We start from the raw sequence: 72,089 nt of genomic DNA on the forward strand, positions 1-72,089 counted from the left end.
TTCCAAAAATCATGCTCCCAAAGGTTTTTATTCCGTTTGGACTCCGTTTGATATTCCTTTTCTTCGAAATACTGAAATAGACAAAAAACAGCAATACGGGCTGGGCCTTCGGTTAGTAGGTTAGTCCCAAAAATGATAATAATGTATAAAATAAAGCCCATAAACATCCAAAACAGGTAATATAATAGCATGGAACAATCAAAAATTATAGATACGTTGGAGACGTATCACAATGCGAGTGGCTGCTACGATGAAGGTTTCCATGAAGTATTGGAAGTCAAGCTTCTTGGTGTTAGCGACCTTGAGCGCTGCTAGTTTCTCTTCTTTGGCTTCTTTGTAGTGGACATGAACCAGAGACAGAGCCACGTCAGCACCACACCAAGCAGATGACTTCCTCCATTCCTGCACTCGACCGGGGATCTCATTGAGTCGCGTCATCAGAGACTTGAGGTCGTTTTGGAGTGTCACCCTTGGCTAGAGCATCGTGTCGATCCATGACACTGCAACCTTCAGTCGAGCGAGGTAGTCCATGACGCTGGCAAGACGAGATTCTAGTCAGAGCATGTTCATGGCAGCTTCATCTTGAACAGGGGAGTTGATGGGGTCCAAGCTTGTCTCGATTCGCCCAGTCTCTTCCTCAAAGTGTTGGCAGAATTATGACGAATCGACGATAGCAAATCAATCGGACAAGAAAAAGTACCTTCAAGCTTAAGGAACAACTTCCTCGCAAGCCCTCCCAGATAAACCTCCAGCTCGTTTCTCTTGCGGCCAGCTTCTGGTCGGCGAGTGCTATTTTCTCTTCTGCCGTTTTCTGCGCAGCCGCAAGGTAAAGATCCTTCTTCTCCAAGGCCTGCCTCATTTTTTCTAAAAAGAATAACACTCATGTCAGAAAAAGGAGGGAGAGGATGGCAAGAGAATCAATCGACAAGTTTAAACCTCCCATACCAGCAGTTTCATCCTTAGCCTTCTGCAAGTTTTCCTTGGCCAACTCCAGATCAAGATTGAGATGGATCTGCTTCTGCTCCAAGTCAGCAAACCGAGCTCCAAGCTCACAAGATTTCTGCGGTCAGCGAATAGTCAGTCGACAGAAACAAAGTTTGGTTGCTTCCGAGCAATAAAGTTCAAATTCAAAGAGTTCTAAGACTACTGCCGAATCAAACATTCAACAGTAGTCTCGGGGACTACACCCAGTGGGTGCACTTAGTGTGCCCCCACTGGTTCGGTTTTCCAATCGAGTTGGTCCGTCCAGTAAAAAAAAGAAGCAACAGTTATTCTCAGACCACAACCGACTGCTCGCAGTAGACTGCAGTCTCGTGAACTACACCCAGTGTGTGCACTCAGCATGCCCCCACTGGTCCGGATTTCTCTCGACCAGACCTATCTAGAACGAGTGGAAGAACTGAAAAAGTGACATTTTTATCAAGACCCCCGCTGAATTACACATTCGATGGCGGCCTCGGGGACTACACCCAGTGGGTGCACTCAACGTGCCCCCACTGGTTCAAAGATACAATCAACGCAACCTAGTCGACTCAAAGTGGAAAAACTACTCAGCAAAAATTGAAGCACCCAGTGGGTGTACAGATGCAAGGTGCAAACTGACAAATAAATGCACATTAAAGGTTTTCAGGTAGCATGTCCTAACAGAACAAGCGTCAAGCTAGAAGATCAGTTGGAAATCAGCTAACCTGGACATTGGTCTGGAGTGCTGAGCTAGCGTCATAGGCAGCCTGACTGGCCTCGCACACCATTTTCATCTGCTCCATCATAAGGCCTGCCTGGCATATGGCTCCCTTGGCAGCGCTCACTTGGTCCTCTGGGACATGATGGGTGGCGAAGAGTGGAGAAGGTGGAGCAACCACAGTAGCTTGAGGATCTGAGGCATGGAGTTGCACGGACGAAGCAGGGACTTGGACAGTCAACAACGAAGGACGCTCAGTCGACACAGGATCAGCAAAGGTAACAGAAGCTCGATTGAGGTCCCCGGACTGCTGGATCACTGGTTCTAACACTGGTGTCAACCGAGGTGCCTTGCTGGCTGGCACCCCTCCTGCCTGAGGTCCTGCCCCTCCTTCCCATAGGCCTCTGGGGCATATCTTCATCGTCGTCTGGAAGTTTAGTAACATTCGGTGGTGCTGCAAAAGACTCGACCACAAGGGTTCAGTCGACCTATAAATCAATCGAAAAAATGAAGACAAAGAGGGCAGGAGTCATGCCCGCTTTGGAAGTGACCGCGTCTTTAATCCCCTCATCACCTTCATCCTTGTAAATGGAAGTCCCAGAAGTAGCAGCACTACAAGTTTCAAGACTCACTTGGTCAAGTTGGAGAATGAGTCGACCGTAGTACAGAAGTTCCAAACAACACAAGAGCAAAGAAACAAAGTAAAATACTTACGCAGAGGCAATGGGAACATCCACCTTGATTTTAGGCAGGGCCTTCCAAGGTTTTGCAGGCTCCACCTTGGGATGCTTTGGAGCCTTCTCAGCCGGAACAGGAGTGGTTGCCCGAGTGCGCTTCGAGGCGTGCATACTTGACACAATTTCTTTGCCCCGTCCACCTATTGGATCATGTGTTTGCTTGGAACGCCTTTCGAAGCGGGGTGGTGACTCAACCTCTTCACTACTACTTGAGTCATCGCTCTCATCATCGTCCGAGTCCCCTGATTGCCACTGAGTGCTTTCATCCGCGCTTGCCTCGCCTTCCTGGGTCAGATCCCGGTTCGGCATTGAGTACATTTCTGTATACATCTACAAGAAAAAGAGTCAATCAAGTTGGAGGATGGTTGCAAGTCAAAATTAGAAGACACTCGGTAAAAAATGTCAAACCTTGTCCGGTTCATGTTCAGAGTCGAATGGCGCAACTCTTCTAGACCCCCTGGGGTTGTCCTTGTTTATAGTGATGCTCTGCAACCACTGCGCCACTATCTTCTCGTCAACCTCCTCAGGATGGATCCGAGCGGTGTCATTCGCGCCCGAGTACATCCACATTGGATGATCGCGTGCTTGGAGAGGTTGGATGCATCGACTGAGGAACACTTCCAACAAGTCCATACCAGTCACGCCGTCACGGACCAACTGAACTACCCGGTCGACTAACGTCAACACTTCAACCTTCTCCTCCGGGGTCTTGAGCAATGAGGGAGGTTGGCGGACTCGGTCCATGGTGAAGGGAGGAAGACCGGTCGACTAACCAGGAGTCGGAACATCCTTGCAGTAAAACCAACTCGACTGCCATCCCCTAACCGAGTCCGGAAGGGTCATTGCAGGAAAAGCACTCCCTAGGCCCCCTAAACCCCCACACATCTGGATCACTCGAGTCTTATCATCAGTTGGACTGGCCTTCTTCACAAACTGAGAGCGGCAGGTGAAAATGTGCTTGAAAAGACCCCAGTGCGGGCGACAACCCAAGAAATTTTTGCACAAAGAGACATACGTGGCAAGATATGTGATTGTGTTGGGGGAAAATGATGAAGTTGAGCTTCGAAAAAGTTTAGGAAACCTCGGAAAAAAGGATGAGGAGGCAAAGAGAAGCCGCGGTTGACATGAGTGGCTAGGAGGACGCACTCACCCTCTTGCGGCTGCGGCTCGAGTTCGTTCCCCGGCAGCCTCCCAGATCCAGGGGCAATCAAGCACCCCGCTTCCAGATCATCCACATCTTCTTGCCGGATTGCAGACCGGATCCAGTCCCCCTGAATCAAGCCGGGCGGCAATCCGAACCTTCATGACGACCCCTGACTCGTCTTTTTGCCCTTCGACTTCGCCGTCGCCGTCGCCTTCTTGGCGCACTCCAGGGCCGCCATCTTTTCCTTCCCCATCGCCGCGAATTGCTCACGGGCGGGCGGCGGTGTCGAGAGCGGAGGGGAGAACGATGGAGAAGCAGAGGAGGAAGAAGGGGAATAAGGGACATTGTGCAATCGCATCAGCCTCAGCGCCTTTTATGGGCTCACTTCCGAGTGGCTGATGCGTGGGCCCAAGTGATCCTATCAAATCCCGCAACAGTCGTGCGCTCGGTACGTGGCGAAAAAGGCGGCACGAGAATTGAGGCACCCCTGCCTAATCCGTTCCATTTACTGTGGTGCCCTCCGTCCCGCACGCTTCTCCAAATTTCGAATCCCGTGAGATCCGGGAACTGCAGCACAACCAATCGTGCCAAAGATTTTATACTGCTCCAACACTCGAAGCACATCAGTATAAGTTCACTCGACAAACTCTGAATGGATCAAGGCTACTGAAGATGAAGTCAAAGGTTTAGCATGGTTCACCGACCCAAGTAAAATGCCTCCGAAGCATAAAAATTGGGTCGGAACCATCTTCAGCCTCTCCTAACTTGGACCTCGATCCATTCGGGGGCTAATGACGATGACATGTACCTAAGGTAGGGTAATAGGCCTGACCTAGACACCCTTCCCAAGGACACTGCCCTAGAGTCAAGGACATACAAAGTACATCAGCATCTATCGACTGAAATCACCTCAGAATGCAACCCACTCGACCAACAGTTCCACTCGGAAAACCCAATTCCATTCGACCAGGACATAGTCATTCGACCGTACCAGAAACCACTCGAAGTACAGAAGATCTAAAGTCGCTCAGGATGGCAACGGGCATGCGTTCACTCCGTAGCCTTAATGATCATTTATATGTCTTTAATGTCGGCGTTACCAGTAACGCCTCACCTTTATGTACATTGAACTCCTTGTAACCTGGGCTGGCTGGGGTCCTGGTGCACTCTATATAAGCCACCCCCTCCACTGGCACAAGGGTTCGCACCCCCTGTAACTTCACGCATAATCCAGTCGACCGCCTCAGGGCACCGAGACATAGGGCTTTTACTTCCTCTGAGAAGGGCCTGAACTCGTAAATCTTGCGTGCACAACCTCATCATAGCTAGGATCTTGCCTCCTCCTATGTACCCCCTATTCTACTGTCAGACTTAGAACCACGACACACACCCATCCCTACGAACGCGTGCATGCACACCTATCCCTATGGCACATCCGAGACTTAGAGACTGAGCTGGTATATCTTGAGATTAACAAAGTTGCCACGCACAGACCGCATAGTCGCACACGTCATGCCACCAAAAAATAGCATTGGAAAGTCTTAAATAAATATGGGGAAGTTTGATCTTGAGCTAGATCTACCTTCTACCAAGCCTGTTGACATCTCTATATGTATATAAGGTATATGTGGTTTGTTCAAACACCCCTCACTAGATCTGATACGATCAGGAGGTGCCGCGGTTAAGTGTGTCGTGTCCTCTCATAACTGCCCTATCCCTAAAATGTTGCGGCCGTCCGTGCCCCTACCGAGTGTTTACTTGATCTTAGCGACGCGCGATACTCGAGAGCCCCTATACACTTATACATGTGCATCTTGGACTCGTCCTTCGGAGTCCTCCCAGATGTGTATCCTTACTCACTGACATATGTGTGTCTAGTGACTATGGGTCAGTTTGAATTGAGACCTAGGGTTCATGCCTAAAGAAAGGTATTGCCTGGGAGTAGCCTAAGAAAGATGAGATTCTTGCCTGGTTAGGCATGATTGGGTACGTGGTGCTTTTTGTGCCTGAGAGGCTGTTGTTGTGTTACAGTACTACAATATAATTAGTTGCTTTTGCGGGCCAGGTTAGAGTCAGATTCTCTACGACACCAACCAAACAAAGCTTAGGAAGATCCGAGGGAAACTTGTGGCAATGCAATTTTGCTCCAAGCCTCCGACCAAACATGCCCTATATATGTTTTGCATAGTATATCCAACCACGTGGGAGGACTTCTTTTGTCCTCCTGCATATAAACCCAACATATCCATAAAAAACCATACATACTTAGTTATAGCATTTTCATAGTCATTCAGAATAATTTGTCATGCACTACCAACATTTATGTTACATGGCTAGATATGAGTTGTCATTGGCATATGCTTTGCATGATCATTGTTAGCTAACATTGTTCTTTTTTCATGTCTATGCCATTGGTTCATCATAATACATGCTACGATAGATCATTGCACTTCCTGGCACACTATCAGTCACATCATATATTGTTTTCTTTTCATGGTTATACTAGAGCTATGTTTGCATTTAGATGAAGCTGAGCAAAGTGTACCAATCATCATTGTAAGGTGTAGCTTCTACCTTGAGAGGAAAAAACAAATGCACCACGAAAGTGTCAAATAAATGAAAGTGATGTGTCATAGAGGCACCAAAAAAAGTAAGAGAAAGAAGGAGCAATAACATTTCCCTTTTAAATTAGACATATGAAGTGATTCAAAGTAGCACTACGTGTTCAAGTGTCTGGCCAGCAGGGCTGGATTTCTTTTTCTATTTCTCTCTCTTTTATTTTAATTTTTCTACAAATTTTGGATTGGCTCAAATTCATTTCAATTCAAATCCTTTAAACTGTAGAAAATTTAAACAAATACTAGGGATCATGTAGACCATAGAAAAAAATCAGCCATGATGCAAATTTTGAAAATATATTTTATGCAAATGGATTCAATATGGCTATTAAATAAATCCCAAAAATAATTTAGGGTTTGTAAAATAGCCAAATTAATCCCAAAAATTCCAAAATGCACTAAAATCACTTTATGCATGTGAAAGTGATATTCACGTCCTAATTTGAAATTTTTTGATGTGACACGGAGCTCGCCGGAGGCGTCGCAACCCTCGCAACACAATTGAGGCCCGCTCGCGGCAAAGATGACGCCGCCTGCCTCCCTTAGCACAAACTACCCCTGAAAAGCACCCGAGTGGTTGTCTTCCTCCCTTACCCTTGGTAGTAGTGTGCCCCTACACCCGAAGGTGGCAGTTGCCCGGCTGGAGCTTGCGCAGGGGGCCGCGGGGGGGGGGGGGGGGGAGAGGGAGGGGAGGCGATTTATGAGGGAGCGAGAGGATGTGATACTGGGTGCATCGCATCGCATGGACCGGTGCTGCGTGAAACAAGAAGATGCAGTGCGACACATGAGGGGAAAACATGTGGACGTGAGAAGGATAAGGCTCTACTTGCGTGAGTTCCCCAGGACGCGTGGCCTGAGACCGATACGACCGATGAGGGAGAGTAATCGGTCACCCGATCTGCATCACTTACCTAACCTAAGGTGGTGCAGAATATTTGTGGATTGATTTTATAGGTACAGCATAAGAAATGTCCATAACTTTTCCTTTTTCATATTTGTTTGATGTTAACAAGTGCCGTATGCAACATGCTTGGTCTTTGTGGGTTGTGTGGTGCTTGCTTTCCCACGCCACCCACCGGAGAAGTGCCCCCACATCCTGCTCGTCAGGATTGAGACGATTCCTCGCGGCCAGGCATGCTTTCTCGTGCTTCTCGATATTCTCATCCATGTTCTCAGAAAAAGAGAAACTTCCCATCCATGGCCACAATTAGTTAGGCAGATGCACACTTCAGGTGGGGATGCAAAGCCAACTAACTGCTGGCTTCCGGTGAAGACGGAGGACGACCCTGATACCTGATTCCGCTCCGCTTGAGGCGAAAATGGAGGATCCCGTCACGGCTTCGCTCGGCCCCATGGGTCGCCTCCTTCGGCGACTCCATTCGCTGGAGGCTTCCGACCACCCTCTGCCGAAGGGGTTCACTGCGAACGGGATCCGGCTTCTGAGAGAGGGCCTAGAAGGATTGTGCGACCACCTCAAGGGTTTGCCGGAGGCAGATCTGGACAACCCTGGCTTCACGCCCAAATGGTGGACCAAGGAGGTCCGGGAACTTGCTTACGACGCGGAGGACTTCTTCGACGAGGTTATGCAGTCCGTTGCCGGCGGCGGCGGCGCCGGCATCAGCAGAAGCGCTCCTCTTAGTACTACTACTATATTTGGGGTTACCAGTAAGCGGAAGCAGCGCCTGCCCCAGATTGCACAAGATTTCTCACATTTAATGGCTCGTGTGGATGATGCGAGAGGAAGATGCAAAAATTTCCATCTTGCTCCGGAGACAGCCATCAAATCTGACCATGGACAAGCCAGTACCAGCGGCCACACACCTGAACTGCCTCTCAACCTGCCGGTGTCGACCGTGTCAACCGCCGGCCATAGCCTGGTTGGTGTCGAGGAACCCATGAAGAAGCTTGTCAACTTGCTTGCTTTCAGTGACGACCAGCAGAAGCAGCTCAAGGTGATACCCATCTTTGGATCTGCAGGAGTTGGAAAAACGACAGTTGCCAGAGCGATATATCATCAGTTTGGAGGAGAATTCCAGTGCCGGGCTTTTGTACGGGTGTCCCGGAATCCTGATATGAGGAGGCTTCTCACCAGCATCCTCTCACAAATTAAGGCGCCAGGGGCAGGGGCTCACACCTTTTCTGATGTGCAGGACCTTATTGACTGTATCATCAAACATCTTCATCAGAAAAGGTATTCCCCTATTGTTTCGAAAACAAACTGGTATGTTTAGCCCAGGGCTCTTCGGATTGCTGGAAATGCATAGGAAAAATATGTGAATAAAGCATGATGCTAACAGTTTTATGAACACACATGAATTTAGGATAAATGTTAGCACCATGCTGGCCACAATAATATGTAGGGATTAGGAAATGTTCACTTGTTAGGAACATTCACCGGGTTGATTCAATGCATTCTAGTTTTATGAACACGTGAATTTAGGATAAATCGATGATTTCAGATGTCAATAGGAGGAAGAATCGAGATAGTTCAACGAATGTAGATTTTCCATGAGATCAAAACAGAGACAGTCGTAGGGGAATAGTACACATTTGCCCTTTTTCATTAATACTTCAATTTCCTTTCGGATTCGTAAACTTAACATCTGAAATAAAAAAATTAACATATGCCGCGCGTGGGTAGGAGGTGGAAGTGCGGGGAAGTAAAACTCATTCTTGTTTTTGTTTGATTTTCAACTGTTCAAGCACATTTTTATCGCAGGGAAGTTGACAAATTGGGAATAGTAAATTATCCAAATGTGTTTTTTTTCTAATTAAGAAAGGATAGATATAGAAGAAATCTTAGGTGATTATTTGGATTGTGAGATTTGTTACTGTATCTTGCTAGAATTTAGTTTCAGATGTTTTTATTAAAAAATACTCTAAATCGTTAGCCAATTAGGGTCTGGTATCTTCAAAACTTTGTTTGGCTAAACATGGATTTTTGTAACTATACTATTGTGGGTTTTATGAGAAACAGGCAAAAATAATTTTCTTATAAAAAGAACTCATTATTTGTCCCCTTTTTCTTGTAAAGGTGTACGTGTATACCTATAAATTGTATGACATTTTTTTTCAGATACACACATACATTATCTTATCTAAACTCATGGACCCACCCTTTTCATATACTCCCTCCGTCCGAAAATACTTGTCAGAAAAATGCATAAAAATGAATGTATCTAGAACTAAAATACATCTAGATACATCCATTCCTCCGACGAGTATTTCCGGACGGAGGGAGTACATTATCTTATCCTCTCTATTTGGAAAACTGCAAAAGTTAGGAGATAAGTCGAATGTTTTTCGCAGAAACACCACTATTTACTCTTTTCTTAGTTTTATGTATTCTTCTTCTCATATCAATATTGATTGTGCTTCCTTACCCTTTTTTTTTGTGTGTGTTAAGCTTGACTGAATTTATTCAATATGAACAAAAATATCTTTCAGGTACTTCATTGTTGTTGATGATTTATGGACAGCATCAGTCTGGGATATTATTAGCCGTGCTTTACCTTATGGTGATTGTTGCAGCAGAATACTGACAACCACACAGATTGAGGATGTAGCACTGGCATGTTCTGGTTATGAGTCAGAGTATATATTTAACTTGGACCCTCTTAATAGTGGCGAATCTCGAAAATTATTCTTCGATTCTGTTTTTGGCTCTGAATGTGAAACTGGTTGTCCTGAGGAGTTCAAAGTAGTTGTGGATAGGATTATCAGGAAATGCGGTGGTTTACCGTTATCAACTCTAAATATAGCAAGCCTGTTGCTACCAAGCAAACCAAACCCTGCATTTCAGCAGTGGGAGAAGGTAGAAAGTTCTCTACCCTCCACTTTGAGGACAAATCCTACTTCCAATGGGATGAAAGATGTTATAATCCTTGTCTATGATAAGCTTCCACTTCATTTGAAGACATGCTTGCTCTATGTTGGCATGTATCCAGAGGGCTACACAATCAGTAAGGATGATTTGGAGAAGCAATGGGTTGCTGAAAGTTTTGTCAGTGACGCTGAGCATGGTTACTTTAACGAGCTTCTCAGAAGAGGTATGATCCAACCGGTGGACACTAACTATCACGGCGAGGTGTTGTCATGTACAGTTAACCACATGGTACTGGATCTTATCAGGCACAAATCCATGGAGGATAATTTCATCATCACTGTGAACTATCTTGAATCAACTATAGGGTTTCCTGACAAGGCTCGTCGATTGTCCATCCAATTCGGAGGTGCAAAAAGTGCGAAGATACCGGAAAGCATCATAATGTCCCAAGTCCGATCACTTTTCTTCTGTGGATTCTCTGGATGTGTACCTTCCATTCCGGATTATGGCCTTCTTCGAGTTCTAATTCTTCATATTTGGGCTGATCAAGACAAGATGAGCTTTGACCTCACTAGAATCGGTGAACTATGTCGACTGAGATATGTCCAGGTTGAATGTAATATCACTGTCAATTTGCCAGACAAGATTCAAGGGTTACGATACTTGGAGACACTGCAAATAGATGGAAGAATATCTGCTGTTCCATCAGATATTGGAAATTTGGAGAAATTACGGCACCTCCGCCTTCCCAACCAAGTTAATGTGAGGGACCTTGGCGGGCTGGTTAACCTCCAGGATCTTCATCTCACCTGTTCTACAGTACACCAAGTTGATAATCTGGAGGACAACATGAAATACCTGAGCACAGTTCTTGAGAAACTCAGCAACCTCAAATCTCTAACTCTGACATCTTTATGCTCATATCCCGTAAATACTTCGAGGATGAGTATTTCCTGCCATGGCTTGAGCAGCGTGTCCCCTGCTCCAGCCCATCTTGAGAGACTTGAGTTACTGCCGTGGATTTGCATCTTTCCCAGCCTCCCAAAGTGGTTGGAAACACTCAGCAAACTCTACAGTCTAAAGGTAGCAGTTAGAGAATTCTCGAACAGTGACATTGATATCGTGAAAGGATTGCCTGCCCTCACCGCTCTCTCACTATATGTCCAGGCAGCACCGGCAGAGAGGATTGTCTTTGGCAAGGCAGGATTTTCAGCTCTCAAGTACTTCACGTTGAAGTGCAGTGAACCTTTGCTGAAATTTGAGGCTGGTGCAATGCCTAATCTTCGGAAGCTCAATCTAGTCTTCAATGTCCATGAAGTGCAGCATGGTGCTGCACCTATCTGCATTGAGCACCTAGCAGGGCTTAAAGAGATCTCCGCAAAAATTGTGGGTGCAGGTGCTGCTGGCACAGAGTCTACCTTGGGGATTTATGTTAGGAATGATCCAAAAAACCCGAAAATCAACGATCAACTGGTGAACTGGAAGTTCTTTGCAGACGAAGATAGAATTATGGCGCCACCGAGGCACGCAGGACCGGTTATAGAAGAACTAGGTGAGATCCTGGAGGAAATCACAGAATATGAGTACGAAGGGGAAGATGAAAACAGACAGCAACCTGATAGCGGGTATGAACTTTTCCTCTCTTCAGTTGATTGATTCTTCAACCTGTCTTTCTTTGACGCTAATCGGTTGCTGTAATCAGGATTTCTACGTTACTGGAGTCGTCGCCCGTGCCACCTTGGAGACCCTCTGATGGGCGATATGGCTGGAGAATCCTCTCTGCGTGGGCCAGGGCCAGGCCCACCTTGAAATCCGGACCCCGGACCACCTTGAAAGCTGCCTGTGAAGGCAGCAACAGCCTCCCCTGGTGGCACCATCTTGCGCCATCCAACACTGGTGAGCTCTCCGCCAGTCATACAGGCTAACAATCTGCTCGAGGACCGTGTCGAGTCGTCTCCTACCCCCGGCACCTTCGTCACGGCTGCCCAGAAGCCGCCCACCTTGCAGGGCAACCCCTCTGTTTTCAACCATATTCGTTTTGCCATAGTGCTTGATGCAGATAATTATCTATCTTTTGGGTCCAGAGCATATCACCACTCGCAGGAATCAACATTCCTGCTATGTTGCTTGTTATGCTGTTTGAAATGGTCTTCGCATTAACTTCTGGAACACAAGTTAACTAATTATCGCTAGAATTGTGTGGCACAGATGGCAATGGCTAGTTTTGCATTCTCATATTGTTCAGATACTGGGCAGCTAACGATTGCTTTCTTCATCCAGTCCGTAGTTGTTGTGCAAAATTTCCTTTAAAAATCTAGAATCAACCATTCAGAACTTGCAAAACGTGATTATCATACCATGTACCTGGGATAGATCAATGCAAAAACTTATTCATCAGATAATACTTCCATTTAAAATAATGTCTTGATTTTGTAACTTTTATATGTAAGTATCATTCAGAAGAATCTATACTGAAGACATGATCTGCAGGAATGTTCTCAAGGAGTCGTCGTAAACATGAGAGTAGTCTTACTGCCAGCAGCAGTCCAACTTTTTTGGCTTCCAGGCTTACTGGCGGCAGCAGTCAAACTTTTTCAGCTTCCAAGCCTTCAAGCGTGAACACGTTTTCAAGTGCGAACACTTCTTCAAGTGCGAACACTGGGTGTGAAATTGTGCAGTCAGCCAAAGTTAAGGCCTTCAGCTATAATGCTCTGAGGTTTGCCACAAGGAACTTCCCTCCTGACGGTGTGCTCGGTGAAGGAGGGTTTGGATCTGTCTATAAAGGATGGCTTGATGAGCGTACATTGTCAGCTTGCCAACCTGGTACAGGAATACCCGTTGCTGTGAAAAAACTCAACCCGGAGGGCTTTCAAGGGCACGGAGAGTGGTTGGTGAGCATAAAGGGCATTCTATTTCATTCTGTTGTCCTTGATATCATGTTTTTCTTTTTCTCGAATACACACCTAAGTGTACATCATTTTGTATTACAAGAAAACGTCTAAATGACGTCAAACTTACAGCCAACAAACAAAAGTGCCAAAAACTAAAGAAGCGAAAGAAACTATACAACCATCATACTGCTGCTATTGCCGATATCATGTTTGATTCATGTTTATTTGAAGTTCACTTTTGAATATGGCCATAGTTACGTGATGTATCTGAATTCCCTGTTTGCAACTTTATAAGTCCCATGGTTCGCAACTCTGTCCTTTATGTGATGTTTCTGCATTCATTTACACACAGCTTCATAAGTGTTAATAAAAAAATTGGATATTTTTCTCACATTTTCATGTTTCCATTTATAGGCCGAAGTTAATTACTTAGGTCGGCTTTGCCATCCCAACCTTCTGAAGTTAATCGGGTACTGCATAGAGGATGAGTATCGGGTGCTAGTGTATGAGTGGATGCCACGTGGGAGCTTGGACAATCATCTTTTCAGGAGTAAGCTAAACTTGGACAATCGTTAGTTGTCTTTCCTAGGAGCAATTATTCATTTTGCATATGTCATTGCTGTAAAACTGTTTCTAGTTATAACTTGTTATATATGAATCCTTGATGTAGGAGGCTTTGAACCTCTTTCGTGGAACATAAGGATGAAAGTTGCACTTGGAGCTGCAAAAGGGCTAGCCTACCTTCACAGTGCGGAGGTTAACGTTATCTATAGGGATTTTAAGCCATCTCATATTCTCCTTGACACCGTAAGTGAAAGTGAATCGTCAATATAGCATAGTTAACCTCTATGACCATCTGATCTCTCTACTTAAATGAATGCATATTGTACTGCCCAGGATTATACTGCAAAACTCTCTGATTTTGGATTGGCAAAGGATGGTCCTGTTGGTGAAGACAGTCATGTGACCACAAGGGTAATGGGAACATATGGTTATGCAGCTCCAGAATATGTGTCAACAGGTAACTTTTGAGTTGCAATTTTGTGTTTTATTAAGCCAGTATTCTGCGCATTTGCTTGTCTTGGATATAAAACATCTGGCATATGACTGGAACAATCGAGTGTTAGTGAGTTTTTAGTGCACTAGTTAATAGCAGTCGGTCTAAGGCAGTACTCCCTCTATAAACTAATATAAGATTAATTAAAAATGTACAAGTTGTCTCGTCTTCTGTCAATCTGCTGCTGTGCAGATACCATTTTTGTAACAACATTACTTTCTTGAAGTTGCTACGCGTGCAGTTGAAATGCATTCCCTGTCAGGATCTGATGCTGAATATCTAATGCCCCAGTGCCATCATGAAATTTATGATTTATTCATACCTTTTCTTTGTGAACTATGTACAATGGTGTGAATATGCAAACTATATTGGGAAATGTTTTATGAGTTTTTTACCTTGAACCATAATTTGTTCCATCAAATGACATGTTTTTTGAAGTACACTTAATTTAATGTGCTTTCAAGTGTTGCAAGCTGCTGCCCTTTGGTAAAGAAGTATATACATTGACATTTTGTAAAATTTACCTAGAGCTCACATTCAGCGTGTGGTAAACATTCATTTAACCGGTCAGTAGTTTCAGCTCACCTTCTTACATTTTGAATTCGGCTGAATGTACTTTAACTGAACAAATGTTGCAATGCTGCGTTCTTGGCAAAGAACATATACGGATATACCTGCTTTTTATATTACCAGGAGCTCATATTCAGCATGTGATTAACATCCATTCGACTAATTTACCCATATTCAGGCCATCTTACTGCAAAGTGCGACGTATATGGCTTCGGGGTTGTGCTTCTAGAGATGTTGTGTGGTCGTCGCGCACTTGACACGAACCGTGCCCCGGCGGAGCTCAATCTTGTTGGATGGGCCCGACCGAATCTCACAAGTAAGCGCGGGATCTTTCGTGTCATTGATAAAAAGCTAGGAGGCCGATACTCGATCAATGGGGCGCGGAAAATCGCCAACCTTGCTGTCGCGTGCTTGCACGTTGAAGGTAATATGAGGCCGACCATGGATTACGTAGTCTCCATTCTAGAAGGGGTTCAAGACTCCAGTGACCGACGCAAGAAAGCAGCAGCAAAGAAGCATCAAGAGCCCAAGTCCGCCGGCAGAATGACAGCGCCAAGCGCGGATGCTGGCACGGCACGCGTACGTCGCCCTAAAAGCTCAGGAGACCTTGGAAACAAGGCCGCTAGTCATAGCAACCAAGAGTCTGAACCTGTTATCTAGCTAGGGTGGTAGTCTGAAAATGCCCTGTGCATGGCAACCTGGATGTATTTGTGTGCCGTTGAGTTCTTGGCAGTGGAGCTCATGCTGCATACTCCCTGCCGTGCCTGTGTGATCTTCACTGTATCCAACTATCAATGGCCTGTCAGGCCATCTCCACCGCGCTACCCTATCTTGTCCGCCGGACGCGGTTTGGGTAAAAGTAGACACATGCAGCGATCCAGCGGCAGACCCCATTTTACCTTTTCGTCCGTTTCGTGTCCGTTTCACCCCATCTCTGGCCCAAAGTTGGTCTGGATTTGAGGCAAAAGCGGACAGAAAACGGACGCCTCCGCGTCCTCTTCGTCCGCTGTGTCCGGGCATGCCCCACATGTCAGGCCAACTCCACCGCGCGACCCTATCCTGTCCGCCCCGGTCCGTTTGGGGTAAAAGGGACAAAGGAGGAGGCCCAGCGCGCGACAGCCCGGACCCATCCTGTCCGTTTTGTGTCCGGGCCGACCCATTTCGAGCGCAAACTTGCGCTGGGTTTGGGTCGCGGCGGACACCAAACGGACGCGCCCTCGTCCGCGTCGGGGCCGCGTGGCAGGCGGCCACCTACCTTCCTCCCGCCCACATCAATGCGCACGGGCGGACGGCCCGACCTGTCATCCACACATGGAAGGGTCGCCGTCCTTCTTTAAGTGGGAAGTGTGGACCGGTCGTCGTCCACACTGCCCCACGCCACCCCGCGGCCTCCTCGAAACCCGATAGCCCCAGGCCCCAAACCCTAGCCAAGAACTCGCCGGCCGGCCGCCCCGCAACCATGGGGCTCTGGAACTACGGCCGCAAAGGCAAGCACGACCGCGAGGCTGGCTCCTCGTCGGGGCGTCGCCGCGGCTCGGTGAAGAAGGAGCCAGCCTCGCCATCGCCACCACGCCGGGCCCCCTCGCCGCCCGCGTTCTCCATCGCCCCCGCGTCCGCCGGCGAGCGCGACCGGCACTACATCCGCTCTGAGGTGTGCCACCGTTATTGGGAGATGAGGACGCCGATCCCCTGGAGCGACGCCCACCTCCCCAACAACTGGCATTTGTCGGCCGACCGCGCGCCGATCCCGGTGACCGGCCGTGCGCGCCGCCAGGAGATCGAGCGCCGCCGCCGCCTCCTCCCGAACGACCTCTACTACGACCCAGGTACGCCCCCGACTCGCCATTTGTGGGACACCTGGTTCCGCGATGAGCACGTCGACGGGGCCACGGCGGCCACGCCCAGAGCGCCCAGCGGCTGCTCCCCAGGAGCGCGGGCGTAGGGTGGTGCGCGGCCTCACGCCCACGCCGTCGCCGTCTCCATCGCCACCACCACCTCCTCGCATGACGGTGGAGGAGGAAGCCCGTCTCGTGCAGCGTGTCATGGAGGACTCCATGCGCACGCACGACGAGCGGCAATGGGACGGCTTGGAGGAGGCCATGGCACTGTCTGCCGCCGGCGACGTGGCCTTCCCGGAGCTGCAGATGGCGGCCTTGACGGAGGAGAGGAGGGAGGACGCCATGGAGGAGGAGCCGGCGGCCGCCTTCCAGCAGCTGGTGGGCACGGGGTGGGCCTGGTCCTGCACTGCTCCGGAGATGGCCGACTGCCTGGGCGTGGACTGGCGCGCCACTCCGCCGCAGTCACCGGAGTGGGAGGGGTCGCCACGGGAGGAGGTGTTGCAGGCACCTCCCGCCGTCCAGCCCGCCCCCGTCTACCAGGCACCGCACGCACCGCCGGCCCACCTGTGGACGCCGCCGGCCTACGTCGACCTCGTCAGGGACGACGACGACACCGGCGGCCAGTGAAGAGCGCCACGGCGACGGCAACGACGGGCACGAGCAGGAGCGCGCCGGCGGAGACCGTTTTTTTTTCTTTTTTATGTTTAATTATTAATGTGACGAAACTGGGCCGTTTTGTGGCCATGGACCCCCCTAACTAAGTTTTATCTTTTATTAAAATGCGTTTTTGTACTTTTTAGTCATCTTTTTATGTTTTCTTGACACAGACGTGATTTGGGGTGCGGCCGCGCGGTGGGCGCACGCACGACCCAATGGACACAGCCGGACACGGGCGTACCCATCGGCGTCCCAAACGGATAAAATCCGGCCAATCCGGACGTCCGTTTAGGGTCGTGCGGTGGAGTTGGCCTCAGAGTGGGCGTCGTCCCCTACTGGCTTTTGCCGTGCATTTTGACTTTTGACACGAAGGGGGCACACGCGATCCTGCCGGGCGTCAGCCGATATCACCGGTGAGAGCAACGCTGTCCCTGTTTGTTTGTTTGACTCGGACCCGATGTGGACGATCTGCAAACTCGCTTCTGCCTTTCCCCGCGGATGTGGACGGCGACGAGATGAGGTCAGACAGGTAACGGCAAGGGGCAGCACAAGGACGCTGCAGAACCATGATGCGTATGGTGAAAACGGTATGATGCATGGTCGGTGGCTCGTCCTTGGCGCCATTCTCGCGCGCGTCCGAGCAAAAGCAAGCCCTCGCGCTTTCGCTTCTCTGCTCTGCATCCATGCTTTCCACGCGTTTTCAGCCATCACACTCAGCGTCTGCGCTCTCCAACAGGCAGGGGCCGGCAGGGCTGATGCCCACGGCGCTACGGATTTCCTTAACCCAACATACACAAGCACATAGAGAGAGAGAGGGGCCAGTGCACATACGCAGCATTAGGGAATCATCAAGCTGATAGATAGACATATAAATCAGGTCCATGATTGATCGATTGATAAATAGTACTAGTAGCAGCCAGCAGCGTGCCATGGAGACAAAGATGACACGACACGGGACGGGACGACACCGGAGAAGCAGCAGCTGCGGGCTACACTCGCCGCTCCCATCTTCAGCTGCAGCTTTGCAGCCACTTCAGCCACCACTCCACACTTCAGTACCCAGCAACCATCACCTCTTTACCCTAATCAAGACTAGACTTTTACTGCTGCTACTGGTATCAACCTGCTTGCACCTTGCATATGCATTCACAGGCCACGCACCAAGGACGGGAAAAACACACCAACACAGACCGCTCACTCGCTCACTGTAGTAATTACTCACCCACTAGTATGTAGTAGTAGTACTCGTTTATATATAAGACGATGAACCTCCCGCCCATGCCGCCGACCGTCGCCGGAGAAGAGGAAGGGAAGGTCACGGTGGGATCAGACCCTGAAGTTCTTGCCCTCGAAGGTCTGTCCGAAGCGCCAGCTCTGCGGCGCGGCGTTCCAGGAGGTGGAGGTGCGGCGGTCGCTGGCGGTGACGCGGAAGGAGAGGGCCTGGCCGACGAGGATGGCGTTGGACTGCCAGTTCTGGCCCCAGTTGCGGGACATGGGCATCCACCCGGTGCTGGACCCCTTCACGCTGGCCCGCACCAGGTCCCCCGCCCCCGCCACGTTCGTGATCAGCACCAGGTTGAAGTACCTGAACCCGTTGATCGTGAACCGCACCCCGCCCGACTTCCGGCACGCCACCCTGCAACACACACGTCCAACAACATCACACGTTAGCCAAACCATCAGCACATCATACACGGATACTACATGGCACGTAAGCAAATCATCAGCCGCAAGTAATCTGGTTGTGGTGGACGCAGGCGATGCCAGGGCATGGGAGTGGGCAGACGGGACGGTGCAGCGTCGCAGAGGCGAGGGGTGAGCTGGTTCACGCGTGGTGCGAACCAGAGTGCCGGAGCACATGACAGAAACAGCGTCGAGATCACCAGACACCAACTACGCCTAAGCATTAAAGCCAAACGTGACAAAAACAGTGTACTCCTGATCAGCATTGACGCCCGCTTTGGCACGGAGACGAAAGAGACGTCGAAGCACATGGCGCCGGCCCGGGGGAACCAGCGCGGGCCGCCGTTTCCGGCTTCGCTCCAAGGCCGCTTTTACTCGTACCACGACACAAGGAAGTAATGGCGGGCCGAGTGCGACCGATCGTGTCACGTTCCGCTTTTAACGCCCCGCGTGCGCCCGGTCCCGGCGGTGCAAGTTCCCGGCCCACGTTCACGCTATCCCTCCCTCCCGGCCGTACACATAGATTCAGAAAAGAAACGCTACTACTTCTACTGGAAGGAGCGAGATTTAATGGGGATTTATCGCCGTGCCGTGCCTCTTCTGTTCTGTTCTATCCTGGTGCTACGTGCCACCATATCTGCCGTATCATATCTTCAGTTTTTGGAGGAAAAAAGCAGCCCATGTTACCGTACCAATTTCAACAGTACAGGATAATACTTGCCCACAATGTTCAAGTTCAGAGATTTTGTCCGTAGTGTTCTTTATTTTTCGCATGCTACTGTGCAATTGACGGTGAGGATAAGGGGAATTAATTACATCTGACGGGACGGAAGGCAGATTTTCTTTTCCTTTTTCCTGTGGACGGACGGACGGACGTCTCAAAAGACGCGAAGGAAAAGGAATCGCTGTGCCGGGTAAAGAGGGGCGCGGCGCAGGGCCTGCGCTCTCCCCATTGGCCGCAAAAGAAAAGAAAAGATAAATTCAACCAAGGCGAATGTTTTTTACTACTGTACTATACTAGGAGTATGACCCAGAAACAGCATCCCATTGACTTCGGTAAAAATTTCTAGGCAAGCGACGGGATAAAAAATGGAAAGTTGGCGGTAGATTTGGGAGGGAGGGGTTACCGGCGGTAGGAGACGGGGACGATGCCGGCGCGGTACTGCGCCATGTGGAGGAACATGGGCATGGCGAGGTCGAAGTGGGGGCGGGGCGGGTTGCACCAGCCGCCGTCGTCGGAGGGGAGCGCGTAGTTGGGCGGGCAGAAGTTGGTGGCGGTGACGACGATGGACGGCCTCCCCGGGAGGCACCACGCCCACCCAGGCTGGTTCTCGCACCGGATCTCGAAGCAGGCGCCGCACCTCTGCCCCTCGTTGAACAGCGCCGTGCTCAGCGCCGCGTTGTTCACCCCGTACCCCTGGCTGTACAGGTTCCCGTACCCGCACGCGCCGCCTGCGACGCCAAATCAAGAACACGAGATCAGATCAGTTCGACTTGGACATCATGGTGGAATCGCACTGCTGGCGGAGGGAAAACGTACCCATGGTGCCGGAGGCGTCGCTGCCGCCGTAGAAGGTGGCGTGCGCGCTCTGCCAGTCGCCGCCGGTGTACACGCCAGGGACGCGCGCCGCGGCCGGCGAAAGCATCACCAGGAGCAGCAGCGCCGCGAGGGCGGCGGGCGGCGACGGTGGCAGTGCGGCGGCCATCGTCGCTCCGGGGGCGCGCACGCACGCACGCGCTCGCGGTGAGCAGAGCAAGTGGCGGCGAGAAGGCGAGTGGACGGCGGAGGCGTTGGCGAGTGGCGTGGGGGGTTGAAGTTGAGGAGTGGGAGCGAGCGGGGCGGGGTATTTATGGAGGAGGCACGAGGGAGACCAAATAATGGCGCCGAGGCGAGCGGGGCTAATCCAATCCGCGGCGGCTAGGCCGGGCCGGGCCGGGCGAAGAAAAGAAGATGTACGCGCACACTCCAGCGCAGCGAACCGGAAATTGGACGGGCGCTTCCGTTACGGAGCGCGTGATTATCGCTCGTTTTAGCCATTGATGGCGCAGGCCTGGCCGGCCACTGTCACCTGTCACCGTGCTGCCGCTTCGTCTCGTGGCCGCCGTGCTCTGATGGAAAGCGCCGTGGACAGTTGGGACCTCGCCCTTTTTCTTTCTTCTTCCTCCCTCCCTCCCTGCTATACCTGGCACTGTTTGGACTTCGCAGCAGTACTCTGCTTGGCAGCGCCGGCCACGGCTTTGGCGGGTAAAAAAGATATTTCACCAGTATGTAGTACAATGCTTAATGATTTGCTGGTTTGTCCTAATTGTCAGGGATTTCGGATTATTTGCTGCATTCAAGTAGTACAAAATCCGGGCGCATGATTCCCGCGATCCCAATCTAGAAAAAGACCAATTGCGGACCTGCTTGCAGGAAATAACATTGAAGCACTGCTGTAAATGATGGCGGTAAATGTTGGATCTACTAGCATTGATTGCCAGCCATGATTCTGTCTTCCGGGCCAGGAGCAGAGCAGAGCGGACGGACGGCCGGGATGGCATGGCGCGGCGCGCGTACGTTACGGCGGGGAGATACGACGATATCTCTCTCAGGCCAACTCCATCGCACGACCCCAAACAGACGTCCGGATTGACTGGATTTTGTTCCTTTGGGGCGTTGATGGATACGCCCGTGTCCGGCTGTGTTCATTGAGTCGTGCGTGCGCCCACCGGGCGGCCGCACCCCAAATCACGTCCGTGTCAGAAAAACAATAAAAAAAGAAAACATAAAAAAATGACTAAAAAAATAAATAAACGCAGTTTAATAAAAGATAAAACTTAGGGGGGTCCATGGCCACAAAACGGCCCAGTTTCGTCACATTAATAATTAAACATAAAAAAGAAAAAAATGGTCGCCGCCGGCGCGCTCCTACCCGTGCCCGTCGTTGCCGTCGCCGTGTGCTCTTCACTGGCCGCCGGTGTCGTCGTCGTCGCTGACGAGGTCGACGTAGGCCGGCGGCGTCCACAGGTGGGTCGGCGGTGCGTGCGGTGCCTGGTAGACGGGGGCGGGCTGGACGACGGGAGGTGCCTGCAACACCTCCTCCCGTGGCGACCCCTCCCGCTCCGGTGACTGCGGCGGAGTGGTGCGCCAGTCCACGCCCAGGCCGGCGGCCATCTCCGGAGCAGTGCAGGACCAGGCCCACCCCGTGCCCACCAGCTGCTGGAGGGCGGCCGCCGGCTCCTCCTCCATGGCGTCCTCCCTCCTCTCCTCCGTCAAGGCCGCCATCCGCAGCTCCGGGAAGGCCACGTCGCCGGCGGCAGACAGTGCCATGGCCTCCTCCAAGCCGTCCCATTGCCGCTCGTCGTGCGTGCGCATGGAGTCCTCCATGACACGCTGCACGAGACGGGCTTCCTCGTCCGCCGTCATGCGAGGAGGTTGTGGTGGCGATGGAGACGGCGACGGCGTGGGCGTGAGGTCGCGCACCACCCTACGCCCGCGCTCCTGGGGAGCAGGCCGCCGTGGCCCTGTCGACGTGCCGGCGAAATAGGACGCCCGCCGCGCGTCGTGCTCATCGCGGAACCAGGTGTCCCACAATGGCGAGTCGGGGGCGTACCTGGGGTCGTAGTAGAGGTCGTCCGGGAGGAGGCGGCGGCGGCGCTCGATCTCCTGGCGGCGCGCACGGCCGGTCACCAGGACCGGCGGGATCGGCACGCGGTCGGCCGACAAATGCCTGTTGTTGGGAGGTGGGCGTCGCTCCAGGGGATCGGCGTCCTCGTCTCCCAATAACGGCGGCACACCTCAGCGCGGATGTAGTGCCGGTCGCGCTCGCCGGCGGACGCGGGGGCGATGGAGAACGCGGGCGGCGAGGGGGGCCCGGTGTGGTGGCGATGGCGAGGCCGGCTCCTCCTTCACCGAGCCGCGGCGACGCCCCGACGAGGAGCCAGCCTCGCGGTCGTGCTTGCCTTTGCGGCCGTAGTTCCAGAGCCCCATGGCTGCGGGGCGGCCGTCCGGCGAGTTCTTGGCTAGGGTTTGGGGCATGGGGCTGTCGGGTTTCGAGGAGGCCGCGGGGTGGCGTGGGGCAGTGTGGACGACGACCGGTCCACGCTTCCCACTTAAAGAAGGACGGCGACCCTTCCATGTGTGGATGATAGGTGGGGCCGCCCGCCCGTGCGCATTGATGTGGGCGGGAGGAAGGTAGGTGGCCGCCTGCCACGCGGCCCGACGCGGACGAGGACGCGTCCGCTTGGTGTCCGCCGCGATCCAAACCCGGCGCAAGTTTGCCCTCGAAATGGGTCGGTCCGGACACAAAACGGACAGGATGGGTTCGGCCCGTCGTGCGTTGGGCCGCCTCCTTTGTCCATTTTACCCCAAACGGATCGGGGCGGACAAGATAGGGACGCGCGTTGGAGTTGGCCTCAAGGATGGGTGATTGGACGAGGAGACCAAAAGCGCGGCACGGCTGTGGCATGTTGGTGGGCATGGAGCACGGCTGTCCGCTTCCTCCCACTTTGCTTCCATCGCACGTTGTGCCATCTCCATTCTTCTCTCTTCCCTGGTCCTCTCCCGGCCCCGCCGCTGGCTGACGCCGCCGGTCGGTGAGCGGCGAACGGACCCGATCGATCGATCGGCTGCAGCTTTTCTTTAATCTCGTTGCAGCGAGCCGAAGCTTTTGGCTTTCGCTTTCGCCCGGCCGGCCGCTGCGAGTAGAAGTAGTGCTGTTGAAGTTCCGATGCGCCGGCGCCATGTCTGGTTTGGTTTCGTTCGAATGAAAGGCAGGCGCCCGCCGGCGGGAAATATGGAGCGAACCACGGCAAAAATCGCATGCGCTTTCGCGCGCGGCGTCGTGAACCTTCCGTTCCGTCTGTCGGCGGCATGGCGGGATGCCCGTGCCATGCACCGCACGTACTGTACGTACCGCCTACCGGTTCACCGTGTGGCCATACGGATACGGATACGTACGTACCTGTAGGATTTTACTCGGGGCGGGCGAGCTGTGTGGCGTGTGGGCGAGTGCATGGCGTGAGCTAGTGCATGGCGACGGCATGCATGTGTGCTTGGGCAAAACCATGGGTACGCCACGCCATCATGCTGTCTGCGATATTCGTTTACTCTATCTTATCCTCTCCCGTAAGACTTTCATTATTTTAGCACTGCCCATTCTGTGTTTTTTTTTTGGCAGGGAAAAGAGCTTGTAGTTTTACTCAATCATCACTTCATCAGGCCATTCATTCAGTAAAAACTTTTTTATTATTTTATTTTTTGGAGAAAAGGGGGCATTCAGTAAAAACTTCGATTTTTATATTGTACCTACGCACGTTGATGTCCTTCCACCCGAATATCTTCAGCAAATAATTGTCGGACGTACGTGCGTACCTGCGCTTGTGCTGACTGCAAAGTCTGCAGCGTGTTCCCGGCAGCCCATGGAACCGGAGGGAATGCCACCGTGGCACCCAAGGACCTTTGTCGCCTCGATCGGCCCCAGAGTCTTTTTTTCCCACCTACACGTGCTTTAAAAATAACAGCAGATTCAAAATTTAGCTGCCAAAATTCATCATGGGCCGGGGAGAGAAGATTTGGGTAGGGAAAACATTTATGCATTTACAGCATATCCATATCTACTACATACCCATATTTCAACTTTTATTTATAATTATAGATATGCAATGCTTCAAATAATATTGAACGCATGTCAAATGAGTCCAACGCAAATAAAACATAAACAACACTTGATTATTAGATAATTCATCAATCCACAACCTGAATTCAACACACTTGTTTATCAAACATAAAACATAGTGCATTAAACATAACACGAAACATGGAGGTAGAAGTAGCGGGCTTGTAGCCCATTCCACTTCCACCACTCCTCGATGAGATTTTGTTGAAGACTGTCATGAATATCTCTATCTTGAATTTCATGGTGAACTTGAAAAAAGTAGCAAATACCGACATCTCCCCTACGCGGATTCACTACCCTTCACACGAAGACATAGTAGCAGTAGTCCAAATTTTGCATATTGTGCAAAATCCCACGAGTAGCCATGATCATCTAAAGCGTACGTTGATCCCAAAATCAAGCCGGTCCTCGCACAATAGCAAACTCAATTTGCAAAATCTCAAATGCCCTCTCCACATCCTTCCTACTAGCTACTTGAGCATTATGGAAATTAAGTTGTTTCTTACCTTGGGGGATGGGAATCGGCTTCACAAAAGTCACCCACTTTGTGTATATATCATCCGCTAGGTAGTCTCATGATGTACGCGAGGCTATTTGCTTTGAACTCCAGCGGTCGCCCCCAATTGGCTAACCATGCAGATAGTGGTGTTTAGTGGAGCATATTGATGTCATTTTAAGATTCCAGGCATTACAAAGTAGGCATGACAAAACCTAGTCTCGTAATTTGCAACGGCTCAGGAATGATGGTTGGGTCTTTCACATGGCCAATGAACTATCCATGCCATACCGCGGGGTAGTCCTTCCACTTCCAATGCAGTTAATCAATCGAGTCGGGCAACCCTGGATACTCCCTTGCTTTTTTAGTCACCAAAAGCCCCTAGTTATCTTGAGCATTTGGTGCTCTCGAACACTATGAGCCAAAGACTTCAACCACCACCTTCGTGATTTACCTCAAACAGTTGATACAACTATACAAGTGCTCTCCCACATTGCCAGGTGATCATCAATCAAATCTGCAAAAAGACCATAACACATCATGTGCAATGTCGTGGTCATCTTCTGGATAGTGTTGCGTCCAAGTGCTCCGATACAATTCCTCCCATGCACGAAGAATGGATCATGCCCTTTGATAGTGTTGGCAATTTGGAGAGACCAATACCGCTATGTTTCAGCCGCTTGTGTTTCTCTATGTCGATCGAGGTGATCATGCCAATGTCCTCATCTTCACCCCATTCATATTCCTCATGGGAGGAGGGATCATCATACATGGTCGAACCATGCCAACTCATCTACATAAGAGAACATTTCTCATCATGAACATGTATCAAGTTGTAGCCCTAGCTAGCAATAAATAAATAAAAAGTGAATAATACCTTTGGGGAATTCAAATGAATACCTCGCGGGCATCGAGCTCGATTACGGCTGACAGTGGTCGCGACGGGGATCGGAGTGGCCAGCATAGGCCCAAGGAAAGCTGATGGGGTAGCACATGAGCGGGTGGGAGCCAAGGATGCTGCCTAGTCCAGTGACTCGGGTCGCCACAGAGGCACAAGGAGGGCGGCGCAAGCAACATGGGGGGACCTAGGGGTGCCCCCCAGTCCGACGACGCATGAGCTCTGAGAGCTCGGCTTGCCTCGTCAGTGGAGGAAGCGGTCATGCGTGTCGCCTGGCTAGTAATCAAGCTCGACCGGGAGGGGGGGGGGGGTGACCATCTTGGTTGGTGATGGGATCGGTGGACGGCCGAAAGGAACGTGAATGACGACGGGCATGAGGGGTTGCGGCGGATAGCCGGAGCGACGGGATTGGGCGGTGGGGCTCAAGGTGGCTCATAGAGTGGGGGCGGAGGCCCACAACTGGAATTGGCCGACACGGAGGTGGGGTGGGACGACACGACATCGATAAAACTTCCCGTGCGGCTGATTTTGTGTCGGATGAGCGTTGTGGTAGGTTCGACCCAAATATGATTTTTTGCTAGCAAAATATGGGTGACTCCCCAAATATTTTGGGTCCTCCTTTGGAAAAAACCTAATTTCCAGATTTTGGGTCTTGGGATAAAAATACATTCTCCGTTCACAAATATAAGATATTCTATTTTTTTTCTGGATCAGATGTATATAGACATGTTTCAATGTGTTTGTTCATTCATTTCAGTTTGTATGTAGTTCACATCAAAATATCCAAACGAGAAAGCTAAAATCCTGCCGACTGGCAGTTTGCGTCAGATCCGCACGACGTCAGAGTCCTCGGATTTTGATCGCACGGCCCTTTCCAGATTTTGGGTCTTGGGATAAAAATACATTCTCCGTTCACAAATATAAGATATTCTATTTTTTTTCTGGATCAGATGTATATAGACATGTTTCAATGTGTTTGTTCATTCATTTCAGTTTGTATGTAGTTCACATCAAAATATCTAAACGAGAAAGCTAAAATCCTGCCGACTGGCAGTTTGCGTCAGATCCGCACGACGTCAGAGTCCTCGGATTTTGATCGCACGGCCCGAACTGTTCGCACCCTTCTCGTCAGGTGACAGCTTCTCGCCCGCAAAAATGCATGCCTCTGGTAGGATTGGAACCGTGCACGCTTCGAACGACTACATGGTCGCCAACCATCCTGCTAATGCTTCGTTGCTGAAAGTGTTGAACCAAGTGTACTATTTGAGCAGCTATACTAAATGCGAGAGAAAAAGGAAAGAAAAAGTGGATGCTAGTGGGATTTGAGCCTGTGACTTATTAGATGACTTACTAGGATCTCAACCAGTAACATTTTTAATACGAAATTGAGGAAAACATCAGACTAGTTGTTTTATTGAACCGTCTGGCTTTAAAATAGCTATACAACATCAGACTAGTTGTTTTATTAACCGTATAGAAAATATCTTTTCCGCTTTCTTTTCTTTTGTTGAGCTTCTCTAGTCTATCATTTACGTACATATTACTTCCAGAATTAGGCAAACATACAAACAAATTTATTGGTAATTTGACCCAAGAAAAATCAAGTTGTTGAAAATATGCTCGGGTAACTTCTATGTATATATCACAGTATTTTTACGCACCGCGATCCCGTTAATTTATGTGGAAATACTACGGTAACTGTGACCCGGAAAGAAAAGTTGTTTTGCAACATAAACTATTAACTTCTATGGAAATAATACGATAATTTATAAATCGTAGACCTGATAGTTTACATACAAACATAATGATTGCTTCGATCCTGGAAAAATGTTGGAAACAATATATCCGGCAACTTGTGTGTAAATAACATAGAATGTCATGCAGTCCCATGAGTCTCACCTCATCAAACGAAAAGGCGGCTAGGCTTTCTGCCTCCCGTCGGTAGTGCCGTCGATCTACCACGTCTCCGGTGGCCTTATCGCCATGAGTGCGCGGTGGATCCCGGCGCTTGCCGGCGGGAGGGCTCTGTTTTTTGGTGCTTTAAGTTTTGTTAAGGTTTGTGTCCAGCTCAGTAAGACAAGACGCCGGTAGCTTCTTGAAGTTATCGGGCTAGATGTACTATAGTTACCAACATGGTTATTTTGTAATTATCGGGCTAGATGTACTATAGTTACCAGCATGATTTTTTTGTAGTTATCGGGCTAGATGTACTATAGTTACCAATATGGTTACTATGCAGTTGCCGGGCCAGATGTACTATAGTTATCAACATGGTTCATTTTCGTATTTATTTGGCTGCATGTGGTATTTAGGCACCTGGTAGCTTATGCAAGATAACATGATAATTTACACGTCATAGACCTGATAACTCATGCACAAACACCGTGATAACTTTGACCCGAGAGAAAAAATTGTTGAAGACACCCCCCGCCCCCCAATAGCTTTTGCATAAATAGCATGATAATTTACACACCACAAATCTGATAACTCACGCACAAACACCGTGATAACTTTGACGCAGGAGAAAAAGTTGTTGAAGACATCCCGATAGCTTCAGCATAAATAGCATGATAATTTACACACGATAAACCTGATAACTCATGCGCAAACACCATGATAACTTTATCGGGGGTGGGGGAGGTGTTAACTTACATATAAAAACCACGGTAAATTTGATCCACGGGTGGTTGGAGGGGAGGAAGTTGTTTGAAAACATACCCCCCCCCCCCGATAACTCATGTTGTTAAAAATGTACCACGGTAACACATGTGTAAATAGCATGATAATAGACAATCTTCAAACCTCATAACTTACTTAGCCCAACCGTAACTATTTGCATGAAAAAAAGTCGTCATCACATATCAATATGGGATCTAGTTTCGAAGGTTTCGTCGCCGGAAATGATTTTTCGTTTGGACCCATGGTTTCGAAAGGGTTTAGGCTTAGTAGAACTAAAACCGAGTACATGATGTGCGGTTTCAGTACTACTGGCTGTGAGGAGGAGGAGGTTAGCCTTGATGGCCAGGTGGTACCTCGGAAGGACACCTTTCGGTATTTGGGGTCAATGTTGCAGGAGGATGGGGGTATTGATGAAGATGTGAACCATCGAATCAAAGCCGGATGGATGAAGTGGCGCCAAGCTTCTGGCATCTCTGTGACAAGAGAGTGCCACAAAAGCTAAAAGGCAAGTTCTACAGGACGGCGGTTCGACCCGCAATGTTGTATGGCGCGGAGTGTTGGCCGACTAAAAGGTGACATGTTCAACAGTTAGGTGTGGTGGAGATGCGTATGTTGAGATGGATGTGTGGCCACACGAGGAAGGATCGAGTCCGGAATGATGATATACGAGATAGAGTTGGGGTAGCACCAATTGAGGAGAAGCTTGTCCAACATCGTTTGAGATGGTTTGGGCATATTCAGCGCAGGCCTCCAGAAGCTCCAGTGCATAGCGGACGGCTAAAGCGTGCGGAGAATGTCAAGAGAGGGCGGGGTCGACCGATTTTGACATGGGAGGAGTCCGTTAAGAGAGACCTGAAGGATTGGAGTATCGACAAAGAGCTAGCTATGGACAGGGGTGCGTGGAAGCTTGCTATCCATGTGCCAGAGCCATGAGTTGGTTGCGAGATCTTATGGGTTTCACCTCTAGCCTACCCCAACTTGTTTGGGACTAAAGGCTTTGTTGTTGTTGTTGTTGTTACCCATGGTTTGATCTATTAAACATTTTGAAGTTTCAAAATAAAGAAAATCTAGGATGCCATCAAAACATTTTCTCTCTAATGCATGCATGCATGTGCATGTGAAGATAAGGTTGAAGGAACCATTTCTACGTCTTGGTAGTTTCTGTGTAATCAACATGATAACTTATGCTCAATTGACGTGATAACTTGTGTAGCACACGTGGTAACTTTTTACCTGAAAAAAAAAGTCGTTGGAACATGCCAACATGGGATCAAGTTTTGAAGGTCTCATCGCGACGAATCTTTTATTTGAAAACAGTTTTTTAATCAGAGCGATGGTTTGCGCTACAAAACATTTTAAAGTTTCAAAATAAAAAGAATATTTTGCTGACATCATGAAGTTTATTAGTTTGCATGCATGTGACAAACTTTCCGTAGGTGCGGAGGCTGCATGCGCGTTTGATAAACAATGCGTGATTAGTTGGGTTAGGATCGTCCGGATATATTGCTTAAGTTCAGACTGTTCGGAAGTTAGTCCACTCCATATCCAAAATATCTTGTATTCGTGAAGGAAAAGAGTATATGCATGGTAGTATTGGAGATGCCCTTGCCAGACAGCGTCCTCAATTCATCTGTACGGAACCGCGGTGAGGAAAACAGCCGTGAACAGGATACACACATAGACCGATAATAGACGATGATTGGGTAGCTGGCAGGGCTGCAAATGTGGATGGCAACACATGCATCCTGATCATGCTAGCTTTGCTCGGCGGACAGACAAATGTGAGCGAGCGGCCATGGGTGGCCCCGCGTGACATGTAGCGGTAGCGGTAGCAGTAGCGTGGACCAGGTTGGTTAACAAAATAAGGTTGGCGTATGAACCAATTTGCCCGTGCAGCCGTTGAATGCCAACAGTAGCGGTAGATGCATGTACATTGGGGCACGCGATTGAGTAGTGCCAAAAAGGTAGAGCTGAGAGTTGATTGCGGTCGAGCCCGGTACACACATATGTACGCTCTCTCGGCTCTCAACCAGAAAACATATATAGTGCATCATTTGTTCCTTTTTTTTAAAAAAATTGACCATAAGTTGAGTTCCAATTTTATTTTATTTTGAAAAAGGAGGCTCACCCGAATAGAGAACGTTTCACACTTTGGGGCTGAAAAAGGTGCTCATACACTCGGTGAGTGAAGTGACAGTACATTTGTTGTTGGTTACAGACGGAATTGCATGGTGTCGGTGGTGCGCCCTTGCCAAACACGTCGTAGGTAGGGTGCGGCAAAGTGGAGGCCGTAGCAGGCGCACGTACGTACGTATGCGCCCTAGGATACCTCCGCCTTGTCCGGCCGTACGAGTACACGCTGCACGTCCACCCCGGGGCGGCCTGCGTGATCGACTCGACCATGCATGTCCCACCGCGGGCCGATCGCCTCGAAGCCCCGAGCAGCACCGGACATGGCACCCGCACTTCAAAGCTGTCCATGCATGCTCCCCTACTTACTGCGTGTGCATGACGCATGCCTGCGCGCATAAATGGGGCCGCACGGCATGGTTGGGCTTGGAACGGGATACATCTCGTGCGTTCAATTGGATCCGAGGAGATACACGTACGTACGTACTAGTACTGCCAAGATACGGCTAAGAAGCTACGTGATGGGGTACTGGTGACAGGATCGGTAGCGCCGGGATGCCTTCCTCCGTGCGAAATCCACGAGCGCGTACGTACGGGCAGTGAAATTGATTTACATCGTCCGTGCCCGTTTTCTTCATGGGCAGTGAAGGTAGCACAGCACACCAAGGCCGGCATTCGCCGTCGCCGTCCGGCAGCTTGCGCGGCGTGACGAGCGCTCCGGTGCGTGACGCCGTGACCCGCGCCCGGTGTCCCCACCCCCGCCGCGACAGGCGCTCCAAGCCTCGAACGAACACACACGAGAATCACACGGCTGTGTGCGTCCACCGGGAGGATCGTTGTGCGCGCGGCCACGTCGCCTCGCACACATCCATGCGCCCACCAGGTTCCATGTGCCACGCCGCCTCGCGCACACGCATGCGCCCCCTGATCGCTCAACTCTGTGGGCGTGCGCGCGCGCGTGTCCGGACCCCTCGATCACCGCGAACGCGACGGCGGTCGACAGCGGCCGGGGCCATGCCGTACGCGCGCGGTGAGGAGGTGTGCGGACGCCGTGGTAGACAATGGACTAGCCTAGCTAGATAGCCCGCCGCGCCGTACGCTCCGGCCTGCATGGCTGGCCATGTGGCGGCCGGGTGATCGGCACGTACGTACGGCCACCTATAACAACGGTTTTCTCGGGCGCCTCCGTGCGCGCGTGTTAACTCCGGTGGGTGGGTGGGACGGCGGGTTCTTCTTCGCCTCTACGTTTCCGCTGCCCATCCGTCTCGAAGCCGATCGAGGTCAAACGCATGCATGGCTAGGCGCTCTACTCTACCTCTACGCTGCCTACGTAACCCACTGCAGCTCTTTTAACATGTAAGTAGTAGTACGAACACACAAGTCAACTGTCAAAGCAAGCGATCAATGTTCGTACGTACGATTCTTTTTGCCTTGACGATCCCAATCATTGCATTGCCACTGCCACCCTTGCTCAACTCTGCCGCCACCTCTTGGCTATCAGCATGCGTGCTTGCTACTACCTCCATCCTGGTTTATGGGTCTCTTTTATAGTTTGTGTCAAATTTTGACTGAAGATTTAACTAACAAAATATTAATACATGTCAAGAAAATTATCTCATTGAATTTGTATTTAAACATAGTTTTTAAAAATATAATGTTTGGTGACATGCGTGAACATTTTGTTAATTTAATCTATGGTCAAAATTTGGCACAGAGGACCAATAAACCCGGACGAAGGTAGTACTTGCTACACTCTGCTCGTCACAGCTCGACCCAACCCTGCCTTGTTGGGTCCGGTTGCAACCATCTTAATTAGCCATGCGATGGATTTCGTGTTGCCGAGCAGCGATGATCAAGGTGGTTGACCGCAAACTAGCTCGCTGGCCTTGTGCCAATTTTTTTTTCATACTTTCTCCTTTTTTATTTACTTCACATATTATTTTTCGAAAACACTAACACCCACACGTGTGGGCGTTAGCCAACTCAACCACACGCCTCCATCACCGTTCAACAGGTTCTGCACAAATCTTGGCGCATTTTGGCTGATTTTGTGTGCCACGTAGGATAAGTCGCGTGTGTGGTGTGTGAGAGAGTTCGCCTACACGCCGCTTGCCTCCCCGCGGTCCACGGTTGCCACTCGGTGGCGTGCGGTGGAACTGCTTTGCGCCCGCACGCCACGCGCCGACTGCGGTTGCCATCAACCACGTCGCGCACTTCGCCCCCCCTCCCATCCCCTCACGGTTCCATTTACTCTCATCTTCATTACTCACACAACCCACCCCGCAGTTCACTCGATTGGAAGAGAAGGCGAGAGGAGAAGGCGATGGCGGAGGCGAAAGAGTCGACGACATTCGCGACCGTCGGTGGGACTCGCCGGACCAGAGCGTCTTCGTCGGAGTGCCTACGGATTGAAGGTAATGCTCCTTCCCACGCTCACATTCCTTGCCTGCATTTCTCCCCTCTCCTCCGTGGTCAATGTTCCGCTCGAAATTCATCGAGATTCAGGCGGATTCGCGATGCGCCGGTGTTCCCGCCGGCGGCGGAGCCCTGTGCTTGCCGTTATCGGTGGCATTGAGCAGTTTCGTCGCCGCCGCAGTGGCTGTCGTGCCGGTCTGGTTCGGCCTGTCCGCAGCCACATCCTGGTTCTGCCTTGGGATTGAGCCGGCGTTTCTCTAGGCGTTAGTTATGTATTGTCTCGAAATGTTATTTGCGATCTGTGCAGGAAGTTTTTTGTTGATGAATTTCAGGCGGATTCGCGATGCGCCGGCGTTCCCGCCGACGGCGGAGCCCTGTGCTTGCCGTTATCGGTGGCATTGAGCAGTTTCGTCGCCCCGCAGTGGCTGTCGTGCCGGTGTGGTTCGGCCTGTCCGCAGCCACATCCTGGTTCTGCCTTGGGATTGAGCCGGCGTTTCTCTAGGCGTTAGTTATGTATTGTCTCGAAATGTTATTTGCGATCAGTGCAGGAAGTTTTTTGTTGATGAATTTCAGGTTATGATAGTTGCCAATGAACCCTAGATCTAGGTAGTTGCTTTTCAGAGTGCAGTATGAAGGTAGACATGGCAGTTTCAATAACTATCTACGTTGCATGGCAACTAATTTCCTGATCAACTGTGACAGTTGCCGCAAATATGTTTTCCATGTGACAATTAATTTTGTGCGCACACTATGGCTGTTGCCATGATGTAGGCATGATAAAGTGTAGTAAATAGGTAGTCATGGCAGATTCAGCAGCTATGTGCACTGGATGGCAACTAATTTTGTGATCAACTGTGCCAGTTGCCACAAATTTGCTTTCCATTTGGCAATTATTTCTGTGAACACACTATGTCTGTTGCCATGATGTAGGCAGGATCATGTGGCAAATTCACTGTAATGTAGACCCAATTTTGTGTTGTGCCACGCTGACTTGTGATATCTGAACATACTTGGCCGTACTAAATGACAACCCATTTTTAATATGAGGTCAGTGTGTGAATTGCCATTACAGATTGTTCAGTAGATGTTTTCAACAGTTTTTGAATTTGTCTTGCATTTTAACATGGCAATTTCAACCTAGTACATTTTGCCTTTGAACATAGGACAACACATTTTTGTATGAGGTCAGCATGTGAGTTGCCACATTATATGATTGCGCAGGGAAAGATTTGTGCCTTTCTTCGTACTTTGTTGTGCTAACATGACAACTTCAACATTTTGTTTTAAGTGCCTTCTGATCTGTACATTTTTCAAATGTAGCCAATGTGTTTAGTTGCCACATTTTATTGTTGGACAATCATTGGGTGTGTGGGTGTACATATGATATTGCCTAAACTATTTGCCACTTTTAATTGAGCCCATGTGGCAAATACACTCTGTTAGGTGGCAACTGCTTACTTCACACTTTCAATTTCGTCCTGACATCTTGAAGTGTAGTAAATAGGTAGTCATGACAGTTTCAACAACTATGTGCACTGGACGACAACTTTTTTCGTGATCAACTGTGTCAGTTGCCACAAATTTTCTTTCCATGTGGCAAGTATTTCTGTGAACACACTATGGCTGTTGCCATGATGTAGGCAGGATAATGTGGCAAATTTACTATACTATAGACCCAATTTTGTGTTGTGCCACACTGACTTGTGATATCTGAACATATTTGTCCGTACTAAATGGTAACTCATTTTCAATATGAGGTCAGTGTGTGAATTGCCATTACAGATTGTTCAGTAGATGTTCTCAACAGTTTTTGAATTTGTCTTGCATTTTAACATGGCAATTTCAACCTAGTACATTTTGCCTTTGAACATATGACAACACATTTTTGTATGAGGACAGGGTGTGAGTTGCCACATTATATGATTGTGTAGTGGAGGATTTGTGCCTTTCTTTGTACTTTCTTGTGCTAACATGGCAACTTCAACATTTTGTTTTAAGTGCCTTATGATCTGTACATTTTTGAAATGAAGCCAATTTGTTTAGTTGCCACATTTTATTGTTGGACAATCATAAGGGGTGTGGGTGTACATATGATATTGCCTAAACTATTTGCCACTTTCAATTGAGCCCATGTGGCAAATACATTATGTTAGGTGGCAACTGCTTACTTCATACTTTCATTTTCACCCTAGCTTCTATGTCAGCCAACTTTCTCTCTCTACGGTACTTTGCCTTTAAGTTTGTGACGTCTGCTGGTATGTAGGGCATGCTACTCAGAGTCCCATTTTTGCTGTGGATAAGGGATAGTATCTGGACCATTCTTGATGGACCGACGTTACAATCATGTAGCACCTTTATGAATTTCTTCTCGAGGGGGGTGAATCCTCTGTGGGCGGTCAGAAATTTTACCAGGTCGAACTTCTTTATGAGTTCGTGGTTGTGCTCGTCAAAATATTCAGTGACCACCCACCGTGCTCCATCTACGTCCAGCTTACACTGGACAGGGCATTCCGTCTTGACAATGATACCTCTCTTTCATTCCGGAACGAAAGGCGCAACACCTTTACCCTTCTTGTTCTTTCGTGCCTTGTAGCACCTCATCTCACCTTTGTTGTACTCGTTAGTTTTTTTAGTTTTCCTATGGTATTCGGTGTTGACCGCAAACCCATGAAACTTTGCATATGTCTGGTAGAGTTCCTTTGCATCTTCGAAGGAATCAAATCTCTGCCGAACATACGATGGCTGAGGCACCATGATTTCTTATTGCCCACCATCTTCATCCCCTTGTGCTTCGTCATCAGTTTCATCATTCACTTCAGTATCGGCGGCTGTTTCATATGCTTGAGTGTTGCCAGTGGTGGTTGAGGGAGTCCTGGATTAGGGGGTGTCCGGATGGCCGGACTATGACCTTTGGCCGGACTCCCGGACTATGAAGATACAAGATTGAAGACTCCGTCCCGTGTCCGGATGGGACTTTCCTTGGCGTGGAAGGCAAGCTTGGCGATACGATATGAAGATCTACTCCCATTATAACCGACTCTGTGTAACCCTAGCCCTCTCCGTGTCTATATAAACCGGAGAGTTTTAGTCCGTAGGACGAACAACAATCATACCATAGGCTAGCTTCTAGGGTTTAGCCTCTCTGATCTCGTAGTAGATCCACTCTTGTACTACCCATATCATCAATATTAATCAAGCAGGAGTAGGATTTTACCTCCATCGAGAGGGCCCGAACCTGGGTAAAAACATCGTGTCCCTTGTCTCCTATTATCATCCGCCTAGACGCACAGTTCAGGACCCCCTACCCGAGATCCGCCGGTTTTGACACCGACATTGGTGCTTTCATTGAGAGTCCCTCTGTGTCGTCGCCTTTAGGCCCGATGGCTTCTTCGATCATCAACCACGACGCGGGCCAGGGCGAGACTTTTCTCCCTGGACAGATCTTCGTATTCGGCGGCTTTGCACTGCGGGCCAACTCGTTTGGCCATCTGGAGCAGATCGAAAGCTACGCCCCTAGCCATCAGGTCAGGTTTGGAAGCTTAAACTACACAGCCGACATTCGCGGGGACTTGATCTTTGACGGATTCGAGCCACGGCCGAGCGCGCCGCACTGTCTCGATGGGCATGATCTAGCTCTACCGCCGGACAACGCCCAGAGTGCCGCTCAGGAGTCCGCTCTGACCATTAGCTCAGAGCCGACTGCGCTAACCAGGGACGGACGGTTGGACGCCGCCCCAAGAGCCGCAATCTCTACGGCGATAGAGCCGAATACCAGCCTAGTGTTGGGGAACGTAGTAATTTCAAAAAAATTCCTACGCACACGCAAGATCATAGTGATGATATAGCAACGAGGGGAGAGTATGATCTACGTACCCTTGTAGATCGCAACAGAAGCGTTGACACAATGTAGAGGAAGTAGTCGTACGTCTTCTTCCCGATCCAACCGATCCAAGCACCGTTACTCCGGCACCTCCGAGTTCTTAGCACACATACAGCTCGAGGACGATCCCCGGGCTCCGATCCAGCAAAGCTTCGGGGAGGAGTTCTGTCAGCACGACGGCGTGGTGACGATCTTGATGTATTACCGACGCAGGGCTTCGCCTAAGCACTACAACGATATGATCTAGGTGGAATATGGTGGCAGGGGCACCGCGCACGGCTAAGGAACGATCTCAATGATCAACTTGTGTGTCTAGAGGTGCCCCCTGCCTCCGTATATAAAGGAGCCAAGGGGGAGAGGTGCGCCGGCCAGGAGGAGGGCGCAGGAGGAGTCCTACTCCTACCGGGAGTAGGACTCCCCCCCCAATCCTATTCCAACTAGGATTCCCAAGGGGGAAAGAGGGAGAGGGGTGGCCGGCCACCTCTCCTAGTCCTAATAGGACTAGGGGAGGGGGGGAGGCGCGCAGCCCTTATGGGCAGCCCTTTCACCTTTCCACTAAGGCCCAATAAGGCCCATATGACTCCCGGGGGGTTCCGGTAACCTCCCGGTAATCCGGTAAAATCCTGATTTCACCCGGAACACTTCCGATGTCCAAACATAGGCTTCCAATATATCAATATTTATGTCTCGACCATTTCGAGACTCCTCGTCATGTCCGTGATCACATCCGGGACTCCGAACAACCTTCGGTACATCAAAATGCATAAACTCATAATAACTGTCATCGTAACGTTAAGCGTGCAGACCCTACGGTTCGAGAACAATGTAGACATGACCGAGACACGTCTCCGGTCAATAACCAATAGCGGGACCTGGATGCCCATATTGGCTCCTACATATTCTACGAAGATCTTTATCGGTCAGACCGCATAACAACATACGTTGTTCCCTTTGTCATTGGTATGTTACTTGCCCGAGATTCGATCGTCGGTATCCAATACCTAGTTCAATCTCGTTACCGGCAAGTCTCTTTACTCGTTCCATAATACATCATCTCACAACTACCATATTAGTTGTAATGCTTGCAAGACTTATGTGATGTGCATTACCGAGAGGGCCCAGAGATACCTCTCCGACAATCGGAGTGACAAAACCTAATCTTGAAATACGCCAACCCAACATGTACCATTGGAGACACCTGTAGTACTCCTTTATAATCACCCAGTTACGTTGTGACGTTTGGTAGTACCCAAAGTGTTCCTCCGGTACACGGGAGTTGCATAATCTCATAGTTATAGGAACATGTATAAGTCATGAAGAAAGCAATAGCAACATACTAAACGATCGGGTGCTAAGCTAATGGAATGGGTCATGTCAATCAGATCATTCAACTAATGATGTGACCTCGTTAATCAAATAGCAACTCATTGTTCATGGTTAGGAAACATAACCATCTTTGATTAACGAGCTAGTCAAGTAGAGGCATACTAGTGACACTTTGTTTGTCTATTTATTCACACATGTATTATGTTTCCGGTTAATACAATTCTAGCATGAATAATAAACATTTATCATGATTATAAGGAAATAAATAATAACTTTATTATTGCCTCTAGGGCATATTTCCTTCAGTCTCCCACTTGCACTAGAGTCAATAATCTAGATTACACTGTAATGATTCTAACACCCATGGAGCCTTGGTGCTGATCATGTTTTGCTCGTGGAAGAGGCTTAGTCAACGGGTCTGCAACATTCAGATCCGTATGTATCTTGCAAATCTCTATGTCTCCCACCTGGACTAGATCCCGGATGGAGTTGAAGCGTCTCTTGATGTGCTTGGTCCTTTTGTGAAATCTGGATTCCTTTGCCAAGGCAATTGCACCAGTATTGTCACAAAAGATTTTCATTGGGCCCGATGCACTAGGTATGACACCTAGATCGGATATGAACTCCTTCATCCAGACTCCTTCGTTTGCTGCTTCCGAAGCAGCTATGTACTCCGCTTCACATGTAGATCCCGCTATGACGCTTTGTTTAGAACTGCACCAACTGACAGCTCCACCGTTCAATGTAAAAACGTATCCGGTTTGCGATTTAGAATCGTCCGGATCAGTGTCAAAGCTTGCATCAACGTAACCTTTTACGGTGAGCTCTTTGTCACCTCCATATACGAGAAACATATCCTTAGTCCTTTTCAGGTATTTCAGGATGTTCTTGACCGCTGTCCAGTGATCCACTCCTGGATTACTTTGGTACCTCCCTGCTAAACTTATAGCAAGGCACACATCAGGTCTGGTACACAGCATTGCATACATGATAGAGCCTATGGCTGAAGCATAGGGAACATCTTTCATTTTCTCTCTATCTTCTGCAGTGGTCGGGCATTGAGTCTGACTCAACTTCACACCTTGTAAAACAGGCAAGAACCCTTTCTTTGCTTGATCCATTTTGAACTTTTTCAAAATCTTGTCAAGGTATGTGCTTTGTGAAAGTCCAATTAAGCGTCTTGATCTATCTCTATAGATCTTTATGCCTAATATGTAAGCAGCTTCACCGAGGTCTTTCATTGAAAAACTCTTATTCAAGTATCCCTTTATGCTATCCAGAAATTCTATATCATTTCCAATCAATAATATGTCATCCACATATAATATCAGAAATACTACAGAGCTCCCACTCACTTTCTTGTAAATACAGGCTTCTCCGAAAGTCTGTATAAACCCAAATGCTTTAATCACACTATCAAAGCGTTTATTCCAACTCCGAGAGGCTTGCACCAGTCCATAAATGGATCGCTGGAGCTTGCACACTTTGTTAGCTCCCTTTGGATCAACAAAACCTTCTGGTTGCATCATATACAACTCTTCTTCCAGAAATCCATTCAGGAATGCAGTTTTGACATCCATCTGCCAAATTTCATAATTATAAAATGCGGCAATTGCTAACATGATTCGGACAGACTTAAGCATCGCTACGGGTGAGAAGGTCTCATCGTAGTCAACCCCTTGAACTTGTCGAAAACCTTTTGCGACAAGTCGAGCTTTATAGACAGTAACATTACCGTCAGCGTCAGTCTTTTTCTTGAAGATCCATTTATTCTCAATTGCTTGCCGATCATCGGGCAAGTCAACCAAAGTCCATACTTTGTTCTCATACATGGATCCCATCTCAGATTTCATGGCTTCAAGCCACTTTGCGGAATCTGGGCTCACCATCGCTTCTTCATAGTTCGTAGGTTCATCATGATCTAGTAGCATGACTTCCAGAACTGGATTACCGTACCACTCTGGTGCGGATCTTACTCTGGTTGATCTACGAGGTTCAGTAGTATCTTGTTCTGAAGTTTCATGATCATTATCATTAACTTCCTCACTTATTGGTGTAGGTGTCGCAGAAACAGTTTTCTGTGATGTACTATTTTCCAACAAGGGAGCAGGTACAGTTACCTCGTCAAGTTCTACTTTCCTCCCACTCACTTCTTTCGAGAGAAACTCCTTCTCAAGAAAGTTTCCGAATTTAGCAACAAAAGTCTTGCCTTCGGATCTGTGATAGAAGGTGTATCCAATAGTTTCCTTTGGATATCCTATGAAGACACATTTCTCCGATTTGGGTTCGAGCTTATCAGGTTGAAGCTTTTTCACATAAGCATCGCAGCCCCAAACTTTCAGAAACGACAACTTTGGTTTCTTGCCAAACCATAGTTCATAAGGCGTCGTCTCAACGGATTTTGATGGTGCCCTGTTTAACGTGAATGCGGCCGTCTCTAGAGCGTATCCCCAAAATGATAGCGGTAAATCAGTAAGAGACATCATAGATCGCACCATATCTAGTAAAGTACGATTACGACGTTCGGACACACCATTACGCTGTGGTGTTCCGGGTGGCGTGAGTTGCGAAACTATTCCACAATTTTTCAAATGTACACCAAACTCGTAACTCAAATATTCTCCTCCACGATCAGATCGTAGAAACTTTATTTTCTTGTTACGATGATTTTCCACTTCACTCTGAAATTCTTTGAACTTTTCAAATGTTTCAGACTTATGTTTCATTAAGTAGATATAACCATATCTGCTTAAATCATCTGTGAAGGTGAGAAAATAACGATATCCGCCACGAGCCTCAATATTCATCGGACCACATACATCTGTATGTATGATTTCCAACAAATCTGTTGCTCTCTCCATAGTACCGGAGAACGGTGTTTTAGTCATCTTGCCCATGAGGCACGGTTCGCAAGTACCAAGTGATTCATAATCAAGTGGTTCCAAAAGTCCATCAGTATGGAGTTTCTTCATGCGCTTTACACCGATATGACCTAAACGGCAGTGCCACAAATAAGTTGCACCATCATTATCAACTCTGCATCTTTTGGCTTCAACATTATGAATATGTGTATCACTACTCTCGAGATTCAATAAGAATAGACCACTCTTCAAGGGTGCGTGACCATAAAAGATATTACTCATATAAATAGAACAACCATTATTCTCTGATTTAAATGAATAACCGTCTCGCATCAAACAAGATCCAGATATAATGTTCATGCTTAACGCTGGCACTAAATAACAATTATTTAGGTCTAATACTAATCCCGAAGGTAGATGTAGAGGTAGCGTGCCGACCGCGATCACATCGACTTTGGAACCGTTTCCCACGCGCATCGTCACCTCGTCCTTAGCCAATCTTCGCTTAATCCGTAGCCCCTGTTTCGAGTTGCAAATATTAGCAACAGAACCAGTATCAAATACCCAGGTGCTACTGCGAGCATTAGTAAGGTACACATCAATAACATGTATATCATATATACCTTTGTTCACCTTGCCATCCTTCTTATCCGCCAAATACTTTGGGGCAGTTCCGCTTCCAGTGACCAGTCTGCTTGCAGTAGAAGCACTCAGTTTCAGGCTTAGGTCCAGACTTGGGTTTCTTCTCTTGAGCAGCAACTTGCTTGCCGTTCTTCTTGAAGTTCCCCTTCTTCTTCCCTTTGCCCTTTTTCTTGAAACTAGTGGTTTTGTTAACCATCAACACTTGATGCTCCTTTTTGATTTCTACCTCCGCAGCTTTCAGCATTGCGAAGAGCTCGGGAATAGTCTTGTTCATCCCTTGCATATTATAGTTCATCACGAAGCTCTTGTAGCTTGGTGGCAGTGATTGGAGAATTCTGTCAATGACGCAATCATCTGGAAGATTAACTCCCAATTGAATCAAGTGATTATTATACCCAGACATTTTGAGTATATGCTCACTGACAGAACTGTTCTCTTCCATCTTGCAGCTATAGAACTTATTGGAGACTTCATATCTCTCAATCCGGGCATTTGCTTGAAATATTAACTTCAACTCCTGAAACATCTCATATGCTCCATGACGTTCAAAACGTCGTTGAAGTCCCGATTCTAAGCCGTAAAGCATGGCACACTGAACTATCGAGTAGTCATCAGCTTTGCTCTGCCAGACGTTCATAACATCTGGTGTTGCTCCAGCAGCAGGCCTGGCACCCAGCGGTGCTTCCAGGACGTAATTCTTCTGTGCAGCAATGAGGATAATCCTCAAGTTACGGACCCAGTCCGTGTAATTGCTACCATCATCTTTCAACTTTGCTTTCTCAAGGAACGCATTAAAATTCAACGGAACAACAGCACGAGCCATCTATCTACAATCAACATAAACAAGCAAGATACTATCAGGTACTAAGTTCATGATAAATTTAAGTTCAATTAATCATATTACTTAAGAACTCCCACTTAGATAGACATCCCTCTAATCCTCTAAGTGATCACGTGATCCAAATCAACTAAACCATGTCCGATCATCACGTGAGATGGAGTAGTTTCATCGGTGAACATCATTATGTTGATCATATCTACTATATGATTCACGCTCGACCTTTCGGTCTCCGTGTTCCGAGGCCATATCTGTATATGCTTGGCTCGTCAAGTATAACCTGAGTATTCCGCGTGTGCAACTGTTTTGCACCCGTTGTATTTGAACGTAGAGCCTATCACACCCGATCATCACGTGGTGTCTCAGCACGAAGAACTTTCGCAACGGTGCATACTCAGGGAGAACACTTCTTGATAATTTAGTGAGAGATCATCTTATAATGCTACCGTCAATCAAAGCAAGATAAGATGCATAAAAGATAAACATCACATGCAATCAATATAAGTGATATGATATGGCCATCATCATCTTGTGCTTGTGATCTCCATCTCCGAAGCACCGTCATGATCACCATCGTCACCGGCGCGACACCTTGATCTCCATCGTAGCATCGTTGTCGTCTCGCCAATCTTATGCTTCCACGACTATCGCTACCGCTTAGTGATAAAGTAAAGCATTACATCGCGATTGCATTGCATACAATAAAGCGACAACCATATGGCTCCTGCCAGTTGCCGATAACTCGGTTACAAAACATGATCATCTCATACAATAAAATTTAGCATCATGCCTTGACCATATCACATCACAACATGCCCTGCAAAAACAAGTTAGACGTCCTCTACTTTGTTGTTGCAAGTTTTACGTGGCTGCTACGGGCTTTAAGCAAGAACCAATCTCACCTACGCATCAAAACCACAACGATAGTTTGTCAAATAGACTCCGTTTTAACCTTCGCAAGGACCGGGCGTAGCCACACTCGGTTCAACTAAAGTTGGAGAGACAGTCGCCCGCAAGCCATCTATGTGCAAAGCACGTCGAGGGAACCGGTCTCGCGTAAGCGTACGCGTAAGGTTGGTCCGGGTCGTCTCGTCCAACAATACCGCCGAACCAAAGTATGACATGCTGGTAGGCAGTATGACTTGTATCGTCCACAACTCACTTGTGTTCTACTCGTGCAAATAACATCAAACCATAAAACCTAGGCTCGGATGCCACTGTTGGGGAACGTAGTAATTTCAAAAATTTCCTACGCACACGCAAGATCATGGTGATGCATAGCAACGAGGGGAGAGTATGATCTACGTACCCTTGTAGATCGCAACGGAAGCGTTGACACAACGTAGAGGAAGTAGTCGTACGTCTTCTTCCCGATCCAACCGATCCAAGCACCGTTACTCCGGCACCTCCGAGTTCTTAGCACACGTACAGCTCGATGACGATCCCCGGGCTCCGATCCAGCAAAGTGTCGGGGAGGAGTTCTGTCAGCACGACGGCATGGTGACGATCTTGATGTATTACCGACGCAGGGCTTCGCCTAAGCACTACAACGATATGATCGAGGTGGAATATGGTGGCAGGGGGCACCGCACACGGCTAAGGAACGATCTCAATGATCAACTTGTGTGTCTAGAGGTGCCCCCTGCCTCCGTATATAAAGGAGCCAAGGGGGAGAGGTGCGCCGGCCAGGAGGAGGGCGCAGGAGGAGTCCTACTCCTACCGGGAGTAGGACTCCCCCCCCCCCCAATCCTATTCCAACTAGGATTCCCAAGGGGGAAAGAGGGAGAGGGGTGGCCGGCCACCTCTCCTAGTCCTAATAGGACTAGGGGAGGGGGAGGCGCGCAGCCCTTATGGGCAGCCCTTTCACCTTTCCACTAAGGCCCAATAAGGCCCATATGACTCCCGGGGGGTTCCGGTAACCTCCCGGTAATCCGGTAAAATCCTAATTTCACCCGGAACACTTCCGATGTCCAAACATAGGCTTCCAATATATCAATCTTTATGTCTCGACCATTTCGAGACTCCTCGTCATGTCCGTGATCACATCCGGGACTCCGAACAACCTTCGGTACATTAAAATGCATAAACTCATAATAACTGTCATCGTAACATTAAGCGTGCGGACCCTACGGTTCGAAAACAATGTAGACATGACCGAGACACGTCTCCGGTCAATAACCAATAGCGGGACCTGGATGCCCATATTGGCTCCTACATATTCTACGAAGATCTTTATCGGTCAGACCGCATAACAACATACGTTGTTCCCTTTGTCATTGGTATGTTACTTGCCCGAGATTCGATCGTCGGTATCCAATACCTAGTTCAATCTCGTTACCGGCAAGTCTCTTTACTCGTTCCGTAATACATCATCTCACAACTACCATATTAGTTGTAATGCTTGCAAGGCTTATGTGATGTGCATTACCGAGAGGGCCCAGAGATACCTCTCCGACAATCGGAGTGACAAAACCTAATCTCGAAATACGCCAACCCAACATGTACCATTGGAGACACCTGTAGTACTCCTTTATAATCACCCAGTTACGTTGTGACGTTTGGTAGTACCCAAAGTGTTCCTCCGGTACACGGGAGTTGCATAATCGCATAGTTATAGGAACATGTATAAGTCATGAAGAAAGCAATAGCAACATACTAAACGATCGGGTGCTAAGCTAATGGAATGGGTGATGTCAATCAGATCATTCAACTAATGATGTGACCTTGTTAATCAAATAACAACTCATTGTTCATGGTTAGGAAACATAACCATCTTTGATTAACGAGCTAGTCAAGTAGAGGCATACTAGTGACACTTTGTTTGTCTATTTATTCACACATGTATTATGTTTCCGGTTAATACAATTCTAGCATGAATAATAAACATTTATCATGATTATAAGGAAATAAATAATAACTTTATTATTGCCTCTAGGGCATATTTCCTTCACCTAGTCCTTTGCAAGGCCCGTGACTCCAAGGTGCCGGACTCCGTTCCGGACTCCGAATCTTCCGCACCCCTTCCGATCGAACCCGATTGGGCTCCGATCATGGAGTTCACCGCCGCGGACGTCTTTCAGCACTCGCCCTTTGGCGATATCCTGAACTCCCTAAAGTCTCTCTCTTTGTCAGAAGAGCCCTGGCCAGGCTATGGTCAGCAGGGTTGGGATACGGACGACAAAGAAATTCGAAACCCACCCACCACCCACTTTGTAGCCACTGTCGATGATACAACCGACATGCTCAACTTCGACTCCAAAGACATTGATGGTATGGACGCCGATGAAGGAGATGACCAAGAACCAGCACCTATAGGGCACTGGAAAGCCACCTCATTACACGATGTATACATGGTGGACACACCCAAAAGGGATAACAACGAGGATAAAAAAGGGCGCAAACAGGGATCGTTCCCTCGAAAAACAATCAAAGCGGCGACGTAAGCGCCACGCAAAGCCCCACCTCGACAAAGACCCAGCCATAGAGCAGGGCGAATCAACAGAAGACGAACACACCATCGAGCAACCGTCCAAACAGGACGGACAATCCGAACAGCCCATCCCCGGTAAAGATAATCGTCCGAACGATCTCACGCCGGACAAATTGCTGGAGCATCAGAACCTCCACCAAAGGCTCGTCGCCACTGCACGTAGCCTGAAAAAGTAGAAGCAGAGGCTCAAAACAGAAGAAGATGCACTCAGGATCAGATGGAACAAAGTACTCAATACTGCACACAAGTACGGAAACAGTCATCACACAAAGAGCTATCCGAAGCGGAAATTACTACCGGAATTTGATGAAGAGGCCATAAAGCCCCCACAGTCGAAAAACAAGGAAGCCACTAGGTCGGATAGACAACTCAACGATCGATCTAAAGCGACAAAGGGCGCCGCACTCAATACGGCGAGCGATCCGCCTAAGGATTCGCATCAAACAGCCGGCCCAACCACATCCATCTATGGCCCAAGAAAGCAAGCTCCAGCGAGCAATGCAATGCAAAAAATATCCGAACATCGCGGCACACCTACATAGAGGGGCGCCGCACATCCGTTGTGTTTTACCGATGAGGTGCTGGATCACGAATTTCCAGCGGGATTCAAGCCCGTGAACATAGAAGCATACGACGGAACAACAGACCCCGGAGTCTGGATAGAGGATTATATCCTCCACATACACATGGCGAGAGGAGATGACCTTCATGCCATCAAATACTTACCCCTCAAGCTCAAAGGGCCAGCCCGGCATTGGCTTAAAAGCCTTCCCGAAAACACCATGGGAGGTTGGGAAGCGCTCGAGGAGGCTTTCCGGGCAAATTTTCAAGGGACCTATGTCCGACCTCCGGATGCGGATGATCTGAGTCATATAACTCAGCAACCCGGAGAGTCAGCCCGGAAACTCTGGAATAGATTCCTTACTAAAAAGAATCAGATAGTCGACTGTCCGGACGCGGAGGCCCTAGCAGCTTTCAAACATAGCGTCCGAGACGAATGGCTCGCCAGACACCTCGGCCAAGAAAAGCCAAGAACGATGGCCGCATTAACAAGCCTCATGACCCGCTTTTGCGTAGGAGAGGATAGCTGGTTGGCAAGAAGCAGCACTAGCGACCCGAGTACATCCGAACCCAGAGATGGAAACGGGAAACCACGCCGTAACAAAGAACAACGCCGAATCAAGGATAATAGCCCAACGAGCACGTCAGTAAATGCCGGATTCAAAAGCTCTCGGCAACATCAGAAAAAGCCGCCGTCCAAAGATGACAGGGACGAGCTGTCCAACCTAAACAAAATCCTGGACAAAATATGTCAAATACATAGCACCCTCGGGTGACCTGCAAACCATACCCACAGAGATTGTTGGGTTTTCAATCAGTCCAACAAACTCAATGCCGAACACAAGGGGCTCGACACACCAAGCGAGGATGACGATGGACCCCACAAGCAGAACACCGGAGAACAAAAGAAGTTCCCACAAGAAGTCAAAACAGTAAATTCACTTCACATGACAAAAGGGAAAAACAGAACGACGCTTATGAAGACACACGCCACACAGCCAGCCCCAGAGGAGCACCGCCACTGGTTGTTACAACCAATCACTTTTGATCATCGGGATTACTCCAGAGGGGCCCGGAACGCAGGCTGGACTGCCTTGGTCTTGAATCCGGTTATTGACGGACTACAATTTACACGAGTCCTTATGGACGGGGCAGTGACTTAAACCTGTTATATCAAGACACAATCCACAAACTAGGGGTAAACCCAGCGCTAATCCGCCATGGCAAAACTTCCTTTCGAGGAGCCACGCCGGGTCCAGATACCCAGAGTATGGGTTCCCTTTCATTAGCGGTCACGTTCGGCTCACCCGACAACTTCCGAAGCGAAAAGCTAACCTTCCACATCGCCCCATTCATAAGTCGCTATCAGGCGCTACTAGGACATGAAGCTGTCGCCCGCTTTAACGCAATACCGCATTATGCATCCCTTACACTTAAAATGACTGGCCCACGAGGCATCATCTAATCACAGGGGAATGACAATTGACCCCCAGAGTACGGGTAAGAGTGCGGCCGCCTGGACAGCCGCACACTAATCTAGCCCTACTATTCCGGACACAGTTAGACGAGTCCAGTGTTAACACACATGGACTTAATAGCCGCATAACCCTGTACAAGGGGCTCCGCGTGTCTACGCCAGGAGACAATGCGGCTCACTTCTTGCTCCAACTATGTTTTGTTTATTCTAATATGGATTTCTCGCATGCTTATTTACTAAAGTTCCTCTTTTTCGTAGACGAACACCGTGCTACGCCCGTCCAGGATATGGCACAACGGAGACACAGGCGCAGACGTGCAGTAGGGACCTGTTCCAAGGATTCTTTTCAGATTAAGACCCTGCATAAACCTTTTTTACTGTCTCTTGTTGGAAACATCCCCCGGTTTTCGCCATAACCGCGGAGGAGGCTGGCGTTTTGGCATATGGCCACGCCAGAATTTTGCGCGTACCTGGACACCAGGGGCTTTTTTATCAAGGGCTTTGTTTCGGCCTGTCTTCATAAAGACCGAATACCTTAGGGAGTGTTCGGCGTCGCGAGTTAGGCCTTATATGCATCAGCTCCGAATCATATCTTTGGTCAAATGTTGGGTTTGCCCGGCTCCTGTGTTTTGCTGCCTTACGTTCCGTTATATCAGTTAACGCGGCACCAGGAGAACTACTACGATTGTGCCCCGGTTCGGACAGGCGAGCACCTCAGTAGAGAAAGCCGAAAACTGACTGTCATGATATAGCAAGAGACTGGTCAACCACTCGATGACTCTAGGAATCTCTAGGATTCCTCCGCATTAACGAAGGACCGCTTCCCGATCAGACACACACGCGCCCCGGATTCAGGACAGCGCGGTGCCTCCAGGGGCTATTGAGTAGCCCCAATGTCAAACTCCTATGGCTAAGTGAAAGTGATAAAGCATTATAGTCCGGTTGCCTCGTTCGCCGTGCTATCACCTCCTTTGTAGGACCAAGACGTTGGATTAAGTGTGAAAAGGCGCATTTTAGTGAACACCCCCGCATTATATGCGTGGGGGCTAAAGCCAACGACTGCCATCTTTCAGGTTATATACACATATACATTAACGGCCGCACAGGAGGTGTTATAATTCTTGCAAGAAGAAGTATAAAAAGCTTTTATATACTATCAAAATATTTCTTTTACAATAGCACCTGCTATTCGAACAAAACATCCTTCGAGCACTGTGCTTCTATTAAACGAGCGCCCGGAAGAACTTCCTCAAGGTAGTGCTTGGTAGATACCCGGCCTTCGTCCGAATCCTGGGATGCGACAACACTGGCCTGCATATCCGCCCAGTGTGTCTTGACACGGGTGAGAGCCATTTGTGCACCCTCTATACACGCCGACCTCTTCATTGCATCGACATGCGGCACAGAACCAAGGAACTGCTGCACCAATCCAAAATAACTTTTCGGCTCTGGCTCCCCCGGCCACAAACGACTCGCGACATACTTCATGGTGAGTCCGGATAACCTGTTCAGCTCCACAAAGGTGGCCAAACGGTCGGGTACCGAAAGTGGGCGCTCTGGCTTGTGGAATTGCGACCAAAACAGTTCTTCCAAGTTATGGTCGCCTCGACCTCGGAAGTGTTCGGTTGCGTCCGCCGCACTCGCTGCCACATCCAGATAAGTGTTTTCCGCACTCCACTGCCGGTCTAATGGAGCATACCTAGGATCCCTGAACTTCATCCGCAGCATATAGGGCTTTCCAGCCGTGATATCTCTGGCCTGATGCAGCTCCTCCTTCATAGCTCTCATCGCAGAGCGAGCATCCTTGGCCTCGGCAATGATCTTCTCAAGGTCCTTCTGAGCCGCCCTTTCTTCTTGTTCGAGAAATTTACAGCGGTCGACATCATCTTTAAATTTTATAGCCATCTCGGCTATTGCCTTCTTACTCTAGCAGTGAGCAGCCTGTTCGGCTTTTAGCTCTTCAGCTGCCTTAACGGCAGCCGCATCACTTTTTCTTGCTTGCTCCTTGGCTCGGGCAAGTTCCGCCCGAAGGTTCTCCACGGAAGCAGCACTATCTGCAATAAGCATATATATTGTAAGAAACGAGCATCGAACTCCTCTTATCAGATATCTGTGGAGCATACCTTGTGCCTCGTCTAGCCGCTTATTTACAAGCGCGATGTCGGCATCTGCCACGTCTAGTTGCCGCTTTAACTCGGCAGATCCATCAGTCCGGCTAGCCACCGAACGCCTCGCCACCTTCATAAAAAGGTAACATTTTATACCTGGGGTTTTGATCCTCTGTGCGCCATCACTCTTGACGACGCACAGAGTCTCAGGGGCTACTATTTATACAGGGCGCATTCTATGCGGCTCTACCAATAGGTATACCTTTTTACGTACCTCAAAGCCTGTTAGTAAACTCCTGGCAGCCTCGTACAATCTGCTTTCCGCGGATGCAATCCTTCCTATCACCGTGTTCATCAACATACGGTGTTCTTCTGAGATGGATGCACGCCCGAGAAGATCCCTCAGCCTCTCCGACCACGCACCAGAGGGCACCGGACTAGCCCGACGACCTCTTTCAGGATCCGGACTTGGAGAAACCCGCCGGGACGACACCTCGGGGTCACCTGCCTCGTAAGTCGGTGCAGCTAGGGGAGGCATTTCGCTCTCTATCATCTCCAAACGGAGATCCCCTGAAGATGAGCTCTGCTGAGAAGGGTTGAGATCCGAACTGCAAGGTAATATTTCAGTTATCTTCCTCAGAAATAAAACAGGGATGCCACTAATTTTTGAGCCCCTCTCTTTACTTACGGCTCGGAGGAAAGCTGATCCCTTTGAGGGTGCAATGCAGACGGGACAGTCTCCGGCGCCGGATCCTCTAACAAAGATTTCTTCCCCCGTTTCGAGGTCATCTCCTCCGGGTCTTCAGAGGCACTCCTTTTCTTTCCTAGGTTGGGGGAATTATCGATTCCTCCCTTCTGGACAGTCTCCTTCGTGGAGGTGGTAGCTCCTTGGTTCCCCTCTTCGCCCTCTACCGAAAGCATAATCTGCAGCATCCTGGTTAACACGGGATCCGGCGCGGTCTCGGGCAGGGGGGCTGGACACCTGATAAGCTTTGCCTTTGCTATCCACTCCTGTTCAAAGGATAGCTCTATTAAAGGGCCACTTTATGATGAAAATACGGATGGTGTGTCCAAATATGGGGCTACTTACCTTAACATCCTGGCGATTGCAGCTCAGACCTGCATCCTCGGATAGGTCCGGACACCTTGCTTGTGGTCCGAAGAACAATTTGTACATCTCCATGGGCGTTGCGCCCATAAAATGTTGGAGGACTCGCGGTCCCTCTGGATTAAATTCCCACAGGCGGAGAGGGCGACGTTTGCAGGGCAGCGTGCGGCGAATCAGCATAACTTGCGCCACTACGGTCAGGTTAATATCTCTTTCTAGGAGATCTCGAATGTGGTCCTGCAGTAGGGGCACGTCTTTGGACGGCCCCCAGATAAGCCCTTCATTGACCCATGACGCTCGCCGTGGTGGGGGACCCGAGCGAAAAGCAGGAGGCGCCACCCACGTGGTGCCCCTGGGGGCTGTGATATAAAACCAGTCCCGTTGCCATAAGCCGAACTCTTCTTGGAAAGTGCCCTCGGGCCATGGAGCGCCGGCTATCTTGTTTATGATAGCTCCTCCGCACTCGGCGTGCTGCCCCTCGACCATCTTCGGCTCTACTTTGAAGGTTTTAAGCCACAATCCAAAGTGAGGGGTGATATGGAGGAAGGCTTCACACACTACGATAAACGATGAAATTTGGAGGATGGACTCCAGAGCTAGGTCATGAAATTTCAGCCCGTAATAGAACATCACCCCCCTCACAAAGGGATTAATCGGGAAACCTAACCCCCGAAGGAAGTGAGTTGTGAACACCACGCTCTCACCGGGCTGAGGAGAAGGAATGGCTTGCCCTTGAGCAGGCAGCCTATGCGAGATTTCGCCGGTTAGATACCTAGCATCTCTCAGCTTTCGCATGTCTTCTTTCGTAACGGAGGAAGGCACCCACCGGCCTTGAAGGTTCGAGCCGGACATCGTCGGAGGTCCGAAGCGCCTAAAGCTAGAAGCTTTGAGTGTTGGAACTCGAGGCAAGGGGCGGATTCGATTGGATTGAAAGAAGAGGGAATCGAGCCTTGGTCTCTTTATAAAGGAGTTGAATACCAAGAGCCGTCCCCGTAACCGTTTGAGACTCGCTTTCAATTAGGGAGTCATACCAAAGGCACGGTTGGGTTACCCACGCCCGTATTGATGAGAATCCCAGAATAAGGGGACACGATCTCTGCTTTGACAAGACGTGCCAAGGAAACCGCCTCACTAAATGCGCTGAGGTGGAACAGTAAAACGATTCGAATAAAGGCCTGACCGTGACGTCACGTTGCATAATACGTCAGCAGATTTGATTGGTGCAAATATTATTCTCTCTACGGTGGAATGTGGAACTTATTTTGCAGAGCCGGACACTATCTTGGTGTACAACATCTTCTATGAAGTATTCAGAGGAGGAACCCGCCTTGCAATGCCGAAGACAACTTGCACGCCGGACTCGTCGTCATTGAAGCCTGGTTCAGGGGCTGCTGAGGGAGTCCTGGATTAGGGGGTGTCCGGATGGCCGGACTATGACCTTTGGCCGGACTCCCGGACTATGAAGATACAAGATTGAAGACTCCGTCCCGTGTCCGGATGGGAGTTTCCTTGGCGTGGAAGGCAAGCTTGGCGATACGATATGAAGATCTCCTCCCGTTGTCACCGACTCTGTGTAGCCCTAGCCCTTTCCGGTGTCTATATAAACAGGAGAGTTTTAGTCCGTAGGACGAACAACAATCATACCATAGGCTAGCTTCTAGGGTTTAGCCTCTCTGATCTCATGGTAGATCCACTCTTGTACTACCCATATCATCAATATTAATCAAGCAGGAGTAGGGTTTTACCTCCATCGAGAGGGCCCGAACCTGGGTAAAAACATCGTGTCCCTTGTCTCCTGTTACCATCCGCCTAGACGCACAGTTCGGGACCCCCTACCCGAGATCCGCCGATTTTGACACCGACAGTGGTGTTCAAAGGTGTGCTTGTCGGCATAGTTGGAATGATTGCCATTTCCTACACTGACTCGGCATTATTTGTGTCATGATTGCTGGCAGGCTGGTGGAATGCATCTTCCGTGCGCTCAGAGCTCCCTGCAGTAGATGTCCCCGCGCTGCTGTTGATTGTAGTTGAAGGTCCTGTAATAAAAAAACAAGTACGAGCATAAGATTTTGCTTGAATGGCATGTTTATCGTAATGGAGTACAGCAACTGCATGTGATTTGGCACGATATCATTCACACAGTAAGCCGTGAGTCTGCATATGGCCATGCATGGCAACTGTAGTTCTCCAGTCATGGCAGCTATAGTCCAACAAACATGGCAACTGTTGTTGACAATGCATGGCAACCAGTTTCTTTCTAGTACCATAACCTGGATTCTATAGCCATGGCAGCTACAGTCCAGCATAAATGGCATCTACTGTTGCCAATACATGGCACCAGTATATTCTAGCATCGGAACTTGCATTCTGGGCTTGAGCTCACTTGGCAAATGCGATCAATCATTAGTGTTGCACACACTCTTATAGCAATTGGCAAATCCCGAAGACAATATATGACTCTTTGCACACGACCACTTGGTAGCATTTTCTGTTTGTTTTTTCCACCACAACCGTTTGCAAATCTACTTTTCCTCACATGCTATTCCCACAAAAACAAATGCAGTACTGCTTTCTAGTTCAATTATTTTTTTACCTTGTTGTGCCGCATGTGCCCATCTTGTGTGGTCTGTCATTTCAGTTTGATGTGTTCTAACTGCAATAGCACCGTCCTGCAACTGTGAAGCTTGCCATGAGACGTTTGCTGATGTGGTCCCACCGTAACAACCTGTGATCATGGTAGAAGTTGGTCATTGCATGGCAACTATAGTTTGTTCAACATGGCACATGTACTGGTCCGACCATGCCACACAGATTTGTTCACACTTGTCATCCACGGTTGTTTACACATTGCAATCACATTTGATTATACATGGCAAGTGTAGTTGACCAGGCATGGCAAATATAGTTCTCCATGCATGGCAACTGCAGTTGTCCAGGCATGGCAACTCTAGCTGTCCAGGCATGTTCCTTCTCCCAATTCACCGTCCGCAACTTCACTTTTATGGACTCACCTGTGTACGACATCGATGGCAGGTACATGGTTGCCGCCTGATGCCACGTGCTACATGAAGGTCCTACATTTTTTTGTTATAACTCGTGAGTCTTTTGCCATCCTTTTGCAAGTTTATTTTTCATGTCCACACCAGTATGTTTCTTTTTCATATGCGTTACCTTGATTTGCCACATTAGCTACTTGAAGTTGGTTGCCCGTACATTTGTCAGTGTTAGCGCCCTGTGACTGAACTTGCCATGGTGCCCCATTGAATGTGTTTTGGTCATAAGAACCTGTGAAAAATGACATTGTAGGACATAAGTAGAATGTCATCTTCATCGCCGCGAACATGGCAAATGTTATTTTTTTGTTATCATGCATCGTACCGATGCCCGCGTACTGCTCTAGTAGTGGCAGCAACGGCCCTGCAGAAATGAGTTGACTGTACTCTGCTGCATCCCAAGGGGGCGTTTCTGGCCTTTGAGAAAACCAAGGATCAGTGCCGTCTTCGTGATTCATTCTTCCGCGTTTTGTTTCTACCAATGTGTTCTCAGTCACTGCATGAACAAGAACGCATCAACAATCTGCAAAAAATGCATTTTTTGTTGTTTGCATGTAGAAGATAACACGACAATCTTATCACATTTCCTGCATAGGCAACAAACACATCATGGCAAGTAGGACGTGCACATCCATTCTCTTTTCTGAAATCTGGGTGCTAGCTATCATTTTGAAGCGGTGGCAGCAGCCACTAAAATAGGATGGCAAGCAACAAGATAACATGATGGCAGTTAACAACAACGATAGGTGGCAACTGACGTTAGACACAAGTGGAAACTATTTTTCCTACCTCCCTATGCCAAATTTCTCCTTTCTCTCCCTTTTCTTAGGGATTCCTACGTATCCTTCATTTACCAACTACTTGCACCAATCCAACCGAGAATCTTAGCTCATCTCTAGCAGAGTACATGGCAGATCTGGCGTATGTTGATTGGCAAATGTGAACACACACAAATCCGTGGGGTGTTTTCCCCCGATAGCATGGATCCAGTCGCCATCTTCATTGGCAAATTTGCAATTTCTAATTTCTGGCCAGAAGAACTAGGAGAAACATAAGGAGAGTGGAGATTCACCTGTTTTTAGCTGGTCATCTTGGGAGGGCGGGGTTGGAGCGGGGGTGGGGATGGTTAGCATTCGGAAGGCGCTATGGATCTGCTCTGGTTACCATGGCAACCAGAGAAGGAAGGCAATAGACGTAGGGGATCGAGAGGTGGGAGACGATGGCGGCAGGTCGGACTGGGGATCGAAAGGAGGCCGGGACGGCTGGCGTGCTGGGTCGTGCGGGCAGCGCGGTCGTTTGGCCTGGACGTGTGGGCGGTTTTGCCACACACCGGACGTGCGGGCTGTGGCTGCGCGCGCCCGGACGAGGTCGTGCGGGCGGGTTCTTCTCCATGCCACACGAGGCGTGCGGCACAACCACCCGATACACCACGCGTGTGGCAGTTATCGGCGTCCTTATTTTTGACTTAAGTCAAACTTTATAAAGTTTGGCCAAATTTATAGAAAAAACAATCTGAACATTTACAACAGCAAATCTATATGATGTGAAAATATATGCAATCATGATCCGATGGTATTGATTTGGTCGTGTATGTATTAATATATTGTCTTAATCTCAGAGAAATTGAACTCATAGGGAGGCAGTTCACGTGGGAAAATTCTCTACCCACGCCTACTTATGAGAAGTTAGACAGAGTGCCTGCAAGTGTGGATTGGGAGCAGGAATACCCATTGGTATTGGTGCACGCGATGCAGAGGGCAATATCATACCATACACCATTGTTGGTGGATCCAGGTGAAGCCACACATATTGGTACTAAGAATATCTTTTCTTTCGAGCTTAGTTGGTTCGAAAAAGAAAATTTCTTAGAGATTGTTGCAAGAGAATGGGCTAAGCCTGTTGCGGGTAGGTCCAGTATGGAGCGATGGCAGAATAAGATTAGACATCTGAGACAATTTTGAGGGGTTGGGCCAGAAATGAGAGCGAGATTTATAAGCAAGAAAAAGAACTGCTTATACAACTAATTAATGATCTAGACTTCAGAGCAGAAACGAATCTGCTAGATGAGAATGAGCAGCCCACTAAATCAGAAGCAAAGTCGAAACTGCGTGCTCTTCTTCGAGATGAAGAAATGAAGTGGGCCTTATGAGCTAAGGTTCTCAAAGTTATCCAAGGGGATGCCAATACTCAGTTTTTTCATATGATTGCTAATGGCAATCATAGAAAAAAGAAGATCATCCAACTTGAGCAGGATGAAGGAACAATAGTGGCACACGAAAATCTCAAAATATATATCTCCAACTATTACAAGCAACTATTCGGACCTCTGGTAGACAACGCGATATCCCTAGATGAACTTGTGAAGGAGGATATACCTCACTTAAGAACAGATGAAAATGAGATTTTGTCTGCTCCTTTTACTGAGAAAGAGGTTTTCAAAGCTATCTCTCAGATGAAGCCAAATAAAGCGCCGGGACCAGATGGGTTTCCGGCGGAATTCTATAAGAGATGTTGGCATATTGTCAAGGATGACCTAATGCCTATGTTTCAGGATTTCTTTAATGGCCATCTGCAACTCTTTCATCTCAACTTTGGCACCATAACATTGTTACCAAAGAAATAGGAAGCGGTTTGAATTGAGCAATTCAAGCCAATATGTCTTCTGAATGTGAGTTTCAAGATCTTTAGAAAAGTAGCCACTAATAGATTGACACAGATTGCCTATTCAATGGTGCAACTTAGTCAGACTGCTTTCATGCCCAACAAACATATCCTAGAAGGGGTTGTTGTCTTGCACGAAACCTTACATGAAATCCACTCGAAGAAATTATATGGGGTTATTTTCAAGGTGGATTTCGAGAAGGCATATGATAAGGTCAAATGGCCATTCCTTTAGCAAGCCATGCATGAAGGGTTTTAATGGGACATGGAGGAATCAGGTGGATTCCTTTGTCCAAAAAGGCAGTGTCGGGATTAAGATGAATGATGTCATTGGTCATTATTTCCAAATGCATAACGGCCTACACAAGGTGACCCGATGTCCCCTATTCTCTTCAACATTGTGGCAGACATGTTGACAATACTCATAGGTCGGGTTAAGGAGAAAGGCCTGGTAGGTGGTCTTGTCCCACATTTGGTGGATGGGGGTGTTTCCATCCTACAATATGCTAACAACACGAGCATATTCATGGAGCATGACCTTGCAAAGGCAAGAACTATGAAACTAGTATTGTGCCTATTTGAACAACTATCGGGTCTAAAGATTAATTCCCACAAGAGTAAATTATTTGCTTTGGTAAGGCAAAAGAGGAACAAGATAATTACAGACAATTGTTCATCTGTGAACTGGGGTCACTACCTTTCAATTATCTAGGTATTCCAATTCACCATTGGAAGTTAACTAACAAAGAGTGGAAATGTATCGAAGACCGATTTGAAAAAAAAACTAAGCTGCTAGAAGGGTAAGCTTATGTCATATGGAGGAAGGTTAGTGCTGATTAATTCAGTACAGACTAGTATGCCGATTTTCCTCCTATCTTTCTTTGAGATACCTAAAGGGGTAAGAAAGAGATTAGATTTTTATCGATCTTGTTTCTTCCGGCAGTCAGACGAGGTTAAGACAAAATATCGCTTGGCAAGATGGGATTATTTGTCGACCCAAAGACCAGGTGGGTCTCGGGATTGAGAACCTTGAGATTAAAAATAAATGCTTGTTAAGCAAATGGTTGTATAGGTTATCTTAGGAACCAAAAGGCATGTGGGTGCAAATACTACAGAATAAATATCTTCACTCTAAACTTTGGCACAGGTTACCGTAAGACCGACTGATTCACCATTCTGGAAGGAACTAATTAGAATAAAGGATACTTTCTTCCATAGGGTGAAATTCGTTATTGGGGATGGAATGACAACAAGGTTTTGGAAGGATACTTGGCTAGGCGAGGCATCGCTAGCCCTACAATACCCTTCCTTGTATAACATTGTGCAACATAAGCAGGATTACATGGCTACAGTACTACAGAAGGTACCTTTGACTATCCAGTTCCGGCGGGCTTTAGTAGGGGAACGATGGACTTCCTGGCTACATTTGGTGCATCGGTTGATGGACGTTCAACTCGCAGCCCAAGCAGACACCGTGCACTGGACGTTGACGGGGAATGGAGTGTTTACGGTTAAATCTTTGTACACTGACCTTCTGAATTCTGGCCCAATCCCAAGATCGATTCACATTTGGAAAGTTAAGGTGCCTTTGCACATCAAAATTTTCATGTGGTTTGTGCATAAGCAGGTCATTCTTACCAAGGATAACTTACTGAAGCGACGTTGGGTCGGTAGTTCACGATGTTGCTTTTGTGTTCATGACAAAACAATACAATATCTATTCATTGAGTGCCCTCTCTCAAAGTTACTTTGGCGATCCATTCATATAGCCTTTAATATAACACCTCCATCTAGCATAGAAGCATTGTTTGGGATGTGGCAAACTGGAGTGCCACCGGATACTGCATCAAATATTCGGATTGGAATATGCACGCTCATATGGGCTACATGGAACTGCAGGAGCGATATGATTTTTAACAGAATATATATTCTAAACTTCTTGCAGGTTATCTTCAGAGCTACGACATGGATCCGTACGTGGTTGCTAATCACTTCTACGGCCTCCAGGGAGTATTTGGCTACTGGGTGCAACCGATGGAAGATGGTAGCATGGGCTATCTTCAACCGGTTTGGATGGCGGTCGCATACTAGGGTAGGTCCTTGATGTCCACTGCGTCTAGCCGGTTGTGGCTTTGCTTTTTTTATTATCTTTGTTATTTTTGTGCTCCTGATGTGAGCTGTACTTCAGATACCAGACTTTGTTGTCGACAAACCTTTTTAATAATATGGTTGCATGCATCTTTTGGATGCAGAGGCCGGGGGCGATCCTCCTTTTCAAAAAATGTATTAATATATTTTTCTATAAAGTTATTGATAGTATATAAAGTTTGAATTTAGACAAATATAATATGCAGAGTAAATAAAAACTAAATACCACAACCTATCACCAGGGGCAAACCATGACAACAAGATTGGGGGGCCGGCAAATGAAAAGTATGCTGGGTTGGATTGAAAAAACAAAAGTAATGGGATAGAGGCTGGGCTAAGGCCTGAAACTACTCTGCTTAGAAAACATGTAGTGTGGCACCCTCCCTCTTCTGATCTTATTAAGATCAACGTGGACACTAGTTATGTGGAGAGCATTGGTGCTGCGAGTGTGAGGGTTGTTGTCAGGAAATCTTCTGGCAATGTCCTTATTTCTTCATGGGATTTTATTGGGATGTGCCTCATCGATCGCTATATTGGTATCATCCTTCATAAGATGATTTTTCTTTTAGGAAATTGATTGTTCATTTGTGGCTTCCTTCTTTGCAAATGATAATCTTGACAAATCTCATCTCGTTTATATGAAGAAGGAAGCGTCAAGCCTATCAAAACTTCTCCAAATTTTAAGTTGACCAAGATCGATTGTTAGGCCAATGGGGTGGTGTCATGGGAGTAAGTCTGACAGTAAAAATAGGGGGTACATATGAGGAGGCAAGGTCCTAGCTACGATGAGGTTGTACACGCAAGTTTACGAGTTCAGGCCCCTCGCGGAGGAGGTAAAATCCCTACGTCTCGGTGCCCTGAGGCTGTGTCGGCTGGATATGCGTGAATGTTACAAGGGATGCGAACCCCTGTGCCAGAGGAGGGGGTGGCTTATATAGAGTGCGCCAGGACCCTCTCCGACCTTCGTTACACAGGGATCAGTGTAAGTTAAGATGGGGCGTTGCTGGTAACGCTAGCCATAAATGATCATTAAGACTACAGGATGAACGCCTGACCGTTACCATCCTGGGATAACTTTAGGTCTTCCATACACCGAGTGGTTCTTCCTATGGTCAAGTGGCTATGCTGCAGTTGAGTGGAATTGGGGTATCCAAGTGGGATCTTCTGTCGAGTATATTGCACTCCGGGGTGATTCCAGTCAGTATTCCCTATTGGTCCTTGAATGCCTTTGACTGCAGGTCAGTGTCCTTGGGTGGGGTGTCTAGGTCAGGCCTAAGACCCTACCCTAGGTACATGTCCTCGTCATTAGCCCCCGAATGGATCGAGATCTGAGTGGAGAAAGGTTGAAGTTGACTCCGACTCGATTCAATGCTAAGGAGGCATCTCATTGAGGTATGGGAAGTACATTGGTATTTCCAATCTTGCTTTAGTTGGCTCGATCGATTCTGATAGCTTGAAGTCGTCGAGTGAAAAAATGTGGTAATCCTTTGAGTGAATCAGGACGTGAACTGTTAGATGCGATTGGTTGCCCTATGGTTTCCGGATTTCGTGGGATTTGAAATTTCAGAGAAGCGCGCCGGACAGGCATGGAGCGATAAGCGGAATGAATCGGACCAGGACTCCTCGATATTCGTGCCGCCTTTTTCGCCATGTATTGCTCCTGTGCCTGCGACGGGATGCGATTTGATTACTGGGGGCCGCTGGTCTGCCACTCAGAGCCAGCCTCATAAAAGGCGTTAGAGCCGATGCAGGGTACAGTGCCTTCAATCGATCCCCATCCTCTCTTCTTCTCCGCGAGGGAGTCTTGGATTAAGGGTCCTCGGACGGCCGGACTATTGACATGGGTCAAACTGTTGGGCTGTGAAGATACAAGACCGAAGACTCTCTCCCGTGTCCGGATGGGACTCTCCTTGGCGTGGAAGGCAAGCTTGGCGACCAAATATGAAGATTCCTTTCTCTGTAACCGACTATGTATAACCCTAGTCCCCACCGATGTCTATATAAACCGGAGGGCTTAGTCCGTAGAGGCAGAATCATAATCATGCAGGCTAGACTTCTAGGGCTTAGCCATTATGATCTCATGCTAGATCAACTCTTGTAATATTCATATTCATCAAGATCAATCAAGCAGGAAGTAGGGTATTACCTCCATAGAGAGGGCCCGAACCTGGGTAAACATCATGTACCACGCCTCCTGTTACCATCAACCTTAGACACACAGTTCAGGACCCCCTACCCGAGATCCGCCGGTTTTGACACCGACATTGGTGCTTTCATTGAGAGTGACGTTGCATCGTAACCAAAAGGTTTGATGGCTCTGTCGATCATCCACAACAATGCAGTCCAGGGTGAGGTTTCCTCCCCGGACAAATCTTCGTATTCGGCGGCTTTGCACTGCGGGCCAACTCGTTTGGCCATCTAGAGCAGATCGACAGCTACGCCCTTGGCCATCAGGTCAGATTTGGAAGCTTGAATTACATTGCTGATATCCGCGGAGACTTGATCTTCGACGGATTTGAGCCCATGACAGCCGCTCCCTGCCGCCGTGATGAACATGGCCTAAATCTTTCATCGGACCGTGCCCAGGAGATAGCACTAGTAACTGCTCTGGCCCTAGGTCTGGAGCAGACTGCGTCATCCGAGAATTGGAATCTCAACCCTGCCCCGGAAGCTGCAGACTCATTGGTGTTAGAGCCGCACACGGTTCTGACCTCGAGCGGGGCCTGTGTTACCGGAATCTCAGATTCGTCTCCGGCCATACGTTCCGGACCGCGTGCATCCGCGCCCATCGAACCTGATCAGGCGCCAATCGTTGAGTTCAGCTCCGCGGACATCTTCCAGCACTCACCTTTAGGCAATGTGCTAAATTCATTAAAAGCCCTCTCCCTATCAGGGAACTCTTAGCCAAACTATATCCGGTTTGGATTGGAAGCTGAGGGCGGTGAATTCCGCTTCCCACCCACCACCCACTTCATAGCCACTGTCGAAAACTTAACCTACATGCTCGATTACGACTCCGAAGAAATCGACGGTATGGACGATGATGCCGGAGAGGAGCAGGCACAAGAACCACCGCGTACAGGGCGCTACATACCACTTTGTAGATTGCGTGCACAAGCGTTCAAGAGAACAGGGTTGAGGTAGTCGTTCTCGTCGTGATCCTATCACCAGAGATCCTAGCGCCGAACGGACGGCACCTCCACGTTCAACACACGTACGGTCAGCGTGACGTCTCCTCTGTCTTGATCCAGCAAGGGGGAAGGAGAGGTTGATGAAGATCCAGCAGCACGACGGCGTGGTGGTGGATGCAGCAGAACTCCGGCAGGGCTTCACCAAGCTATTGCGGGAGGAGGAAGAGGTGTAGCAGGGGGAGGGAGGCGCCAAGACATAGGGTGCGGCTACCCTCCCTCCCCCTCCTTTATATAGGCCCCCGGGGGGGGGGGGGCGGCCCTGGGAGATCTAATCTCCCAAGGGGGGCGGCGGCCAGGGGGGTGGAGTGCCCCCCAAGGCAAGTGGGGCGCGCCCCCCACCTAGGGTTTCCAACCCTAGGCACAGGGGGGGGGGGGGCGCACCAGTCCACTAGGGGCTGGTTCCCCTCCCACTTCAGCCCACGGGGCCCTCCGGGATAGGTGGCCCCACCCGGTGGACCCCCGGGACCCTTCCGGTGGTCCTGGTACAATACCGGGTGACCCCGAAACTTTCACGATGGCCGAAACAGCACTTCCTATATATAATTCTTTACCTCCGGACCATTCCGGAACTCCTCGTGACGTCCGGGATCTCATTCGGGACTCCGAACAACATTCGGTTTGCTGCATACTCATATTCAGACAACTCTAGCGTCACTGAACCTTAAGTGTGTAGACCCTACGGGTTCGGGAGACATGCAGACATGACCGAGACGGCTCTCCGGTCAATAACCAACAACGGGATCTGGATACCCATGTTGTCTCCCACATACTCCTCGATGATCTCATCAGATGAACCACTATGTCGAGGATTCAAGCAACCCCGTATACTATTCCCTTTGTCAGACGGTATGTTACTTGCCCGAGATTCGATCATCGGTATCCCAATACCTCGTTCAATCTCGTTGCCGGCAAGTCACTTTACTCGTACCGTAATGCATGATCCCGTGACCAGACACTTGGTCACTTTGAGCTCTTTATGATGATGCACTACCGAGTGGGCCCAGTGATACCTCTCCGTAATACGGACTGACAAATCCCAGTCTCGATCCATGTCAACTCAACAGACACTTTCGGAGATACCTGTAGTGCACCTTTATAGTCACCCAGTTACGTTGTGACGTTTGGTACACCCAAAGCACTCCTACGGTATCCGGGAGTTACACAATCTCATGGTCTAAGGAAGAGATACTTGACATTGGAAAAGCTCTAGCAAAACGAACTACACGATCTTGTGCTATGCTTAGGATTGGGTCTTGTCCATCACATCATTCTCCTAATGATGTGATCCCATTATCAACGACATCTAAATGTCCATAGTCAGGAAACCATGACTATCTGTTGATCAACGAGCTAGTCAACTAGGGGCTCACTAGGGACATGTTGTGGTCTAAGTATTCACACATGTATTACGATTTCCGGAAAATACAATTATAGCATGAATAAAAGACAACTATCATGAAGAAAGAAATATAATAATAATCCTTTTATTATTGCCTCTAGGGCATATTTTCAACAGTCTCCCACTTGCACTAGAGTCAATAATCTAGTTACATTGTGATGAATCGAACACCCATAGAGTTCTGGTGTTGATCATGTTTTGCTCGCGGAAGAGGTTTAGTCAACGGATCTGCGACATTTAGATCCGTATGTACTTTGCAAATATCTATGTCTCCATCTTGAACATTTTCACGGATGAAGTTGAAACGACGCTTGATGTGCCTGGTCTTCTTGTGAAACTTGGGCTCCTTGGCAAGGGCAATAGCTCCAGTGTTGTCACAGAAGAGAGTGATTGGCCCCGACGCATTGGGTATGACTCCTAGGTCGGTGATGAACTCCTTCATCCATATTGCTTCATGCGCTGCCTCCGAGGCTGCCATGTACTCCGCTTCACATGTAGATCCCGCCACGACGCTCTGCTTGCAACTGCACCAGCTCACTGCTCCACTATTCAACATATACACGTATCCGGTTTGTGACTTAGAGTCATCCAAATCTGTGTCGAAGCTAGCGTCAACGTAACCCTTTACGACGAGCTCTTCATCACCTCCATAAACGAGAAACATGTCCTTTGTCCTTTTCAGGTACTTCAGGATATTCTTGACCGTTGTCCAGTGTTCCTTGTCGGGATTACTTTGGTACCTTCCTACCAAACTTACGGCAAGGTTTACATCAGGTCTGGTACACAGCATGGCATACATAATAGATCCTATGGCTGAGGCATAGGGGATGACACTCATCTCTTCTTTATCTTTTGCCGTGGTCGGGCATTGAGCCGAGCTCAATCTCACACCCTGTAATACAGGCAAGAACCCTTTCTTGGACTGATCCATTTTGAACTTCTTCAAAATCTTATCAAGGTATGTGCTTTGTGAAAGACCTATGAGGCGTCTCGATCTATCCCTATAGATTTTGATGCCTAATATGTAAGCAGCTTCTCCAAGGTCCTTCAATGAAAAACACTTACTCAAGTAGGCCTTAATGCTGTCCAAGAATTCTATATCATTTCCCATCAAAAGTATGTCATCTACATATAATATGAGAAATGCTACAGAGCTCCCACTCACTTTCTTGTAAACGCAGGCTTCTCCATAAGTCTGCATAAACCCAAACGCTTTGATCATTTCATCAAAGCGAATGTTCCAACTCCGAAATGCTTGCACCAACCCATAAATGGATCGCTGGAGCTTGCATACTTTGTTAGCATTCTTAGGATCGACAAAACCTTCCGGCTGCATCATATACAGCTCTTCCTTAAGATAACCGTTAAGGAATGCCGTTTTGACGTCCATTTGCCATATCTCATAATCATAGTATGCGGCAATTGCTAACATGATTCGGACGGACTTAAGCTTCGCTACGAGAGAGAAAGTCTCATCTAGTCAATCCCTTGAACTTGCCGATAACCCTTAACGACAAGTCGAGCTTTATAGATGGTGACATTACCATCCGTGTCCGTCTTCTTCTTAAAGATCCATTTGTTTTCTATCGCTCGCCGATCATCGGGCAAGTCAGTCAAAGTCCATACTTTGTTTTCATACATGGATTCTATCTTGGATTGCATGGCTTCTAGCCATTTGTTGGAATCTGGGCCCGCCATCGCTTCTTCATAGTTCGAAGGTTCACCGTTGTCTAACAACATGATTTCCAGGACAGGGTTGCCATACCACTCTGGTGTGGGACGTGTCCTCGTGGACCTACGAAGTTCAGTAGCAACTTGATCCGAAGTACCTTGATCATCATCATTAATTTCCTCTCCAGTCGGTGTAGGCACCACAGGAACATTTTCCTGAGCTGCACTACTTTCCGGTTCAAGAGGTAGTACTTCATCGAGTTCTACTTTCCTCCCACTTACTCCTTTCGAGAGAAACTCCTTTTCCAGAAAGGATCCGTTCTTGGCAACAAAGATCTTGCCTTCGGATCTAAGGTAGAAGGTATACCCAATGGTTTCCTTGGGGTATCCTATGAAGACGCATTTTTCCGACTTGGGTTCGAGCTTTTTAGGTTGAAGTTTCTTGACATAAGCATCGCATCCCCAAACTTTTAGAAACGACAGCTTAGGTTTCTTCCCAAACCATAAGTCATACGGTGTCGTCTCAACGGATTTAGACGGTGCCCTATTTAAAGTGAATGTAGCTGTCTCTAGAGCGTATCCCCAAAATGATAGCGGTAAATCGATAAGAGACATCATAGATAGCACCATATACAATAGAGTGCGATTATGACGTTCGGACACACCGTTACACTGAGGTGTTCCAGGCGGCGTGAGTTGTGAGACGATTCCACATTTCCCTAAGTGTGTACCAAATTCGTGACTTAAATATTCTCCTCCACGATCTGATCGTAAGAATTTTATCTTTCGTTCACGTTGATTCTCTACCTCATTCTGAAATTCCTTGAACTTTTCAAAGGTCTCAGACTTGTGTTTCATCAAGTAGACATACCCATATCTACTCAAGTCATCAGTGAGAGTGAGAACATAACGATATCCTCCGCGACCCTCAACGCTCATTGGACCACACACATGAGTATGTATGATTTCCAATAAGTTGGTTGCTCGCTCCATTGTTCCGGAGAACGGAGTCTTGGTCATTTTGCCCATGCGGCATGGTTTGCATGTGTCAAATGATTCATAATCGAGAGACTCTAAAAGTCCATCAGCATGGAGCTTCTTCATGCGCTTGACGCCAATGTGACCAAGGCGACAGTGCCACAAGTATGTGGGACTATCGTTATCAACTTTACATCTTTTGGTATTCACACTATGAATATGTGTAACATTACGTTCGAGATTCATTAAGAATAAATCATTGCCATCGGGGCATGACCATAAAACATATCACTCATATAAATAGAACAACCATTATTCTCGGATTTAAATGAGTAGCCATCTCGTATTAAACGAGATCCAGATACATTGTTCATGCTCAAACTTGGCACTAAATAACAATTATTAAGGTTTAAAACTAATCTCGTAGGTAAATGTAGAGGTAGGGGCCGACAGCGATCACATCAACCTTGGAACCATTCCCGATGCGCATCGTCACCTCGTCCTTCGCCAGTCTCCGCTTATTCCGCAGCTCCTGCTGTGAGTTACAAATATGAGCAACGGCACCGGTATCAAATACCCAGGAGTTACTACGAGTACTGGTAAGGTACACATCAATTACATGTATATCACATATACCTTTAGTGTTGCCGACCTTCTTGTCCGCTAAGTATTTGGGGCAGTTCCGCTTCCAGTGACCCTTCCCTTTGCAATAAAAGCACTCAGTCTCAGGCTTGGGTCCATTCTTTGACTTCTTCCCGGCAACTGGCTTACCGGGCGCGGCAACATCTTTGCCGTCCTTCTTGAAGTTCTTCTTACCCTTGCCCTTCTTGAACTTAGTGGTCTTATTGACCATCAACACTTGATGTTCTTTCTTGATTTCAACCTCTGCTGACTTCAGCATTGAAAATACTTCAGGAATAGTCTTCACCATCCCCTGCATATTGTAGTTCATCACAAAGCTCTTGTAGCTCGGTGGGAGCGACTGAAGGATTCTGTCAATGACCGCCTCGTCCGGGAGGTTGATCTCCTGCTGGGACAGGCGGTTGTGCAACCCACACATTTTGAGTATGTGCTCACTGAGGGAGTCCCGGACTAGGGGGTGTCCGGATAGCCGAACTATCATCATCGGCCGGACTCCAAGACTATGAAGATACAAGATTGAAGACTTCGTCCCGTGTCCGGATGGAACTTTCCTTGGCGTGGAAGGCAAGCTTGGCGATACGGATATGTAGATCTCCTACCATTGTAACCGACTCTGTGTAACCCTAGCCCTCTCCGGTGTCTATATAAACCGGATGGCTTTAGTCCATAGGACGAACAACAATCATACCATAGGCTAGCTTCTAGGGTTTAGCCTCCTTGATCTCGTGGTAGATCTACTCTTGTAACCCACATCATAAAAATTAATCAAGCAGGACGTAGGGTTTTACCTCCATCAAGAGGGCCCGAACCTGGGTAAAAACATCGTGTCCCTCGTCTCCTGTTACCATCCGCCTAGACGCACAGTTTGGGACCCCCTACCCGAGATCCGCCGGTTTTGACACCGACATTGGTGCTTTCATTGAGAGTTCCTCTGTGTCATCGTGATCAGGAAGGATGCCTTCTCCCGTCTTTAAAGACAGTACTGTCGTCAAGAGAGCTTTGGCCGCCGGCCAAACTGTCCGGCTAGGTGGTTTTCTTATGACCGCCTGTTCGGCCACCGCTCCGACGATGACCTCTCAGGTCATCAAAAGCGATCTTCACGTCAGCCCGGAATTCGCCGAGCAGTTAGATCCGATCGAGTTCTCCTCTGTGAACTAGCTCTTAGATCACATCGCCGCCCCGGGAGTCGCCACAGACTACGATCAGATTGGGATTAAACCCGATCTGAGAGATATTAACTCTCCTCAGGCCACCCACCATGTTGTCGTGGTAGAGGAACAATGCGGCAACCCTTCTTCTACGTTGAAAACCAACTATGTCCGGATTCCAGATCCCTCCAAGCCGGATTCCCGTGAAGGGACGGACGCTAATCAAATACTGAACTTAGAGTCAGGCATCGGACTAGATTCGTTGGAAAGCATCCAGCAAGTCAAGCTTCCAAATCCGGAAACTTCTTGGCCTTTGAGCCTCAGATCGGGTGGGGTTCCGAACTTGATTCCACCCGCCCACCCAAACATAAGCGATCTATCTCGAATACGGCAGGAGCCCGATGAAACAGTACATCATTACTGGGCCAGATTCCTCCTGGTTATGAACAGGATAAAGGACTGCTGTGAAGAAAGCGCGATTTCAATTTTCTGCAACAATTGCATGGACAAGGGAATCATGAACGCCATAAGTCGTCGCGAAGTTACACGCTTCATCGACCTAGCGACTATCGTACAAAAATACTGTGCGGTAGAGAGTGCCAGGAACACTGAAACTAGGTTTTCGGACAGTCCGGCCTTGACCACAACCCTAGTCCGAAGTAAAAGGGTGCGCCATACTCAAGCACCTGGGTTAAAAACCAAAAAGCAAAGACCCCCCAAAGGGCATGGAACCGTACTGGAGGGCTGGCTCAACGGACCCTGCAAAATCCATAGTACGGAGGGCTCCACTCCAACACACAACCTTTGAGCATGTTGGATACTACGGCAGGTGGCCAAAAGTGGCGAAGGCTTTTTAGCCCCGGGTAAACAACCCAGCAGTACCGGTACGGTATTAACAGTCTTCGAGACTTTCGTATCAAATAACATGCGAAAACGAACAATCCGCAGCCTCGCCGAAGTCTACCAAGTAGCAACAGCAAATCCATGGAGTAACACGGCTATCACCTTCAACGCCAGCAACGAACCTAAATTCCGAACAGCTAGAGCACCAGCCGCATTGGTCCTCAGTCCGATAGTGGACGGCTTTCGCCTTACCAAGGTACTCATGGATGGCTGCAGCGGATTAAACCTTATCTACGAACAAACCCTTCAAAAATGGATATTGACTGGAGCCGCATCGAGCGAATCAGCACAACCTTCAGAGGGATAATCCCTAGTCGAGAAGTACGCTGCACAGGAAAAATCACACTAGATGTAGTGTTTGGCTCACCGGACAATTACAAGTCCGAGGAGGTCACGTTCCAAGTGGCCCCATTCAGCAGCGGATATCACGCTTTGTTAGGGCGAGAGGCATTCACAATCTTCCAAGCTATACCCCACTACGGGTACATGAAGCTCAAAATGCCCGGACCCAATGGGATAATCACTCTTGCCAGCGATCCAGATACAGCACTCCGCGCTGAAAATAAGACAGCCGCACTGGCCCTAGAGGCAGTGTCCAAAGCCCTAGCGGCAGAGGAACTAACTATGCTGCGCTCCACGGTGGATAGGGACGATGTGATACTCGATAAGGGGTCCAAGTCCACCTCTTTTAAACCAGCAGTTGAAATAGTCAAATTTCAGGTCCATGCAATGGACCCCATGAAGACGGCCTCCATTGGGGCACAATTAAGTCCTGATGTCGAAGCCGCACTACAAGAATTCCTTCGGGAAAATTGGGACATTTTTGCCTGGCACCCTTCAGACATGCCATGAATCCCACGCAGGCTGGCAGAGCACAGCCTAAACATCCTAAAAGGATTCAAGCCGATCAAACAAGCTCTTCGGCGATTTTCCGAACCCAAAAGACACGCAATGGGAGAAGAGCTAGCCAAACTCTTAGAAGCCGGATTCATCAGAGATATAAAACATCCGGACTGGCTAGCCAATCTAGTAATGGTACCAAAAAAGGACAAATCCTGGCGCCTCTACGTCGATTTTAAAGACCTTAACAAGGCCTGTCCAAAGGACCCTTTCCCCCTCCCTCGCATCGACCAAATCATCGATGCTACCGCAGGGCACGATTCATTGTGCTTCCTCGACGCATACTCCGGATATCATCAAATCAAGATGGCGGAGAAAGACCAGGCCGCAACGGCATTCATTACTCCATATGGGCCATTATGCTTCAACACAATGCCCTTCAGACTCAAAAACGCCGGCGCAACATATCAGCGCATGATTCAAACATGTCTGGCTACCCAGATAGGCAAAATAGTAGAGGCATACGTAGACGATGTGGTCGTCAAGACCAAACACGTCGAAACTCTAGTAGAAGACTTGTGGGTGACATTCGACAACCTGCGAGCATATGACATTAAGCTCAATCCGGAAAAATGCGTCTTTGGCGTACCAGCCGGAAAGCTCTTGGGCTTCATCGTATCCGATAGAGGAATTGAAGCAAACCCGGCCAAAATCCGAGCTCTGTCACAATTGGATATTCCAAAAGACCTCAAGCAAATACAAAAACTAACCGGATGCGTAGCGGCCTCAAGCCGCTTCATCTCCCGTTTGGGAGAAAAGGCTCTGCCCCTCTACCGCCTCCTCCGGCGCACCGAACATTTTGAATGGACGGATGCTGCCACAGCCGGACTCGAAGAAATAAAGGCCATATTGGCAACATATCCGGTCTTGGCCACGCCCAACCTGGGCGAACCTATGTTATTATATATCGCAGCAACACATCAAATTGTCAGCGCGGTACTCGTCGTCGAGCGAGAGACAGAAGGGCATAGATTCCCTCTGCAAAAACCAGTGTACTACGTATCCACTGTTCTAACTCCATGCAAGTCCCGGTACCCACATTATCAAAAGATAGCATATGCGGTGTTCATGGCATCCCGGAAGCTGCGATACTACTTTCAAGAGTGTTCCATAACGGTGGCCTCCGAAGTACCTCTCAACGATATTATCAACAATCACGACGCAACGGGCAGGATTGCAAAATGGGCTATTGAGCTCTTACCATTTGACATAACCTATAAACCACGGCGAGCTATAAAATCGCAGGTTCTGGCCGACTTCATCGCCGAATGGACCGAAGCCGAACTCCCTAAAGAGTACGGCGCATACTCCAATTGGATCATGCATTTCGACGGATCCAAAATGTTGGCTGGCTTGGGGGCTGGTGTCGTCCTGACGTCCCCAACTGGAGACACAATCCAATACGTACTTCAAATAATGTACATGGACTCCAATAACGCAGCCGAATACGAGGCCCTTCTACATGGCCTCTGGATGGCAATCTCCGTGGGCATTCAACGCCTAGAGGTGCGCGGGGATTCAAACCTCGCAATATCCCAAGTAAATGGAGACTTTGGTGCCAAAGATCCAAAAATGGCAGCTTACCGCAATGCCATCCTAAAAATGTCAGCTCGGTTCGAAGGACTCGAATTCCACCATGTAGCTCGGGATAATAACCAGGCAGCAGACATGTTAGCACGCATCGGCGCGAAACGAGACGCCGTCCCTCCAAACATCTTCCTGGAATGGCTCTTCAAGCCATCCGTGTTATGGGAAGAGGAGTCCGGAAATCACAATCCGGAGCCAGCTGCATCACCGAACTTAGACCATTCTGACACAATCGGCGGCTCAGCCAACGAAATAACACCTTCAGCTCACGAAATAATGGCAGTAATTGCCCCGTGGACAGAACCATTCCTAGCCTACTTAATTCGGCAGGAACTTCCCGAAGACCAAAATGAGGCCCGCTGCATAGTTCGGCGATCTAAAGCCTACAAGGTCCATGAGGGAGAACTTTATAAGAAAAGCACAACCGGAGTCCTTCAAAGGTGTACCTCCGAAGAGGAGGGGCGGAATCTCCTGGCTGAAATTCACGCCGGACTCGGCGGGCACCACGCTACAGCCCGGGCACTCATAGGCAAGGCCTTC

At 48.6% G+C, this 72,089-nt stretch overlaps 2 protein-coding genes across 3 annotated transcripts; one reads left to right on the plus strand and one right to left on the minus strand.

Moving 5' to 3' along the window:
- The first annotated feature begins 7,219 nt into the window (after nt 1-7,219).
- On the plus strand, nt 7,220-15,404 carry LOC123114009 (disease resistance protein RGA5). Of its 2 annotated transcripts, XM_044535354.1 has the most exons (8): nt 7,223-8,371; nt 9,628-11,631; nt 11,709-11,902; nt 12,497-12,897; nt 13,312-13,447; nt 13,568-13,704; nt 13,795-13,918; nt 14,703-15,404. In XM_044535354.1, the coding sequence occupies exons 1-8, from the start codon at nt 7,500-7,502 to the stop codon at nt 15,182-15,184; spliced, it is 4,350 nt and encodes a 1,449-aa protein (XP_044391289.1). In that variant the 5' UTR covers nt 7,223-7,499; the 3' UTR covers nt 15,185-15,404. The 2 variants fall into 2 exon arrangements, 1 of the variants encoding a protein (XP_044391289.1); XR_006456372.1 differs by lacking the exon at nt 14,703-15,404 and having other exon boundaries at nt 7,220-8,371; nt 12,497-12,893; nt 13,795-13,916.
- Nucleotides 15,405-17,882: 2,478 nt separating this feature from the next.
- Nucleotides 17,883-20,536, minus strand: LOC123114010 (expansin-A7). Its single transcript, XM_044535355.1, has 3 exons — nt 20,243-20,536; nt 19,830-20,154; nt 17,883-18,655 (listed from the first exon to the last, which is right to left on the minus strand). Exons 1-3 carry the CDS (start codon nt 20,406-20,408, stop codon nt 18,346-18,348), a joined length of 801 nt encoding a protein of 266 aa, XP_044391290.1. The 5' UTR covers nt 20,409-20,536; the 3' UTR covers nt 17,883-18,345.
- Nucleotides 20,537-72,089: the final 51,553 nt, after the last annotated feature.

The sequence above is a fragment of the Triticum aestivum genome, chromosome 5B (assembly GCF_018294505.1).
Source record: "Triticum aestivum cultivar Chinese Spring chromosome 5B, IWGSC CS RefSeq v2.1, whole genome shotgun sequence".
In the NCBI taxonomy this organism is placed as follows: domain Eukaryota; kingdom Viridiplantae; phylum Streptophyta; class Magnoliopsida; order Poales; family Poaceae; genus Triticum; species Triticum aestivum.

Coding starts and splice junctions, on each gene's coding strand:
- LOC123114009 (XM_044535354.1), top strand. CDS start 7,500: ATGGAGGATCCCGTCACGGCTTCGCTCGGCCCCATGGGTCGCCTCCTT. Junction 8,372..9,627: donor AAACATCTTCATCAGAAAAG/GTATTCCCCTAT, acceptor AATATCTTTCAG/GTACTTCATTGTTGTTGATG. Junction 13,919..14,702: donor TCCAGAATATGTGTCAACAG/GTAACTTTTGAG, acceptor ACCCATATTCAG/GCCATCTTACTGCAAAGTGC.
- LOC123114010 (XM_044535355.1), bottom strand. CDS start 20,408: ATGGCCGCCGCACTGCCACCGTCGCCGCCCGCCGCCCTCGCGGCGCTG. Junction 20,155..20,242: donor CGACGCCTCCGGCACCATGG/GTACGTTTTCCC, acceptor TTGGCGTCGCAG/GCGGCGCGTGCGGGTACGGG. Junction 18,656..19,829: donor GTCCCCGTCTCCTACCGCCG/GTAACCCCTCCC, acceptor TGTGTGTTGCAG/GGTGGCGTGCCGGAAGTCGG.